Source organism: Chiloscyllium punctatum, chromosome 36 (assembly GCF_047496795.1).
Source record: "Chiloscyllium punctatum isolate Juve2018m chromosome 36, sChiPun1.3, whole genome shotgun sequence".
Lineage (NCBI taxonomy): Eukaryota > Metazoa > Chordata > Chondrichthyes > Orectolobiformes > Hemiscylliidae > Chiloscyllium > Chiloscyllium punctatum.
In genome coordinates this window covers 58,271,102-58,343,190 of record NC_092774.1, presented here as the reverse complement: position 1 = coordinate 58,343,190, position 72,089 = coordinate 58,271,102, and the positions used below count along the sequence as shown (strand labels likewise).

The 72,089-nt window shown below is 46.2% G+C and overlaps 4 non-coding genes across 4 annotated transcripts; 1 reads left to right on the top strand and 3 right to left on the bottom strand.

Moving 5' to 3' along the window:
• Window positions 1-5,540: 5,540 nt before the first annotated feature.
• Window positions 5,541-5,612, bottom strand: trnaw-cca (transfer RNA tryptophan (anticodon CCA)). The gene has a single exon. It is a non-coding gene; the product is annotated as a tRNA-Trp (tRNA).
• A 20,674-nt stretch (window positions 5,613-26,286) lies between these two features.
• Window positions 26,287-26,358, bottom strand: trnae-cuc (transfer RNA glutamic acid (anticodon CUC)). Its single transcript has one exon. It is a non-coding gene; the product is annotated as a tRNA-Glu (tRNA).
• Window positions 26,359-46,763: 20,405 nt separating this feature from the next.
• trnae-uuc (transfer RNA glutamic acid (anticodon UUC)) lies at window positions 46,764-46,835 on the bottom strand. The gene has a single exon. It is a non-coding gene; the product is annotated as a tRNA-Glu (tRNA).
• A 14,601-nt stretch (window positions 46,836-61,436) lies between these two features.
• On the top strand, window positions 61,437-61,510 carry trnan-guu (transfer RNA asparagine (anticodon GUU)). Its single transcript has one exon. It is a non-coding gene; the product is annotated as a tRNA-Asn (tRNA).
• Window positions 61,511-72,089: the final 10,579 nt, after the last annotated feature.

The window sequence follows — 72,089 nt, the reverse complement described above, 5'->3', positions numbered from 1 at the left end:
TTCGTGTCTTTGGTGTTCAGGAATTCTTGGGTGGAGTAAATGGAGTGGCATGAATCTTCGACTTGGTGTTTTAGTCCTCAGTGGAGGCCTTTGACTAGTCTGTATATTGGTGTTCCAAGTAGTGAGACTATGGCCTGAGGGGGGCTCCTAGTTTGAAAAAGAGGAGAACAACAATAAACTGCTTTCTTAGATGTCACAGTAGAGTGAACACTTAATGGGGAACTTCAAACTAGCAACTACAGAAAAACAACACACACAAACCAAATACTTAACCACAGAAGCAATCATCCCAACACCCACAAACGAAGCTGCATCAGGACATTATTTCAACGAGCCACTGCACACTGCAGCACAGAGAAACTACAAGAGAAATACGTATATAGTGTATTTAAGGAGAACGCGTCCCCAATAAACCCATTCCGCCGATTTCTCAGTGATGCTTCCAAGCTGACTCTCAAAAATTCGGTTTGTCCCTCCATTCTGTCCTGTTTGTTTTTTGTGGGTTTTGAAAGCTTTCCTAATCCTCTGACTGATTATTAGAGTTGGGAAGGTAAAACAATGACTGCAGATGCTGGAAACCAGATTCTGGATTAGTGGTGCTGGAAGAGCACAGCAGTTCAGGCAGCATCCAAGTAGCTTCGAAATCGACGTTTCAGGCAAAAGCCCTTCGTCAGGAATAAAGGCAGTGAGCCTGAAGCATGGAGAGATAAGCTTATCTCTCCATGCTTCAGGCTCACTGCCTTTATTCCTGACGAAGGGCTTTTGCCCGAAACGTCGATTTCGAAGCTGCTTGGATGCTGCCTGAATTGGAGTTGCGAAGTTATGTTGTGGCTGTACAGGACATTGGTGAGACCACTTTTAGAATATTGTGTGCAATTCTGGTGTCCCTCCAATCAGAAGGATATTGTGAAATTTGAAGGGTTCTGAAGCACCAATGGGTCCACAGAGGGGAAGAGGCCCTTCTGCTGCCCTGAGTGTGGGAAGGCCTTCAGTGATTCCTCTGCCCTGCTGACGGACCAGTTGGTCCACACCAGGGAAGGCTGTTCTCCCGCCCCAAGTGCGAGATGGCCTTCAGCAGTTCTTCCCATCTGTTGAGACACCAGTGGGTCCACACTGAGAGGCCGTTCTTCTGCCCCAACTGCAGGAGGGGCATTGCTCTTTCCTCCGACGTACTGGCCCATTGGTGTGTCCAAATGGTAGAGAGGTCGTTCAGTTGCCCTATGTGCAGGAAGGCCTTCAGCAATTCCTCGGCCCTGCTGAGGCACCAGTCTATCCACACTGGGGAGAAGCCATCCTCCTGCCCCGAATGTGGGAAGGTCTTTACCTGCTCCTCCACACTGCTGAATCACCAGCTGGACCACACGGGGGTTTGGGGGGGGGTGACAGTGGCGGAGGAGGGGAGGCCATTCTGCTGCCCTAAGTGCGGGAAGGCCTTCAGCAATTCCTCTGCCCTACTGAAGCACCAATGTGCCCACACCTGGGAGATGCCCTCCAGCTGGACCGAGTGTGGGAACAGGTTCATGTTTTCCTACAACTTGCAGAAGCACCAGCGGGGGCACCAGCGCTTCCAGCAATCAGATCCTACCAGTGATGATGCCTTCAGTCACCTTCCAGGTCTGAACCTCCTGCCAGTTCTGACAGTGGGTGCAGTGGGAGAGTAGGTGGGCTGTTTTAGACTTCTGCTGGACTGCAATTGCCTTCCCGACACCCCACAATCACAGCTCCATGGTGGATCAAGGTTAGCACTGCTGCCTCATGGCACCAGGAACCCAGGAATAATTCCACCCTTGGGAGTCTGTGTGCAAGTTATGGAGGGTAGGGAAATGGATCTGAGTGGGTTAGTCTTCGGAAGATCAGTGCAGATGTGTTCGGCTGAAGGACCTGTTTCCACATTGTGGGGGTTCTATGATTCTATGAGCTTTGCCTTCAGTGGACACTGTTGCTCATTGAGCCCGGGACTGCACATTGCCAATGAAATGATCCAGAGAAACCTAAGACCGCAAGATCATCGGTGAAGAAGTTTGGCCTACTCTGCCATTCGTTAGTAACAAAAGTATTGGATGAGATTAGCTACAGTGTGGAAACAGGCCATTTGTCCCAACAAGTCCACACCGACCCTCTGAAGTGTAACCCATCCAGACCCATTTCCCTCTGACTAATGTACCTAACTCTATGGGCAATTAAGCATGGCCCATCCACATGACCTGCACATCTTTGGTTTATGGAAGAACACAGGACCACCCAGAGAAAACTCACTAAGACATTGGGAGAATGTGCAAATTCCTCACAGACAGCCACCCAAGGCTGGAATCAAATCTGGGTCCCCGGCACTGTGAGGCTGCAGTGGTAATCACGGAGCCACTACATATTGAAACCCGAAGTTGGCAAGCCGGGGGTTGGGAGAATACAGCAAGCCAGGCAGCACCAGGATGTGGAGTAGTCAGCGTTTTGGGTATTAACCCTTCTTCATGACTGAAAGAGTGACTTATCTATGAGAAAAGATTTACATGAATGTTGCTGGGGGTTGGAGGGTTTGAGCTGCAGGGAGCGGCTGAATAGCGTGGGGTTGTTTTCACTGGAGCATCGGAGGCAGAGAAGTGACCTAATAGCGGTTATAAAATTATGAGGGGCATGGACAGTGTAATAGACAATGTCCTTTCCTTGATGTGGGGTAGTCCAGAACTAGAGGGCATAAGTTTAGGGTAAGAGGCGAAACAAATTAAAGGGACAACTTCTTCATTCAGAGGGTGGTATGCCTATGAAATGAGCTGCCAGAGTATATGGGTCAGGTGCTGTCAAATGGGACTAGATTAATATAGGATATTAGGTCAGCATGGACAAGTGGGACCGAAGGGTCTGTTTCAATGCTGTATGTATCTCTGACTACTGGTCCTAATCTAAGTTTAAAATAGAGTCCAAGTAACTTTGAATAGTTCAATCTTGTTGAGCTCACCTCCTGAAAAGTTTCAGATGAATCCCTCTGAGCGATACTGTTTAAACATGCTGAGTTGGACAAAGTATCCCATCAAGTTCAACACAAACCCAGAGTTGAAGAAGTCAGAAGTCAGAACACCAAGGGGGCCAAAACTGATCACAATATTCCAGGTGCGGCCTCATCAACGTCCTGTAGAACTACAACATAACTTGCCAACATGTATACTCAGTTCCCTAACTGATGAAGGCCAGTGTGCTGAAACCTTTCTTCACTGCCTTGTGTACCGATGTAATCAGAGATATAGGACCTACTTTAAACTGATCCACGATCCAGCTGCTGGGAGCACAGAAGTAGAGAATTGCTGCGTGAGTGGGCTGGGTAGATAACCCAGAGGTCGATGGGTAAAAACCATGTGATTCTATTGCTCAATGTCTCTGTAAGCTGCTTTCATATACAAAGGTTCTCTGTTCTGTATCTTGCCTTTGCATCTGCTTCCCAAAGCTTCTTCAGTGGAGGCGTGGCCGCTGGAGCCCAGGAGTTCAACAACCCCCTGGAGCTGGAGGATGGTCTAAGCTCCAAGAAGCGAGGGGGGGGGGGGGGGGGGGGGGGGGTAAGGCTGGAAGCTGGATCTGCTCAATGCTTGTATTTTTAACTCATTTAAATGGTACCTACTGTATGGGGCTATGGTTTACATTAAAACCGAAGGATCATATCAGAGTGTTTATATGTAGCAGTGGTGGTTGGTAAAATGCACTTTCTGGAGGAGCACTTTCTATGATGCTGCATTTCTTGCCTTCTGCCCTTCCCCCATTTCTTATCTCCCATCTTGATTTTATATTTTTTTGGTCAAATTTCATTTCAGATTAATCAGACTTGCGATTCACTGTGTGCTATTAATTTGTTTGTTCGAATAGTTCAAGTCAAAATTAATGCTGTAATTTAATTTCTGATGTCAGAGTTTGACATTGAATGTGCAGGTGTGAATACCAATAAGTTGTGAAAATAAATCAAGAACTTGTGGTTTTTAACAAAAAGAGCAGTTCACTGTTATTCATGGCATCGTCTCATTTGGGAGTGATGATTCAAATCTGACCAACAAACCGTTTCATGCAGTCATCCAATTGAATAAAAATTTTCTTTAATTTAATAAAAGAAAATAATTCTGGCAGGCTAAGACTTATGCAATCTATTTGTAAGATTATGTCCATTGCTCGCAATATGTTCTCATCCACATTGGGGAAACTGGACGCCAACTAACCGAATATTTCAGGGAACAACTCTTGGACTCTAATTCTAACCCACACACCGCCCTGTGGCTGAACACTTTAACTCCCCCTCCCATTCCACCAAGGACCTGCAAGTCCTGGGCCTCCTCCACTGCCAAACTCTTGCCACCCGACACTTGTAGGAAAAACACCTCAACGTCTGCTTTAGGACCCTCCAACTACTTGTTATCAATGCAGATTTCATCAGTTTCCTTATTTCCTCTCCCCCACCTTGTCCCAGATCCAACCTTCCAATTCGACACCAACCTCCTGACCTGTCATACCTGTCCACCTTGCTTCTCACCTATTTACTTCACCCTCATCTCTGACCTATCACCATCAATCCCGACCTCCATCTAGCTATTGCACTCCCATCTACCTTCACTCCAGCCCCACTTGCTTCCCATTTATCTCTCAGCCCCCTTGGGCCACCCTTTATTCCTGATGAAGAGATTATGCTCTAAACCAAGACTGTGATGAAGCAACATCCTCACCAAATAGGAAATAGCTCCCAAGTCAGATTTCATCCCCTCTTCTGTCACCCAGTTCTTTCAGAAATAAGGAATGTCTTTTTCTTCCACTAGAAAGTGGTCTTCCACTTTGTGCTGTCTGAAGTGTTATGCCACACCACTACTTCAGCCACCTTTTAAGAATCCTTTCAACCTGTTTTTCTAACAATTGTGGAGGTGACCAAAAGCAAACATTTCACTCATCCTCAATGTCCCATTTCTCCTCCTATGAGCCATTTTGTCATGTTGTCTCTGTTACAAGCAGCCGAGTGCACTTGGTTTCTGAATTGAAATTTGGCCATTGAAGTGAACAGGATTAATATTTATCGATGGCTAGCTGTGTTTGCACTAACTGTAATTTTCCACCAATATGATGTCTTTTGTTCCACAAAACTGGAAACAATGATCTGTGTTTATATTGCAGTCGGATGTAGAAAATCATCCCAGCGATCTTCACGTTATTATAGTTTACTGAGACCATAACATCATTACGTGGCAGTTTGATGTCACTGAAACCTGGATGGAAATCTCTAGATTATGTTGTAAAAACATCGGTATGATGTTATTCACCCTGCGCTGTCACCAACTGAACGAAGCGGCTGTGTGTTTAAATCCCGTGATGAACAGTTTGTGTTCGACTTCTCAATTGCGGGGACCTGAGCATTGACCCAAACAATGGGCACACCACCTCCCTGACACAGTGTTCACAAATCAAACTGACAGCAGAGATTCACGTGTGATCGAAAGTTTCCACAAAGAACTTTTGACACAACCGACATACGGAGTGAACGTACTCCTTTCTTAATTCGAAATGTTAGATGTTGATGGTAGTGAGCCTGACGCGATTTGAACACGCAACCTTCTGATCTGGAGTCAGACGCGCTACCGTTGCGCCACAAGCTCACTGATGACCCGGAAGCTCTATTCATGCTTAAGGGAAGTGATCGCACTACAATGATTTTACGTTCATGTCTGTTCTGTTTCTCCCCCTTCTCTTTCTGTTTCTCGAAACACTTTCCAACTCTCTCTCAATAAAAATCTGAAAGAATTGCGGATGCTTTATATCAGAAACAAAAAACAGGAGTTGCCGGTGACCCTTCCACAGAACTGATGGTGATTGGGAAAATGTCGGTTTATATTTAGGAGATATTGTGGGAGGAAGGTGGAGATCAGAACAGAGCCCAAAGAGAAGGCAGAACTGTTGGACAGAAAAAGGAGTTCATAACGGTCTGCGTGGGAGGGTTAATGGAGACTGTTCGTGGCTACATAGTGTGGAATGACAGACTATGTGATAACAAGGCTTGGTGTGTGTGGGAGGGACGAGGATACTATAGAGTTCAGCCCTAGAATTATTGAATTCGATATTGGGACCGGAGGGATGTATGGTCCCCAAGTGTAATATTCGGTGCTCTTCGTTCTGCTGGTGCTGAGCTTTGCTGGAACACTACAGCAAAACTGAGACAGAGATGTTGGCCAGGGAACAGGATGGGGTGTGGAATTGGCAGGCAACTGGAAGCTCAGCGTCTTTTTTGCGGGCAGAACGTAGATGTTCTGTGCAGCAGTCACCCGGTTTATGCTTCGGTTTCTCCAATGTAGATGAGCCCATATTATGAGCAGCAAATGCAGTAGACTGGGTTGTGGGTAGTGCAGGTAAAGTGCCACTTCACCTGGAAGGTAATTTTGACCCCTTGGATAGCGAGGAGGGAATAGGTAAATGGGCTGGTGTCAAACTTTCGGCAGTTGCAGGGGAAAGTGCAACTCAACCTGCAAGTTTACTTTGAGAAAATCCCGGACTTGAACTCTCAAGTCTCTTTGCACTTCGGATTTCTGCATTTTCTCCCAATAATCCTTCTGTTCCAACAGTGACTATGTATGTCAGGGCAGCACCAGTAATTTCCTGACATATGAATTGTATTTGGGGATACCAAGGCATGTCAGGAACTGCGAGTATCTCAGGACCAATCGTTATTCCTGGAGGAGGCAGAGAGGAATGTGGTGTGGTCCTGTAAACTCCAGAACATTGATAACTTCATGAGTCAGCAATAACTCCTTCTGGGCCAAGAAACAAAAGGGCCAATGAGAAACTGCTACAAGGGAGTTAATAAATAACATACATTAACCATCGCTCGGCAGGAGGAGGCAAAACAATGAGCTGTTCCTTTGGACAGATGAGATAATGGTGTTTAATAACTGTGTGACAAAAGGACAATTAATTCTGCCTGTAGAAGGAAGGCCTTGGCGTAAAGGGGTTAATTGCAGGACAGGCTGTTTCAAACAGGTGGAAAACCCTCAAGGATAAGAAGGTAAGCTACAGACCTGAGGTCTCCAGAAGTGTGGGGAGGTGGTGTCAATATCTCAAGCCCAGCACACTCACGCAGCACTACTCAGCCTTTGGGCTCTCAGCAGCTGGATTGTGCATCAGTTTAATGTTGGTCCTATACCTCTGATTACATCGGTACACAAGGCAATGAAGAGAGGTTTCAGCACACTGGCTTTCATCAGTTAGGGAATTCAGTATAGATGTTGCAAGTTATGTTGTAGTTATACAGGACGTTGATGAGGCTGCACATGGAATATTGTGATCAGTTTTGGTCCCCTTGGTGTTGTGACTTCTGACTTCTTCCACTCTGGGTTTGTGTTGAACTTGATGGGATACTTTGTCCAACTCAGCATGTTTAAACAGTATCTCTCAGAGGGATTCATTTGAAACCTTTGAAGAGGTGAGCTGAACAAGATTGAACTATTCAAAGTTACTTGGACTGTATTTTAAACTTACATCAGGACCAGTAGTCAGAGACACTAACAGCATGGAAAAAGACCCTTCTGTTCAACTTGTCCATGCTGACCTGATATCCTAAATTAATCTACTCCCATTTGACAACACCTGACCCATATACTCTGGCATCTCATTTCATATATGTACCACCATCTGCATGATGAAGTTGTCCCTTTAATATATTTCGCCTCTCACCCTAAACCTATGCCCTCTTGTTCTGGACTCCCCCAGCCCAGGGAAAATACCTTGTCTATTACCCTGTCTATGCCCCTCATGATTTTGTAACCTCTATTAGGTCACTCCTCTGCCTCCGATGCTCCAGTGAAAACAGCCCCAGCCTATTCAGCCTCTCCCTGTAGCTCAAATCCTCCAACCCGCTACAACATTCCCGTAAATCGTTTCTCATGGAAAAGTCAACGTTTCAGTCCTGAAGAAGGGTTAATACCCAAAACGTTGACTACTCCACATCCTGGTGCTGCCTAGCTTGCTGAATTCTCCCAACCTCCTGCTTACCTACTTGAGGTTGCAATATGTCGTGCCTCAGTTGTTACCACTGCAGCCTCACAGCGCCAGGGACCCAGGTTTGATTCCAGCCTTGGGTGACTGTCTGTGAGGAGTTTGCACATTCTCCCAATGTCTGAGTGAGTTTTGTCTGGTGGTCCTGTTTTCTTCCATAAACCAAAGATGTGCAGGTCATGTGGATGGGCCATGCTTGATTGTCCATAGAGTTCGGTACATTAGTCAGAGGGAAATTGTTCTGGATGGGTTACTCTTCGGAGGGTCGGTGTGGACTTGTTGGGACGAATGGCCTGTTTCCACACGGTAGCTAATCTCATCTGCACTCCTTTTGTATCTAACGAATGTCAGAGTAGACTCGAGGGCCCATTGGCCTGACTTCTGCTCTGATGGTCTGGCGGTCTTAGGTTTCTCTGGTTCATTTCATTGGCAATGTGCTATCCCTGGCTCAATGAGCAGCAGTGTCCACCGAAAGCAAAGCTCATAGGATCGTAGAACTCCTACAATGTGGAAACAGGTCCGTCAGCCCAACATATCTGCACTGATCTTCCGAAGACTAACCCACTCAGATCCATTTTCCTACTCTCCATAAATTGCATACAGACAGCAAGAGTGGAATTATTCCTGCGTTCCTGGTGCCATGAGGCAGCAGTGCTAACCTTGAGCTACCATGGGGTTGTGGTTGTGGGGTGCACGGGAGGCAATTGCAGTCCAGCAGAAAACAAAAACAGCCCACCTACTCTCCCACTGCACCCACTGTCAGAACTGGCAGGATGTTCAGTCCTGGGAGGTGACCGAAGGCAGCGTCACTGGTGGGATGTGATTGCTGGGAGCGCTGGTGCCCCCGCTGGTGCTTCCGCAAGTGGCAGGAAAACATGAACCTCTTCCCACACTCGGGCAAGCTGAAAGGCCTCTCCCGGTGTGGACACACTGTTACTTCAGCAGGGCGGAGGAATTGCTGAAGGCCTTCCTGCAATTAGGGCAACTGAACGACTACACCTAGGGCAGCAGAATGGCCTCCCCCTCCCCCACCCGTGTGGACCAGCTGGTGCTTCAGCAGTGTGGAGGACAGGGTAAAGCACTTCCCACACTCGGGCAGGACAACGGCTTCCCCCTGGTGTGAACGGACTGGTACCTCAGCAGGGCTGAGGAATTGCTGAAGGCCTTACAGCACTTAGGGCAACTGAACGACATCTTCCCCCATGTGGACCCAACAATGGGCCAGCAGGTCGGAGGAAAGAGCAAAGCCCTTCCTGCACTCGGGGCAGAAGAACAGCCTCACCTCTGTGTGGACCCACTGGTGTCTCAGCAGGTGGGAAGAACTGCTGAAGGCCATCTCGCACTTGGGGCCGGAGAACAGCCTTCCCCGGTGTGGACTAACTGGTGTGTCAGCAGGTCAGAGGAATCACTGAAGGCCTTCCCACACTCAGGGCAGCAGAAGGGCCTCTGCCCCTCTGTGGGCCCATTGGTGCTTCAGAACACTTTCACATTTCACAATATCCTTCTGATAGGAGGGAGACCAGAATTGCACACAATATTCCAAAAGTGGTCTAACCAATGTCCTGTGCAGACACAACATCGCTTTCCAACTCCAATACTCAGTCAGAGGATTGGGAAAGCTTTCAAAACCCACAAAAAGCAAACAGGAAAGAATGGAGGGACAAACCTAGGTTTTGAGAGTCAGCTTGGCAGTATCAATGAGAAATCGACAGAATGGGTTAATTGGGTACCCGTTCTCCTTAAATACACTATATATGTATTTCTCTTGTGCTCTTCGTAGTTTCTCTGTGCTGCAGTGTGTAGTGGCTCGTTGAACTAATGTCCTGATGCAGCTTCGTTTGTGGGTGTTGGGATGATTGCTTCTATGGTTAAGTATTTGGTTTGTGTATGTTGTTTTCCTATAGATGCTAGTTTGAAGTTCCCCATTGACTATTCGCTCTACTGTGACATCTAGGAATGGCACTTTGTTGTTGTTCTCCTCACCTTCAAACCAGGAGCCCCCCTCAGGCCATAGTCTCACTACTTGGAACACCAATATACAGACTAGTCAAAGGCCTCCACTGAAGACTAAAACACCAAGTCGAAGATTCACGCCACTCCATTTACTCCATCCAAGATTTCCTGAACACCAAAGACACTAAGATAGAAGAGGATAGAATAATGCTGTCCTTTGACATAACAGCCTTGTTCACATCCATTAACATCAACGTGGCCGAAGAAAACTGAAGACACTACTCGAAGAACCAAAGACACAAACACAGCATCAACTTCATCAGCAAAGATATCACTGTCTACCTCGTGGAACTGTGCCTTACCATCCACTTCATATTCAGTAACAAGCCCTACAAACAAATCAACGAAACACCCATGGAACCACCAATATCAGGATTCCTAGCAGAAGCAATAATGCACAGACTTGAACAAACAGCCCTTCCAACGATCCAACCCAAACTTTGGGTCTGCTACAGTGATGACACTTTTGTCATCACAAAATGAAACAAATTAGAGGAAACCTACAACACCATCAACAATCTCCTTACTGGCATAAAATTCACAAAAGAGGAGAACAACAACAAAGTGCCATTTCTCGATGTCACAGTAGAGCGAACAGTCAATGGTAAATTCAAAACAGTGTATACAGGAAAGCAACACACATGAACCAAGGACTTCACTACAGATGCAATCATCGCTGCACATCCAAACAAATCTTCATCAGGACACTATTTCAACGAGCCACTGCACACTGCAGCAGCCAGAAACTAAGAAGACCAATAAGCAAAAGTAGAACGCATTGAGAAAGGATGGGCAGCGAATAGTCCCCTTGAACATTGCTTCCCTAACCAGGGATCGAACCCCGGCTGCGGCGGTGAGTGCTCCGAATCCTAAAAACTAGACTATCAGGAAGACATGGACGCGCGCGGTCAGCTCTACAGAAAATTACATTTCTGTCCAGAAATCGAACCCGGGCCGTCGTAAGTGGAAGGCTTTCACCTGTGCGTCCATTAATGTCATTTCTTGTATCCATTGCTCGCGATTCGGCCTCCTCCAAATTGGGGAGACTGGAGACTCCTCGCAGAATAAAGTTACAGCGCTTGAGGGAACATCTCCAGGACACCCGCACCAATCAACCCCATCACCCTGTGACCCAACATTTCAAACCCCCCTCCCACTCTGCCGAGGACATGCAGGTCCTGGGCCTCCTCCATCGCCGTTCCCTCACCACACGATGCCTGGAGGAAGAACGCCCCAACTTCGGCCTCGGATACATTCAACCCCAGGACATCAATCTGGACTGCACCAGTTTCCTCATTTCCCCTCCCCCCCACCTTACCTCAGTTCCAACCTTCCAGCTGAGCGCTGTCCCCATGACCTGTCCTACCTGCCAAATCTCCCATCCCACCTGTCCGCTCCACCCTCCTCTCTGACCTGTCACCTCCATCCCCACCCCCATTCACCTATTGTACTCTTTGCTACCTTCGGCCAAGCACCCTCCAATTTATCTCTCCACCCCTGGAAGCGTCCTGCCTCTATTCCTGATGAAGGGCTTTTGCCCGAAACGTCGATTGTCCTGATCCTCGGAAGCTGTTTGACCTGCTGTACTTTTCCAGAACCACTCTGATCTAAACTCTGGTTTCCAGCATCTGCAGTCCACACTTTTGCCTACCCAATAAACCCAGTGTGCCGATTTCACATCAACAAACTGACACAAGCAGACAAAACGTCTGCAGAAACCCTAGCCACATTACTTTACATTAAAGACATCTGGGAAATGATGTCCAGACAACTCAACCCTCTCAGCATCATGGTAGCCCACAGATTTACCAACACACTTAAACAGCAGCTCATGAACCTGAAGTACCCGATACAAACAACCAGCAAACGAATGTTATTTACAAAATATCATACAATGAAATATATACATGAACTCTGCCTCACAGTTCTCTGTGGCAAGAAATGCTGGGATGAGTTAAGGAAGATTTTTTCAGCCAAAACGAATCGGCACTGACTGGACAGCCATTTAAAATCAACGCTGTCTGCCCAGGATGGAAGACCCGAAGGGATGAACAGTTTTCTTATTTCCTGAAGATTTACAAAGGTGAGACTGGGTTTTGGTGTTAGTTTCCTTTCCATTCCCAGGAGCCGCAGTGGTTGGGACGGTGAGTTGGGGAAAGTGAAATGTGCGCATGAGCAGCCTGTTTCAGCTCTTTCAGCTTCCCCTCCTCTGACAGCGCTGTGACTTGACTCTGATGTTCTCAGGGACACTTACTGACGCGAGACAGTGAAAAGATTCTCGTTCCTGCAGATCAGGAATTCAAACCGTATGCCGGCTTCAGGACAATGAGAAAGATTATTTGGGGGGTGTGAAGAAGCTGTGAGCTGCATTTCAAACAGGTAGGTGGAGTCAGATGCGTCATCCATTGCGCCCCTGGCACTGTGCGTACCTGACGCCGCCATGCTGCAGATTTTTGACGTTAACGCGGACATGCGCAGCAATGGGAACATTCACAAGAGAAACAGCCAAAGATAATCACCACCACTGCTTCCCTTTCATCGTCCCAACTTTGTGAATCATTATCTTTCACTGGCAAATAAAACATATTAATCCTCAGGTGCCTGCTTCATTTCGATCACAATGCAAGCCCCTCACTGTTCTAGTCTCATTTCCAACCTCTTGGCTCATCGCTTCAAAAGCAGCTCTGTGGGTGTTTGTTTGTTCGACCCTGACAGGCAGTGAGTTGCAGATTCCTACCAGTCCCAATGTGAGTGAAATATTTCAACCCCCCTCCACTGATTTGAATCTTAAATAAGAAACTGTGGAGCAATCTGCCTTTCTTTTTGACGACATTTCTCAACTTTAGTCGGCAGGGTTCACAACTGCGTTGGGAAACCGCAATGGATCTCAAGTCCATCGCATTAACCACTCGGCCCACCAATACAGAACCACACTGACAGCTCCATTTCCCCAGGTCTCTCTGCCTGTGGAGCTGAGAAAGAGTGAATTATTGCTGGGTTTGTTTGAATCCAATCACTTCACAAGTTTCGAAAGGGTTAAATATATGCAAATGGCGATTCTGGTTGTTCCATCCGAAAGATGAAATGAACTTTCAGTTAAAAGCAAAAACAGAAATTGCAGGAGCAACTCAACAGGTCAGGCACCATCGGTGGAAAGAGAATCAGAGACAATATTTCAGAAATCTCTTTTCTCCCACAGGTACTGCCACACCTGCTGAGTTTCCCCAGAAGTTCCTCTTTCTATCTCGGATTCTCATAAGGAAGAACATTTTCGCGCAGGGAGCTGTTCGGATCCGCGAACCCCTGTCTTACCGTGACAAAGAGACAGATTCAAGAACACAAAGGGGAATTCGGTGGACATGTTCAAAGTAACAATGTGGCGATTTACAGGGAGAAGGCAAAAGAATGATACGAATAGTGACTCTCATTTACTTGCTGTGTAGAACCAGCAGAGCTAAGGTGCCTCCAACTGCGCTGTGACACGTGTTGTGATTCAGAGTGAACTCACAGTTTGACCAACGGAAGGTGGGAATTCAGAAAAAGTTTATACTTGCACAATCTCCTCACGTCAGCGCAACAGCAAAATAGTTTAATTATCCACCAGTGGAGGGAGCCCTGTTCCTGGAGATGGGACAAACAGCTGGCTCAGGGATATCAGTCCACATTGCTCTCTTTGCCGCCAGTTCAGAGAGAGAATATTGGAGGGACAAAATAGTGAATAACGATCTGTATCGGAGGGTGACTAACTGTTAATGGAGACTGTAATGGAGACTGTTCCTAGCTAACAATAAGTCGTGTGTAACAGCAGACGATGTGATAACAAGGCCTCGTGTGGGTTTGGTAGGGGTCAAGGGCATGGGGTTCGGGTCGAAACAATATTGAACTCGATGTTGAAGACTGGAGGGCTATAGGATCTCCAAGTGGAAAATGAGGCGTTGGTCTTCCATCTGGAGCTTAGCTTTCATGGAACACTGTTGCATGCCTGAGACAGAGATGTTGGCCAGGGAGGAGGGTGGCATGTTAAAGTGACAGGCAACCAGAGGCTCAAGGCCTGTTTTTGCGGGCAGATCGAGATGTTCTGCGAAGCAGTCACCCAGTTTATGCTTCATTCTACTTTGGGAAAACCACACTGTGTAGTAGACTAGGTTGTGGCAAATGTGCAGGTAAAGTGCTGCTTCACCTGGAAGATGTGTTCGAGCCCTTGGATATTCAGGAGGGAGCAGGTAAATGGGCAGGTGTTACGCATTCGGTGAGTGCAGCGGAAGGTGCCTTGGGACAATGGGAGATGATGGGTGTGGGGTGTTGCGAGTGATGGAAGAGTTGACCCGAGGTGTAAGCCCTGCCCATTTACCTCCTCTCATATATACATCCGTGACGTTAAAAGAACATTCCATAGAATGAATCAGTACCACGTGACTCATGAACTAATTCGTATTCATGTTCCAGGGCCACAGCAGCTACAGGCCATCACTGGGTGCCCGCCCTATGACGTCACGGTACGGCAGGAAGCCCCGGGACAGTTTATCATTGAAACCTCCCTGTGGGTCAGAGCAATCCTGCATCGGGAAGCACTGAGATGGTCAAGCACTGCCAGTTTACATGGGGAATACATCTCCACATTACACAGCCTCGAGGCAAACTTCCCGTCCTTTTACTTAAAGTTCAAGAGCCCTCAATCCGACATTCCCCAGGTAAGTTTGAAAGAATTTTTTCCAGGTGTTCGCTAAATATATCTATGAGAATTTAGAAAAGTTTGAACGTTGCGAGTGTTGAAATTTTGTGCTTTTGAGCGAAATCACAGTTTGAAAAAACAGAATGTGGGAATCCAGACAGAGTTTATATTTGCACGAAGGCGATATGTCTGCGGGTGCATGATGGGAGCATCAACCAGAAGGGAAACCATCTCTCCTATTCTGTCAATGTCGTCTTTAGCAGCTTTCCCGTATAACGGCGCACTGTTCTGCACCTCGCCTTCTCATCTCTTTCTCAAAAAACTTCGACATAAATATTTCACATTGATATACTGGCCCAATGTGCACAATTAAGATGACATCCTTGTGGAGGTCTGAGTGATCTTCTGTTGTTCTCTGTACCCTATGTTGAGGAGGTCAATGCTTGTCACGGGTCACTCCGGTGTCAGAGAAAAGTTTAGAAACAATACGGTTTAATTTTCTGCCAGTGGAGAGAGCCCGGTTCCTGGGTCCGGGACAAACGGGAGCAGGGAGACAAAATGAGAAGCAATTGTCCTGGAAGCTCTTTGCCGCTTGCAATTGTCAGAGCAATGTCAAATGTATTTCACACTGAGCAAGACTCAGCTGGTTAAAGAGATGATGCGTGGCTGCTTGAGTGCTCTCAGTGTGGCTCGTTGGTCTTGGGGTGTGATTCTCGCGTTGGGTCTTCTACTACGTAGACATGCGCGAAATCCCGGACGAGCCCGCGTTTTCTGACTTGTGCAAGAGTGCCCGGTTAACTTTCTCAAAAAACACCTTCTCTAAAGTCGGGGCTTTTGCCCGAAACGTCGATTTTACTACACCTCGGAAGCTGCCTGAACTGCTGTGTTTTCCAGCACCACCAATCCAGAATCTGGTTTCCAGCATCTGCAGTCATTGATTTTACCTGCTTGGAGTACAAATTGGGCAGAAAGCAAGGAAGTGAAATGATGGAATATTGCGTTGACGTGAGTGGTGCCGTGTTGAAGGAATGTCAGCAATGAAACAAGATTGGAAAATTAGGACAGCTCTCCTCGGAGAACAGAAGTTTGAAATCTGGCCTGATTGAAGTTTTCCAAGTCATGCGAACTCTAGAAAGGGAAAGTAATGTCGTCAAAATGCTCCCACGCCTGAAAGGATAGGCAGACTTTTAAAGTCATGAGGAAAAGAACGAAAAGTGACATTAAGAAGAACGCTTTCGTACAGGGAGTGGTTGGGGTCAGTAAATCCCTAACTGACACTGACAAAGAGGCAGATTCAATAGACGCAAAAGGGAAATCGGTGGTCATGTTTAAAGTAACAATGTGCAGAATTACACGGAGAAGGCAAGAGACACATGTTTACTTACTGTGTCGAATCAGCAGAGCGAAGGTGGGCCGCATGGCCTCAGTCTGCGCTGTGACACATGCTGTGATTTAGAATGAAATCACAGTTCAACCAACAGAATGTGGGAGTTTAGAAAACATGTTTATATTTACACAGCCTCCATACGTCTGCGCAACACCAGATGATACGATAGCGGTGGAGATCTTCGACATCAATCTCGAAGGGACCTGCGGATAGCACTCGGCGCGTGGGCTCAGAGTGGTGCAGCAGTAGTGTGCTGGGGTAGCCCTGGGCACACGGATGGGCCCAAGCTATGCCTGTCTCTTTGTTGGCTACGGAGAGCAGTTGATCTTCCGTAATTACACAGGCACCACTCCCCACCTCTTCCTCCGCTACATTGATGACTGCATTGGCACCACCTCCTGCGCCCGTGAGGAGGTTGAGCAATTCATCAACTTCACGAACACATTCCACCCTGACGTTAAATTTATCTGGACCATCTCTGACACCTCCCTCCACTTCCTGGACCTCTCCATCTCCATTAATGACTACCGACTTGACACTGCCATTTTTTACAAACCCATCATCTCCCACAGGGACCTGGATTACACCTCTTCCCACCCTACCTCTTGCAAAAATGCCATCCCATATTTCCAATTCCTCCGCCTCCGCCGGATCTGCTCCCAGGAGGACCAGTTCCACCACAGAACACACCAGGTGGCCTCCATCTTTAGAGACAGCAATTTCCCTTCCCACGTGGTTAAAGATGCCCTCCAACGCATCTCGTGCACATCCCGCACCTCCGCCCTCAGACCCCACCCCTCCAACGGTAACAAGGACAGAACGCCCTGGTGCTCACCTTCCACCCTACCAACCTTCGCATAAACCAAATCATCCGCCGACATTTCCGCCACCTCCAAACAGAACCCACCACCAGGGATATATTTCCCTCCCCATCCCTTTCCACCTTCCGCAAAGACCATTCCCTCCGTGACTACCTGGTCAGGTCCACGTCCCCCTACAACCCACCCTCCAATCCTGGCACTTTCCCCTGCCACTGCAGGAACTGTAAAATCTGCGCCCACACCTCCTCCCTCACCTCTATCCAAGGCCCTAAAGGAGCCTTCCACATCCATCAAAGTTTTCCTGCACATCCACTAATATCATTTATTGTATCCGTTGCTCCCGATGCGCTCTCCTCTATATTGGGGAAACTGGGCGCCTCCTAGGAGAGTGTTTTAGGGAACATCTCCGGGACACCTGCACCAATCAACCACACTGCTCCGTGGCCCAACATTTCATCTCCTCCACCCACTCTGCCGAGGACATGGTGGTCCTGGGCCTCCTTCACCGCCGCTCCCTCACCACCAGACGCCTGGAGGAAGAATGCCTCATCTTCCGCCTCGGAACACTTCAACCCCAGGGCACCAATGTAGACTTCACCAGTTTCCTCATTTCCCCTTAGCCCACCTTACCCTAGTTCTGAACTTACAGCTCAGCACTGTCCCCATGACTTGTCTGGACTTGTCCGACCTGCCTATCTCCTTTTCCACCTATCCACTCCACCCTCTCCTCCCTGACCTATCACCTTCATCTCCTCCCCCACTCACTCATTGTACTCGATGTGACTTTCTCCCCACCCCCACCCTCCTCTAGCTTATCTCTCCACGCTTCAGACTCACTGCCTTTATTCCTGATGAAGGGCTTTTGCCCGAAACGTCGATTTCGCTGCTCCTTGGATGCTGCCTGAACTGCTGTGCTCTTCCACCACCACTAATCCAGAATCCGAGGACCACTGTTATAAGACATGACTGCCCGACTTGAGTTATTTGGATATAGATTTGTCAGTTATCTTAAGTAGGGTATTTGTTGAACCAAGATGTTTAGGTTTGTCACCCTGGGCCCTGGAGGTGGTCTCCTGAGTTAATACGGCTATATATACAATGCTCCCGTTCCTTTATTTGGGAGCATTGCGCCGAGCACAGCTGTTCTGTATTCTTGTGTTTTTTTGCTCTATTATTTATATATATATATTTATTGGTGTTGCTTTGCACAGTGTTCGGGTTTGTTTTGTATTATAGGGTAGGTTAGTAGTTAATGGACAGTAGTTGTATTGTGATTTGTGTTTTTATCTTTTTATTATACTGATATTAATAAATATATTTACAAAATAAAGGGTTACAGGCAAGGTCGCAAAGCTTCAGGGATCAGACTCCCGTGAGCGGCCTCTCTCACACACCAATACAATATCTTGTTGAATGCAGTTGGACATCTCTTACTTTTACTTTGGTTTCGACCTTTATCCCGCCCGGATCCAATACCATGACCGGCTTCTCGAACCTTCCTCCAGCTCCAGGGGGTTGTTGAGCTCCTGGGCTCCGGCCGCCGCTCTCTCTCCTCCACCGCCGACATTTTTAATTTGTTTTCTCGTTCACCCGGTAACCGTCACCTCCCCCTTCCCGGGCCCCGGAAATTATACAAAAATAAACAATAAACCCCACCGGGGACTGTCTCCTTTTCTTCACAACTTTTGCTTGAAAAGTTCCGGCTTTAATTTGAAATGTATTTTAAAGGTATTTTCTGAGGTAAACGATGCCTGTCTGCCCCCCTCCCTCCGTCAGAAACCGCCCGCTGAGTCGATGAGAAAACCGCAGCCTCGCGCCGCCATCTTTGTTTTTCTTCTTCTTTCCGTCTCCTCCTTCAGTGACTCGCGTCATCCGCGCTCCCTCCAATCAGAGCGCACGTTATTCCACCTGACCAATGGCGACCGGGTATGCGGACAATATTGGAATGTCGCTCTCCGATTCGTCCGCACGGACCTCAGGCTTGGGGATTGGTGGAGAGGTTCGCAGGCCCTTCACTGTCCCCGCCCCTTTACTACAAAGGGATCGAAGAGCACAGAAGTAACGTCCCATGTTCAGGAGGAAGGTGTTCTCAATCATTCATTCAACAAGACAATGGCTCAATTTACTATAATGGGCTCGGAGTGAACAATGGTCGTGTCCTATGTTGAGGAGGAAGGTGTTTCCATTCATTCAGCAGAGAGGCTTTTTTAATGGTTCAGTGGTCGTGCCCCTGCCTCTGAGGCCCAGGTTCAAATCCCACTGCTCCAGTATGTGTAATAACATCCTCAATCAAATTTTTTTTGTCATAAGTCACACAACGCCAAATTATAGTTCAACAGGTTTATTTTAAATTCACAAGCTCTTGGAGCGTAGACCATTCATCAAATGAAGTCGTGGGAAAGTATGGAGAGAGAATTCAGCCATGGTTGGTGAAGAAAGACAGAGCATCTCAACAGTCAACTGCCTACTCCCATTCCTACTTCTGATCTTAATATATGACAAGTTGTGTGTTTTCCAATCATTAATTTTATGTCCATTGTTTAAAAACAAATATTTAAGGATGGTCAGTTCTTTCTCACTTGGGCACATTGTGACCCAGAACAATTTATATGGCACTGTTAATATCATAAACCCTCTCATCAGATATCACAGGAGCAATTCATAAAAAAAAAGTCACTGAATCACTCAAGTAGAGAAAGAACCCTGCAGATATTGGGAATCTAAACGTTATCGATGTGAAATGTTAACAAAAGTAGGGGAACACCCCAATAAGGGAACTCAGCTGACTGACATAATTACAATCACGACAATACCCAGTACTACTCTTCAACACGTGGCGTAACATCAAACAATTCTTCCGCCGCCTTCACCTCCGCGCCTTCTTCTTCAACCAGGATTCCCGCCCACCCTCTGACGACCCTTTCTCCCGCCTCCAACGCCTCCAACGCACCCCATCCACCTGGACACCCCGTGCTGGCCTCTTACCTGCCCTCGATCACTTCATAGCCAACTGCTGCCGCGACATTAACCGCCTAAAACTCTCCACCCCTCTCACCCACTCCAACCTCTCAATCTCGGAACGTGCAGCCCTCCACCCCGACCTCAAAATCACCTGGACCGTCTCAGACTCCTCCCTTCCCTTCCTAGACCTTTCCATTTCTATCCACCGAACCTGTACATCTTTGGACTGTTGGAGGAAACACATGCAGACAGGGAGAACATGCAAACTCCACACAGACCTCTGGTTGGAATTGAACCTAGGTCCCTCATGCAGTGAGGTAGCAATGCCAAGCACTGTGCCACCCCAATATGATATTAAATTTGAACAAATGCTCTAAGCTGCAAATTTGTCCATGTGAAGAACTTCCTGCAAATGATTCGAAGCAAGATCTATATGAATTGTGTTTTGGGAGAGATCCAGAACTTATTTCGTTAATGATTGAAAATCTTCGACCTTTGGAATGGTCTGCAAGAGAGAGTGTTGCAGTCAGATTCAATTATGGCATTCAAAAGAGAGTTGGATAATGAAACTGAAATGGAAAGTAATCAGTGTTCGGTGAAGAGTATCGGGCGACCGAATCAACACGGACATTTACTATAAACTGACCAACTCCCACAGCTACCTAGATTACACCTCCTCCCACCCTGCCCCCCGTAAAAACGCCATCCCATATTCCCAATTCCAAAACAGGAGGACCAGTTCCAATACCGTACAACCCAGATGGCCTCCTTCCTCAAAGAACGCAATTTCCCCCCAGACGTGATCGACGATGCCCTCCACCGCATCTCCTCCACTTCCCGCTCCTCTGCCCTTGAGCCCCGCCCCTCAAACCGCCACCAGGCCAGAACCCTACTGGTCCTCATCTACCACCCCACCAACCACCATATACAGCGTATCATCTGCCGTCTTTTCCGCCACCTCCAAACGGACCCCACCACCAGGGATATATTTCACTCCCCTCCCCTATCAGCATTCCGAAAAGACTACTCCCTTCGTGACTCCCTCGTCAGATCCACACCTCCCACCAACCGAACCTCCACTCCCGGCATCTTCCTCTGCAACCGCAAGAAATGCAAAACTTGTGCCCACACCTCCTCCCTTACTTCCCTCCAAGGTCCCAAGGGATCCTTCCATATCCGCCACAAATTCACCTGCACCTCCACACACATCATTTATTGCATCCGCTGCACCCGATGTGGCCTCCTCTATATTGGAGAGACAGGCCGCCTACTTGCGGAACGTTTCAGAGAAAACCTCTGGGATACCCGGACCAATCAACCCAACGACCCAGTGGCTCAACACTTCAACTCCCCCTCCCACTCTACCAAGAATATGCAGATTCTTGGACTCCTCCATCGCCAGACCATAGCAAAACGACGGTTGGAGGAAGGACGCCTCACCTTCCGCCGAGGGACCCTCCAACCACAAGGGATGAACTCAGATTTCTCCAGTTTCCTCATTTCCCCTCCCCCCACCTTGTCTCAGTCAAATCCCTTGAACTCAGAACGGCCTTCCTAACCTGCAATCTTCTTCCTGAATTCTCCGCTTCCACCCCCACTCTGGTCTATCACGCTCACCTTGACCTACTTGCAGCTATCACATTTCCAACGCCCCTCCCCCAAGTCTCTCCTGCCTACCTTTTATCTTAGCCTGCTGGACAAAATTTCCTCATTACTGAAGAAGGGCATATGCCCGAAACGTCGATTTTCCTGCTCCTGGGATGCTGCCTGACCTACTGCGCTTTTCCAGCAACACATATTCCAGCTGAGAAACTTATCAGTCTTGATTAAATTGTATGAGCAGACCAATGGGCTGAATGGCCTGATTTCTACTTCTATCTCTTATGGTGTCTTGCTGTCCTGGACACAATGTGAGAGAATTGGGTGTAGGAATAGGCTATTCGGTCTTTCGAGCCTGCACCAACATTGAACAGATCATAACTGGATATGAATATATCTACATCTAGATGGATAGACTGAAATCTTTGTCACCGGAGCATAGGAGGTTGAGAGGTGACCTGAAATTGAAAAAATCATGGGGCTACAGATGAAGTGAATGACGGGTGTCCTTTCCTTAGAGCGGGGTTTTCAAGATTAGGAAGCAAACTTTGAAGGTGAATGGAGAAAGATTTTAAAAAGTCATGAGGCACACGATTTTTTTTCTCCACAAATAGTGGTTTGTGTGTGGAATGAATATCCAGAGGAAGCATGGGATGCTGGCACAGTAACAATGTTTAAATTTGGATAAGGACATGAATGGGAAAGATTCTGAGGTGTTATGGCCTAGGCTAGACCACTCAAAACATTCTTAAGCAGGTAGCCCAGACCGTAAGTTTGCTATTTGTTTCGGTACGTTCACAGTGAAAATTACCCAGAGTAAGTTAGGTAGTTGACTGCCAGGTTTTAAAACAGAAATGTATTCACAAGATTGTGGAAGGAAACACAAAGAACAGAATAGAGAATACCCACAGAACTCAGTCTATCGAAACTAGACTTAAATATGCTGTCCCAAATGTACACAACAGTCCCAATAAACAAACCTCTTAAACAGAGAGTAAAACTGAAACAGAAGCTTACAGGTCAGAGTTAGGAAGATGGAAGGAAAGAGGGTTTAACAGCTTTTCTCCACACAGTCCACTGCTGAACTCACTCAAACAAGATTTCAGCTCTCACAACTGACCCCTCCCCTTTTATTATGCACGTCAATTCAAAAACATAAAAGCTTTGATATTAAGTCTTATCTGTTTACATAAAAACAAAAAGGCCTCCCGATAAACTTTTAATCTCTGTACTAAACCAGTCATTTTGGAGCCCGGGACTGTTTTACAACCCCTCCAAATGAAGCCAAGGACATAGTATCCTTGAGAAGAAGGTCCAGCTTTTAGTAAAACGGACCAGCTTTGTGACAGAGGGATATGAGCCAAACACTGGCAAGTGTGATTGGTTAAGTATGAGAACACAGCATTGGGCTTGTTGGGCTGAAGTGTTTATTTCTGCACTGTATGACTCTGTAACTGTTCTATCCCAGTCTCAAAACCATTTTTTTGCTTTCCCCCATAACCATCCACTTCTTTAATGTTCAAAGGGATGCTCCCTGACCTGTTGTGTTTTCCAGAGACACACTTGACGCTGATCTCCAGAATCTGCAGTCCTCACTTCCTCCACATCCCAGGATATGAACATTTAAACCATGCACCTCCTTCATGCTTATTTTTTCCCAAAGCAAAGTCTATAACTTTACATTGTGGTACTGCATTTGCCATGCGTTTGCCAATTGAAACATAGCCCTGGAACAACTTTTCCAGATTCTGTATCCTCCGTGGATTCATTCCCTTTCCCTTCAGTTCATGCAAGACAGCAACTGAAACCCAGAATGAAAAATAAATGGAAAAGTGGGTGAGAAAAGAGTGTGCCGTACCCACAGATGTTGGACAGAGGAAAGATGTTGCAGTCTGGGACTAAGTTCAATCTTCTTTAGAGAGAGAGGAGCAACAGCAGGTTCAGAAGCTCATGGCCCACATTCCGCATTCAGACAAAGGGGTCTCTCTGATTGGCAGGAGGACCAAGCTTCTGCCGGTCCTCCAGGTCTCACCATTGGTCCTCCACAAGAAAGTCAGGGGTGGTTTCCGCGGACAGTGACGAGCAGGCTCAGTGCTTTTGCTGACACCGCAGCACATGCGCAGTGCTAGCTGACACCACGAAGCATGTGCAATACGCACTGGGAGAGGCTGGTGTTACTGACAGGTTTTAATCATCCAAATGTCAATAGGAGAAAAAAGCTGGAGCCATAACTTTATTTTTCCCTGTGGCTTGACATTTTATTCCTGTTGAAATTTGTCTTGCTGCTCAACTTTATATGTCTATTCCCCACGGTAGAGGAAGTCCAAAGCTAGAGATGTGGGAAATGTCAGAATTGTATGATAAATGGCAGAACTCATAGCAGCACTGGCATACAGAAGGATTTGGGCGTATTGATCCGTGGAAGTGGTAAAGCAGGTCGGTACAGTGGTCAAGAAGAAACACAGCACGCTTCCTTGAGTTTAAGAGTTGGCGAGTTATGTTACAGCTATTTATGCAGGCCACATTCGGAATACTACGTTCAGTTCTGGTCGCCACACTACCGGAAGGATGTGGGTGCTCTGGCAGAGGGTACAGACAAGGTTCACCAGGACATTGCCTGGTCTGAAGGGCTCTAGTTATGAGGAGAAGTGGCATAAACCTGATTTTTTTTCTCTTGGAAGACAGAGGCTGAGGGGAGACCTCGAAAAAATGATGAGACACAGAATAGCTGGACTGGGGTGGCAGGGTAACTCAGTGGTTTGCACTGATGCCACACAGTGCCAGAGACCCGGTTTCAATTTCAGTCTCGGGTGACTGTCTGTGTGGAGTTTGCACATTCTTCCTGCACGCCACGTCTCGTGTCTGCAAGGGCTTCCTCCTACATTCCAAAAATGTGTAGGTTTGGGTGGATTAGCCATGCTAAATTACCCATCGTGTCCAGGGATAAGCAGGTTAAGTTGGATTGTCTGCGTGTAAATTGCCCCAGTGTTGAGGGATGTGTACGTAGGTGTATTAGTTAGGGATAAATATAGAGTAATAGGGGTAGGAGAATGAGTCCCTGTGGGTTAGTCTTTGGAGAGTCAGTGTTGACTTGTTGGGCTGAATCGTCTGTTTCCACCCTGGAGGGATTCTATGATCGTCAGAGGCTTTTTTCCCTCCAGGGCGAAAAGGTCAACTAAAATAGGGAACAGGTTCGAGACGAGAAGGGGACTTTCAATGTTGTGAAACTTGAAAGGATTGAGAAAAGATTCACAAGGATTTTGCCAGGGTAAGAGTTTTAAACCACAGGGAGAGGCTGAATAGGATGGGGCTATTTTCCCAGGAGCATCGCAGGATGAGTGATTTTTGTCAAAGAGGTTTATAAAAACTTGAAGGTCGTGGATGGGGTGAATAGACAATGTCTTTTCCCTGGGATGGGGGAGTGCAGAACTAGAGGGCATAGGTTGAGGGCGAGAGAGGAAACATTTAAAAGGGACCTTGCAGTCAACCTTTTTATGCAGAGGATTGTGCATTAGATTACTTACAGTGTGGAAACAGGCCCTTCGGCCCAACAAGTCCACACCGCCCAGCCGAAGCGCAACCCACCCATACCCCTACATCTACTCCTTACCTAACACTACGGGCAATTTAGCATGGCCAATTCTCCTAACCTGCACATCTTTGGACTGTGGAAGGAAACCGGAGCACCCGGAGGAAACCCACGCAGACACGGGAGAACGTGCAAACTCCACACAGTCAGTCGCCTGAGGTGGGAAATAAACCCGGGTCTCTGGCGCTGTGAGGCAACAGTGCTAACCACTGTGCCACCGTGCCGCCCACTTATATAGAAGTGCATGCATGGAATGAGCTGCCAGAGGAAGTGGTGGAGGCTGGTGGCGGCATCTGGATGGGTATATGAATAGGAAGGATTTAGTGGGATATGGACCAAGTTCTGGCAAATGGGACAAGATGAATTTTGCATATCCGATTGGCATGGACAATTTAGATTGAGAATCTGTTTCTGTGCTTTACGTCTCCGACTCAATGGCTGGTGAAAAATATTGGCATTTGTCGAAACATTTATGCAGCAGAAAATTACAAGCGGGTAAAGATAAGCGTCACGTCATTGATCCACGATCCCGGTGTAGTATGGATGTATTTCCAGTAATAGAGTTAGTATGACATGGAAGGAGTCCAACAACATGGCTTCTTTTATAAAAATTCACACTTGATACTTAAATCCGAGTCTTCTGGGAATCTAAGACAACCGTGCATTAATATAAGACAGATAAGTCTGGGGTATATGGTACGTATTTGATGGAATGTTTGTGGCTCTAAAAGCCTGTTTTGCAGTTGGTTCTGGGCTCGTAATATTTAACCGCAGAATATTGTATATCTTCAGTAAGAACGTCAATACAGCATGATAGATGTCCATTCAACAACTTGAGTCCATGTGAACTCTTCATGGAGTATGCAATCCACCACATTTCCCTGCTGAATATATTTACAAATAGATCAGCACAAAGATCTTGGTTATTAAGAGAGGTCAGAATGATCCACAGAAATTAGAATTGTGTGTTTTGATTTTCTATTGTGGACTGAAAGCGGTGACCTTTGCAATCTCTTTCCACAGGAATATTACAAGAGAAGAATTTGGAGGCAGAAATCTCAGACCAAACATCACATCGAAGTCTCACAGTCGCTTGATTCACCAGGACTTGGATATTGTTGGCTTTGACAACAAGGAGGAGGCGGTCGGTCTGCTGAGTTAGGTTTTAAACGTCAATGTGACTGGAAACTCAGAGTCTCACACACCCACACACGACAGTAGTGACCCGAACACGAAAAATGGCTTCCCTGACCGGGAATCGAACCCGGGCCGCGGCGGTGAGAGCGCCGAATCCTAACCACTAGACCACCAGGGAAACATGTGCACATGTCGGTATCTCTGCTGAAAATTGTTTCGCTGCCCGGGAATCAAACCCAGGCCAGGGTCGGAAGAAGACTTTCACCGGTACAGCCACCAATGTAATTTTATGTCTCCATTGCTCCCGATGCGATCACTCCAACATTGGGGAGACTGGAGAGTCAAGTTCACATCTCCGGGACACCCGCAACTATCAACCCCATCGCCCTGTGCCCCAACATTTCAACTCCCCCTCCCACTCGGCCGAGGACATGCAGGTCCTGGGCTTCCTTCGTCGCTGCTGCCTCCCCACCCGACGCCTGGAGGAAGAACACCTCATCTTCCGCCTCGGAACACTTCAACCCCAGGGCATCAATGTGGACTTCACCAGTTTCCTCATTCCCCTTCCCCCACCTTACCTCAGTTCCAACCTTCCAGCTCAGCACTGATCTCATGACCTGTCTTACTTGCCAATCTCCCTTCCCACCTATCCGCTAAACACTCCTCTCTGACCTGTCACCTCCATCCGCACCACCATTCACATATTTTATTCATTGCTACCTTCGCCCCAGCACACACCCACCCCCAATTTATCTCTCTACCCTGAAGGCGTCCTGCCTCTATTCCTGATGAAAGGCTTTTGCCCGAAACGTCGATTTACCTGCTCCTCGCGACATGCTTGACCTGCTGTGATTTTCCAGCACCATTCCGATCTAAACTCTGGCTTCCAGTATCTCCAGTCCTCACTTTTGCCTACCCAATACACCCAGTGTGACGATTTCACATCAACAAATTGACACAAGCAGACACAACGTCTGCAGAAACCCTAGCCACATTACCTGACAATAAATACATCTGTTAAATGATGTCCAGACAACGCAAACCCCTCAGCATCATGGTCGCCCACAATCCTACCAACACACTTGAACAGCGGCTAATGAACCTGAAATACCCGATACAAACAACCAGCAAACGAATGTTATTTCACAAAATACCATACAAGGAAATATATACATGAACTCTGCCGCACAGTTCTCTGTGTCAAGAAATGCTGGGATGAGATAAGGAAGATATTTTCAGCCAAAAAGAATCGACACTGACTGGACAGCCATGTACAATCACCCCTATCAGCCCAGGATGGAAGATCCTAAGGGATGAACAGTTTCCTTATTTTTGGAAGAGTCACAAATATGAGACTGGGTTTTGGTGCTTGTTCCTTTCTACTCCCAACATCCACAGTGGTTGGGGCGGTGAGTTGGAGAAAGTGAAATGTGCCCGTGAGCAGCGTGTGGATTTCTTTCAGCTTCCTCTCCTCTGACAGCGCTGTGACTTGTCTCTGATGTTCTCAGGGACATTTACTGACGCGAGACAGTGAAAAGAGTCTCATTCCCGCAGATCAGGAATTCAAACCGTATGCCGGCTTCAGGACAATGAGAAAGATTAATTGGGGTGTGTGAAGAAGCTGTGAGCTGCATTTCAAACAGGTATGTGTAGTCAGATGCGTCATCCATTGCATCCCTGGCACTGTGCGTACCTGACGCCGCCATGCTGTAGAAATCTGACATTAACGCGGACATGCGCAGCAATGGGAACATTCACAATGTGAACAGCCAAAGACAATCACCGTCACTGCTTCCCTTCCATTGTCCCAACTTTGTGAAGCAGTATCTTTTTCTGGCAAATAAAACATATTAATCCTCAGGTGCCTGCTTCATTTCGATCACGACTTCACGCCTCTCACTGCTCTCGTCTCATTTCCAAATACTTGACTCATCGCCTCAAAAGCAGCTCTGTGGATATCTGCTTGTACCACCCTGACCAGCAGTGGGTTGCAGATTCCCGACCACTCCCAATGTGAGTGAAACATCTTTCACCCTCCACTGATTTGAATCTTAAAGAAGAACCTGGGGAACAGTCTCCCTTTCGTTTTGACGACATTTCTCATTTTGTAGTCGGCAGGGTTCACACCTGCGTGGGAAAACTGCAATAGATTTAAAGTCCGTCGCATTAACCACTCGGCCCACGAATAAAGAACCACACTGACAGCTTCATTTCTCAGGTCTCTCTGCCTGTGGAGCTGAGAAGGAGTAAATTATTGCTGGGTTTGTTTGAATCCAATCACTTCACAGGTTTCGAAAGGGTTAAATATCTGCAAATGGAGAGTCTGGTTGTTTCATCCCGAAAGATGAAATGAACTTTCAGTTAAAAGTAAAAACAGAAATTGCAGAAGCAACTGAGGAGGTCAGGCACCATCGGTGGAATGAGAATCAGAGAAAATATTTCACAACTCTGTTTTCTCCCACAGGTACTGCCAAACCTGCTGAGTTTCTCCAGCAGTTCCTCTTTCTGTCTCAGATTCTCAGCATCCGTTGTCCTCTACGTTAGAAATTAAATCAATTCAGCCTCTTGTGCAGGAATGAGAATCCTTTCAATTTCCCAAAAAATTGGCAGAGATTTCAAGGCATTTGGAAAAAAAGTAAAAGTGACATTAGGAAGAACATTTTCGCACAGGGAGTGGTTCGGATCCGTAAATGCCTGTCTGACCGTGACAAAGAGATAGATTCACGAACACCAAACGGAATTCGGTGGTCATGTTCAAAGTAACAATGTGGAGATTTACAGGGAGAAGGTAAGAGAATGATACGAATAGAGACTCTCATTTACTTGCTGTGTAGAACCAGCAGAGCTAAGGTGGGCCTCCAAATGCGCTGTGACACGTGTTGTGGTTCAGAGTGAACTCACAGTTCGACCAACGGAAGGTGGGAATTTAGAAAAAGTTTATGTTTACACAATCTCCTCACGTCAACGCAACAGCAAAATGGTTTAATTATCCGCCAGTGTAGAGAACCCGGTTCCTGGAGATGGGACAAACAGCTGGCTCAGGGATATCAGTGCACATTGCTCTCTTTGCCGCCAGTTCAGAGGGAGAACATTGGAGGGACAAAGGGGTGAGTAACGATCTGTGTAGGAGAGTGACTAACTGTTAATAGAGACTGTTCCTGGCTAACAATAAGTCGTGTGTAACAGCAGACTATGTGATAACAAGGCCTCGTGTGGGTGAGGTCGGGGTCAAGGGCATGGGGGAGCTCGGGTCCAAACAATATTGAACTCGATGTTGAAGACTGAAGGACTATAGGATCTCCAAGTGGAAAATGAGGCGTTGGTTTTCCATGAGGAGCTTAGCTTTGCTGGAACACTACTGCATGCCTGAGACAGAGAAGTTGGCCAGGGAACAGGGTGGCGTGTTAAAGTGACAGGCACCAGAAGCTCAAGGCCTATTTTTGAGGGCAGAACCGAGATGTTCTGCGAAGCAGTCACCCTGTTTATGCTTCATGCTACTTTGGGGAAACGACACTGTGAGCAACGAATGCAGCAGACTACATTGTGGCAAATGTGCAGGTAAAGTGCTGCTTTACCTGGAAGGTATGTTCGAGCCCTTGGATATTCAGGAGGGAGCAGGTGAATGGGCAGGTGTTACACATTCAGCGGTTCCAGCAGAAAGTGCCTTGGGACAATGGGAGGTGGGTGTGGGGTGTTGAGAGTGAAGGAAGAGTGGACCCGAGGTGTAAGCCCTGCCCATTTACCTCCTCTCATATATAAATCCGTGAAGTTGAAAGAACATTCCATAGAATGATTCAGTACCACGTGACTCACGAACTAATTTGTATTCATGTTCCGGGGCCAGCATCATTATTGTGTCACAGCAGCTGTAGGCCATCAGCGGGGGCTCGCCCTATGACGTCACGGTGCGGCTGAAAGCTCCCGGGACAGATTATCAAAGAAACCTCCCTGTGGGTCAGGGCAGCCCTGCATCGGGAAGCACTGGGATGGTCAACCACTATCAGTTTACATGGGGAACACATCTGCACATTACACAGCCTCGAGGCAAATTTCCCGTCCTTTTACTTAAAGTTCAAGAGCACTCAAACCGAAATTCCCCAGGTAAGTTTGGAAGAATTTCTTCCAGGTGTTCGCTAAATATATCTATGAGCACTTCGTTAAAGTTTGAACGTTGCGAATGTTGAAATTTTGTGCTTTTGAGCGAAATCACAGTTCGAAAAACAGAATGTGGGAATTTAGACAGAGTTTATACTTCCACGACGGCGATATGTCTGCGGGTGCGTGATGGGAGCATCACCCAGAAGGAAAACCATCTCTCCTGTTCAGTCAATGTCGTCTTTAGCAGCTTTCCCGTATAACGGCGCTGTGTTCTGCCACTCGCCTTCTCATCTCTTTCCCAAAACACTTCGATATAAATATTTCACATTGATAGACTGGCCCAATGTGCACAGTTGAGATGACACCCTCGTGGAGGTCTGAGTGGTCTTCTGTTGTTCTCTGTATCCTATGCTGAGGAGAGCAATGCTTGTCACTGGTCACTCCGGTGTTAGAGAAAAGTTTAGAATCAAAACGGTTTAACTTTCTGCCAGTAGAGAGAACCCGGTTCCTGGGGCCGGGAGAAACAGCAGCAGGGAGACAAAATGAGAAGCAGCTGTTCTGGAAACTCTGCCGCTTGCAATTCTCAGAGCAATGTCAAATGCATTTCACACTGAGCAAGACTCAGCTGGTTGAAGAGGTAGAGTAGGTGTCTGTGGGTGGTGTTGGTGTGGCTGCTTGGTATCTGGGTATGATTCTTGATGTTGGTCTTCTACTGCGGAGGCTTGCAAGTAATCCAGGGTTCAAATCTCGGACGAGCCCGCAATTTCTGGTTTGTGTAAGAGTGCCCGGTTAATTTTCTCAAAAAGCACCTTCGCTAAACTCGGTTGGGCTGCTTGGAGTACAAACTGAGCATAAAGCAAGGGAGTGAAATGATGGAATATTGCGTTGACGTCAGTAGTGCCGTGTTTAAGGAATGTCAGCGAAGAGGGTAGATTGGAAAATTAGGACAGCTCTCCTCGGAGAACAGAAGTTTGAAATCTGGCCTGATTGAAGCTTTCCAAGTCATGCGGGATCCAGACAGAGAAAGTAACGCAGTTTAAATGCTCCCACGTCTGAAAGGATCAGTAATGATTCGGCAGAGTTTTAAAGTAATGAGGAAAAGAACTAAAAGTGACATTCGGAAGGGTGTGGTTAGGGTCAGCAAATCCCTATCTAACATTGACAAACAGGCAGATTCAATAGCTGCATAGGGGAATTCGGTGTTCATGCTTAAAGTAACAATATGCAGAATTACACGGAGAAGGCAAGAGAATGATACGAATAGAGACACACGTTTACTTACTGTGTCGAATCAGCAGAGCGAAGGTGGGCCGCATGGCGTCCGTCTGCGCTGTGACACATGATGTGATTCAAAATGAAATCACAGTTCGAACAACAGAATGTGGGAGTTTAGAAAACAAGTTTATATTTACACAGTCTCCATACGTCTGTGAAACAGCATATTACACGACAGCAGTGGAGATCTTTGACATCAGTCTCGAACGTGCATGCCACATGCCAGACGAAAAGCTGAAGAGACCTGTGGAAAACGGTTTCGTGCTGGGAGTAACCCAGCGGTCGATGGATTGAAACCATCCTCTGCTGTTGCTCGATACTTCCTTGAGCAGCTTCCTTTTGTAATGGTGCTGTGCTCTGTTCTGTATCTTGCCTTTGCACCTACTTCCTGAGTGTCTGAATGCCCTCTATCATACCGATACACTCGCGTAACTCACACGGTTCCAGTAACATGCTTTTTGGAGGTCTGAGTGGTCTATTCCTGTTCGTAGTCGGTTTCCTATGCACTGATTCGCAAAACCACTTCTCTGCGATGCCAATGAGCTGATAAAGTTGAAACACATGCCTTGCAGCTTCATCCATTTCCTGCAGTAATTCACCACGCTGGGTCGGACGAGAATGACAAGACGATCAGCATTTCATAAACTGTATCACCACTCAGATACAGTTCCTTACTATTAGGACAGATATCACTTATTGTGAGTAACCTCAGAGAGAGACAAGTGACAGACAGTCGCCGTGACTCAATGGGCTGAACGCCTCTGTCGGCGGGAGAATGCTGCTACGCGTTTATGCCGTCCCACTGCCTGTCTCTGGGACAGACTGAGGGAGCAATAACGTTCATTTTTAACCGTCCCTTCCGTGTTGGACCGCCTGCAGTCCCGTGGGGACTGCCTGCAGCTCAGGGTCGTGGGGATAGCTGTCAGTGAGTGAAGGTTTCACTCGGATTCTTTTCACCTGGGACACTTGGGGCTCAGATGTTAACTGCTGCATGGTCGCAGCAAAGAAAGCGATGCCCACTTTGCAATAGACTTTCCGTAAGATTGCTGCGTGAAGACGATTTCTGAACACCAAGCAGGCTGCACATCAATGTGAATTTACCTGGGCGAAGAGTCCTCGGTGTTCATTTCTCTCTGTCCTGCCAGCACAGCATCTTTCTGTCTCTCTGATATCAGACCTTTGGAGAAAGTTCACAATCAAAGCTCACTTCCCACGCATTAGTGTAACTGATACCTCTCACCGCAAGGGATTGAGAGAGAGAGCAGAAGAGCGAATGGACTCTTCCCTCCAACACCCACCAACCCCCCCGCACCCCACCCCCCGCATCCCGCTCCCAGAACAGCTTGCAAGTAGGAACAAATTGGTTTCATTATCCGCCAGTGGAGAGAGTCCAGTTCCTGGGGATGAGACAAACATCAGCTCCCCGGGGACAGAATGACAAGCAGATGTTCTGGAAACTGCTGCTTGCAATTCTTGCAGCAAAGTAGAATGTATTTCACACTGAGCAAGTTCAGCTGGCTCAGAGTCTCCAGTGAACATTGCTCTCTGAGTTTATATTTGCACATCGGCGACATGTCTACACAACAGCACGTGACACTACAGCAGTGAAGATCTTTTGACGTCATTCTCGAACATGCAAGTCACACGCCAGATGAAAAGCTGAATACTTCTCTGGAAAAGCAGGAGAATTGCACAGCGGGTGCATGCTGGGATCATAACCCAGAAGCGAAACCATTTTCTCCTTTTCACTTAATGTCGTCTATAACAGCTTTCCCGTATAACGGCGCTCTGTTCTGTTCCTTGCCTTGTCATCTGCTTCCCAAAACGTCGGGTATCTGATTTAAATATGTCACATTGATACACAAGTCAAATTTATACAGTTGCGCTTGCACACTTTCGGAGCTCTGAGTTGTCTTGTCCAGTTTTCTGTCGGTGTGTTCTGAACTCAAGTTTTAAACCTCTTCCCTCTGATGGCAATGAACCGGTGAAGTTGTAACACATGACTTGCTGGTTTGGTCCATTCTTGTAAAGAAACCAACGTCCGTGTAATAAAAGACTTTCTGCAGGATTGCTGTGTCAAGACAAATTCTGAACACCAAACAGGCTGCACCAAAATACACTCATATCAATTTGCCTGAGGGAAGAGTCTCTGGTGTCCATTTCTCTCTGTGCCGGCATCACAGCATCTTTGGAATAAGTTCAAAGTTGCCCATTTCCTACGCATGACTGTAACTGACTTCTCCTGCCTCACGTCATAGTGAGAGAGAGCAGAAGAGCGAAGGGGCTCTGCCTTCCACCAGCACAGCTGGCAAGTAGAAACGAAATGGTTCAATTATCCACCAGTGGAGAGAGCCCGGTCCCTCGGGACGGGGCAAACAGCAGTGTCCTGGGAGCAGCGAGACAGAAAGAGAAGCAGATGTTCTTGAAACTCATTACTCTTGTAATTCTGGGAGCAATGTACAATGTATTTCGTACTGAGCAACTCCCAGTTGCTTCAGGAGCTGGGCGCGTGCATGACTTTTGGCTCGTTGGTCTCGGGGTGTGATGCTAGCTTTGGGTTTTCCAGCTTATACAGACGGGTGGGAGGTGCCGGGCTCCAATTCCAGGCAAACCCTCATTTCTTAAATTGACCTGAGCAAAAATGCCGGGTCAGTTTTCTCAAAAAGCCGCTTCGTTAAATCAGATCGGACTGCCTGAATTAGGAATGGGACAGAGGTATCATTGCAGTGAACACGGCGAAGGGAAACACTTGCTCAAAGTGAGAACAAGTATTGCAGACTTTTCGCCCGCGCAATCCGAGTCTGAATGAATCCTCCACCTGTATTACGCTCAATTCTGAGGGTGATACTTCAGGAAGCGGGGAGGGAAGTCATTGCAGACAGCTCTGAACAGGTTGAAGTGAATGTTACCGTGTATGAGGATTGTCAGTCATGAAGGTAGATTGGATAGTTTGGGGCAGCTCTCTTTGGAGAACAGAAGGCTGAAAGCGAGTCTGATTGAAGTTTTCCACGTCATTTAGGGTTTAAAACAGAGGAAATAATGCAGTGAAAATGCTCCCAGGCCTGAAAGGATCGAGAACAATTTGGCAGAGATTGAAAGTCATCAGGAAAATAAGTAAAAGTGACATTAGGAAGACCGTTTTCGCACAGGGAGTGGGGTCAGTAAGTCGCTGTCTGACAGTGACAAAGAGGCAGATTCAATGGACACAAAAGGGAATTCGGTGGGCATGTTCAATGTAACAATGTGCAGATTTACAGGGAGAAGGCGACAGAATGAGACACTTATTTACATATTGTGTTGAACCAGCAGAGCGAAGGTGGGCTGCATGGCCTCAGTCTGCGCTGTCACACATTTTGTGATTCTGAGTGAAATCGGAGTTGGACCAATAAAACGTAGGAAATTTGACAACGGATATATTCTGCCCAACAGGATACTCCATCACAGCAATGAAGGTGTTTTGACATAATTCTCGAAGGTACATGACACAAAGCAGATTCAAAACCGAGTATTCCTTTGAATCACTGAGTAATTTGTTTCCAGTTATTCAGTTGAGGTGAGCGGAGTTGCGCATTGGGAGCCACTCCAGTTGATAGGTCGAAGCCGTTTTCTCCTGTGTGATAGTCCAACCAGCACTCCAATTTGCTGTGCTTCCAGTCAGAAGATGCAGATTACTATCCCATACTGATACACGGGCCACGATGACCCAGATGTGGTGACAAGCTTGTGAAGGGCTGAGTGCTCTTCTCCTGTTCTCTGTCTGGCTGCTGTGATCCGAATCATCAAACCCCTCTTCTCCGAGATAGGAATAAACTGTTGAAGGTGAAACACCTCAGTTGTGGTGTGTTCCATGCGCAGGAGGCCCTGCAGTAATTCCCACAGTTTCACACAGCAGCATCCTCTCGGTGAATTACGCTTGGCAAAAATATCGACTGAACCAAATCAATGTCCGCCATTGGATTTTACTGACACCGTTTATAAAATTCAGGCTCACCGTTAATGTGGAGAGGGGCCGTCAGACTGTAGTTTCCGCTCCTTCTGTTGAATAAAGATAATTTTAACTGAGTCCAGTGAGAGGAAAGGATATGCTGTTGGTGGGAAACATTTCTATCTGAACTCGCATTCACTCTCCTGATAGATTGAAACATAAAGCTGGGAGTCTCTGGATTATGTTGTAAAAAAATTGGTATTATGTTATTCACACCGTGCTGTCACCAACTGAATGAAACGTCTGCCCAGAGGGAGGCGGCTGTGTTTGAATCCCGTGATGAACTGGGGGAGCTGAGCATTTACCCAAACAATGGACATACCACCTCCCAGACACTGTGTTCACAAATCAAACTGACAGCAAAGCTTCACGTGTGATTGAAAGTTCCTGGAAGGAAGGCTTGGCTCAACAAATACTCCTTTCTTAATTTGCAATGTAAGAAGCGGATATTAGTGCGCTGGACGTGATTTGAACACGCAACTTTCGGATCAGGAGTCAGACGCGCTACGGTGGCGCCACAAGCTCACGGATGGCAAACGCCCACTATTCATGCTTAAGGGAAATGATCGTACAACAATGATTTTACGTCATGACGAACAACCGAGATCAACAGTTCATGTCTGTTCTGTCTCTCCCCCCTCTCCTTCTTTCTCTCGAAACAATTTCTAACTCTACCTCAATAAAAAGGTGAAAGAACTGCGGATGCTGTATATCAGAAACAAAAAACACAGTAGTTGCGGGTGACCCTTCTACAGAACTGATGGTGATCGGGAAAACGTTGGTTTATATGCAGGAAATACTGTGGGAGGAAGGCGGATGCAGTAAATGACAGATCAGGACAGAGCCCAAAGCGAGGGAAGAATTGTTGGACAGAAAAGGGAGTTGATAACGATCCGCGTGGGATGGTAAATGGAGACTGTTCATGGCTAAGAATACGTAGTGTATAATGAAAGACTATGTGATAACAAGGCTTGGTGTGTGTGGAAATGACGAGGATACTATGGATTGCAGACCCTAGAGTTATTGAATTCGATATTGGGACCGGAGGATGTATGGTCCCCAAGTGTAATATTCGGTGCTCTTCGTTCTGCTGGTGCTGAGCTTCGATGGAACACCATAGCAAACCTGAGACAGAGATATTGGCCAGGGAACAGGGTGGGCTGTGGAATTGGCAGGCAACTGGAAACTCAGGGTCTTTTTTGCGGGCAGAACGTAGATGTTCTGTGCAGCAGTCACCCAGTTTACACTTCGTTTTCCCCAATGTGGATTAGACCACATTGTGAGCAGCAAATGCAGTAGACTTGGTTGTGGGAAGTGCAGGTAAAGTGCCCCTTCACCTGGAAGGTACGTTTGGGTCCTTGTGTAGTGAGGAGGGAGCAGGTAAATGGGCTGGTGTCAAACATTCGGCAGTTGCAGGAGAAAGTGTCGTTGGACTGTTGTGGTGGGAATAGGGGTAGGGTTGATGGAAATGAAGGAAGAGTGGAACCAAGGTATACTCCTGCCCATTTACCTATCCGCCAAATAGAGGAATTTGTAAAGAGTGCACAAGGAAATTTTCTAATTCACAATGAGGATGTACATACTGGCGAGGGTGCAAAACCTAAGGGCCAGCAACCATAATTCTATTAACATTAGAATAGAGATTGGAAATAATATATCAGATCTAAAAGTTGAAGTTCTAAAATTGAGCAAGACTCAGGTATTAGTCAAGATCTTTCAAAAGCTGATTGGGGGCAGATGTTTGCAGGTTAAAGGACTGCTGGAAAATGGGAAGCCTTCAAATATGAGATACCCAGAGTCCAGACACAGTATATTCCAGATAGGGTGAAAGGAAAGGCTGGTAGGTGTAGGGAATGCTGGATGGCTAGAGAATTTGAGATTTTGGTTAAGATAAAGAAGGATGCATATATCAGGTGTCGACAGAGAGATCGAATGAATCCTTAGAGTATAAAGGCAGTACGAGCATACTTAAGAGGGAAATCATGAGGTCAGAAAGGGGACATGAGATAGCTTTGGCAAACAGAGTTAAGGATAACCCAAAGGGTTTTTATAAATACATTAAGGACAAAAGGATAACAAGGGTGAGAATAGGGACCCTCAAAGATCAGCAAGGCGGCCTTTGTGTGGAGCTGCAGTAGATGGGGGGCGGGGGGTGGGGTGTGTGATTCTGAACGGATATTGTGCATCAGTGTTTACTGTGGAGAAGGGCATGGAAGACATAGAATGTGAGAAAGTAGATGGTGACATGTTGAAAAAATGTCCATATTACAGATAAGAAATTGCTGGATATTTTGAAATGCATAAAAGTGGACAAATCCTGAGGACTTGATCAGGTGTACCCTAGAACTCTGAGGGAAACTGGGCAAGTGATTGGTGGGCCTTTCACTGAGATATTTCTATCATCAATAGTCACAGGTGAGGTGCCGGAAAGCTCGAGGGTGGCTAATGTGCTGCCACTATTCAAGAAAGGTGGTAAGGAAAAGTCAGGGAACTCGAGACCTGTGAGCCTGACATTGGTGATGGGCACGTTTTTGGAGAGAATCCTGAGAGATAGGATTTGCATGTATTTGGAAAGGCAAGAATTGATTAGGGATTGTCAGCATGGCTTTATGCTTGGGAAATCAGGTCTCACGAATTTGATTGAGTTTTTTGAAGAAGTACAAAGTGGATTGAAGAGGGCAGAGCGATGGACGTGATCTATATGGAATTCAGGAAGGCATTCATCAAGGTTCCTCATGGGAGACTGGTGAGCAAGGTTTAATCTCAAGGCATGCAGGGACAACTAGCCATTTGGATACAGAACTGGCTAGAAGAAAGAAGACAGAGGGTGGTGATGGAGGGTTGCTTTTCAGACTGAAGGCCTTTGACCAATGGTGTACCACAAGGATCGATGCTGGGTCCGCTACTTTTTGTAATTTATATAAATGATTTGCATGTAAACGGAGGAGGTATAGTTCGTACGTTTGTAGATGACACCAAAATTGGAGGTGTAGTGGACAGCAAAGAAGGTTACCTCAGATTACAAAAGGACCTTGATCAGATGGGCCAAAGGGTTGAGGAGTGGCAGATGGAGGTTAATGTAGATAAATATGAGGTGCTGCATTTTGGAAAAAACAAATCAGAGCAGGACTTTTACAATTAATGGTAAGTTCCTTGGAAGTGTTGCTGAGCAAAGAGACCTTGGAGTTCAGGTTGATAGTTCCTTATAAGTAGAGACGCAGGCTGATTGGATAGAAAAGAAGGCGTTTGGTATGCTTTCCTTTGTTGGTCAGAGCATCGAGGATAGATGTTGGGAGCTCATGTTGCCACTGTACAGAACATTGGTCAGGCCACGTTTGGAATATTGCATGTAATTTTGATCTGCTTCCTATAGGAAAGATGTTGTGAAACTAGAAAAGGTGCAGAAAAGATTTACAAGGATTTTGCCAGGGTTGGAGGGTTGAGCTATAGGGCGAGGCTGAATAGACTGTTTTCTCTGGAGTGTCGGAGGCTAAGGAGTGACCTTATAGAGGTTTATAAAATCATGAGGGATATGGATAGAGCAAATAGACAAGTTAGTTTCCCTGGGATGGGGGAGTCCAGAACTACAGGGCATAGTTTTAGGGAAGGGAGGGGAAAGATGTAGAAGGAACTTAAGGGGCAAACCTTTCACGCAGAGGGTGATGCATGTACGGCATGAGCTGCTGGAGTAAGTGATGGAGGCTGTATAATTACAGCATTTAAAATGCATCTGGATGTGCATATGAATAGGAAGTTTTTATGGGGATTTGGGTCAAGTGCTGGCAAATGGGACTAGATTAGGTTAGGATATCTGGGCTGCATGGACGAGTTGGACCGAAGGGTCTGCTTCTGTGCTGTACATCTGTGTCGCTCTGTGAGACTCCATGGGCCTCTCTAGGAGAAAATGAGGACTGAAGATGCTGGAGATCCGAGCTGAAAATGTGTTGCTGGATAAGCGCAGCAGGTCAGGCCGCATCCAAGGAGCAGGAGAATCAACGTTTCGGGCATGAGCCCTTCTTCAGGAATTTTTATCTATAAACTATAAACATTCCCTTAGTTAAATATTGTGAAGTGTGAAGCCATTGTTTTCGTCCCCAAGTTCGACCTGAGCACCCCCTCCCCCATCTCAGTAACTCTGTTGACAGCCTTCATGTCACATTTAAAACGAGGATCAATAGATTCGTGAAGAGTCGGGGGATGAACAGTTACAGGAAAAAGGCAGGAAAGTGAATGTGGGGAATGTCAGATCAGCTACAATTCTACTCAATGGAAAAGCAGGCTCAAGGTGTTGAATGGCATTTTCCAATTCCTATTTCTTATGGTTCCCGAGCCCTTCACAAGGTGTGTGTGTGTGTGTGTGTGTGTGTGTGTGTGTGTGTGTGTGTGTGTGTGTGTGTGTGTGTGTGTGTGTGTGTGTGTGTGTGCTGTCTGGATGCGCACGCACGTGCATACATGCATGCACGGTTCGTGAATGGTAGATTTTCTGCCCTAAAAAGGACAGTTTCTGTAGAAACACAACAGTTCTGGTAGCATCTATGAAGAAACAAGTGTTATTGCTTTGAGTCCCGTGAACCTTCAAAACTTGGCTGGATTCAAAACATTTACTGGTTTCTCCCCACAGATGCTGCCAGACCTGCTGCGTTTCCCCAGCAATTTTGCCTTTTGATGCTGATCTCCAACAGCTGCAATTCATTATTTTAGTAAATAACTGTTTCCTGGTTGCCAGGACAGAGAGAAACTTTCACCTCCAGATCTCTTTATTAGTTGAACATAAATTCCACCAGCAGCCATGATGGGATTTGAATTTGCGTTCTCAGAAGACCTAGTTCTCTAGGTTGCTCAACCAATCTTCCCTTCAATGACAATTTTCTCCTAACTATTTTCCTTTATTCATTCACGGGATGTCGCATTTTGTCTCCCACTATTGTTCTGGTAAACATCAACTTAACTTTCCCGCTGTTTCCCCATAATCATCAATTCCCTTTCGGATTAAAAAAAAAATTAGTTTTTTAATGCACTTAACAATCCAGTCGATTCAGCGTCTTCCTGTAGCTTAAACCCTCCAACCCTGGCAGCATCCTTGTAAATGTTTTCTGAACCCTTTCAAGTTTCATAACCTCCTTCCTGTAACAGAGAGCCCAGAATTGCCTGCAGTATTCCAACAGGGGTGTAATCAATGTCCTCTCTGAAGATGACTTTAAAAAAGATAACAACAGGCAAATCAGGTTACTTGGGTATGACTTTCCCATAGCAGTTTGTTTTGGCTGTCCTTCATTAATCTATTTTTTTTTCAGTAATGAGAAAATATTTTGTGGGATGTGATGATTGCGAGCACATCCAACATTTGCTCATTGTCCCTCATGGCCCTTGAACAGAGGAATTGTGACTACATGCTAGAAGGCAGTTGAGAGTCAACCACATTATAGTAGGTCTGAAGACACAAGGGGTGTGTGTGTGTGTGTACGTGTGTGTGGGGGGGGGGGGGAGTGGGGGGGCACGCAGGACGTGCATACAATCATGCAGGATTCATGAATGGTAGATTTCCTGCCCTAAAAAGGACAGTTTGTTGAGAAACACAATAATTCTGGTAGCATCTATAAAGAGACAACAGTGTTACTGCTTTGAGTCCAGTGGTCCTTCAAAACTTGGCTGGATTCAAAAGATTAACTGGTTTCTCTCCACAGATGCTGCCAGACCTGCTGCGTTTCCCCAGCAATTTTGCCTTTTGCTGCTGATCTCCAACATCTGCAATTCATTATTTTAGTGAATAACTGTTTCCTAGTTGCCAGGACCGAGAGGAACTTTCACTTTCAGGTCTTTTTATGAGTTGAACACGAGCAGCCATGATGAGATTTGAATTTGTGTTCTCAGAAGATCTGTGGGTTGCTCAACCATTATCACTAGATGCCAATCTTCCCTTCAATGACAATTTTTTCCTGAATATTTTCCTTTATTCATTCATGGGATGTCGCACTTTGTATCCCATTATTGTTCTGGTAAACATCAACTTCACTTTCCCACTGTTTCCCCATAATCCTCAATTCCCTTTCTCATTTAAAAAAATATATATCTTAGTTTTGAATGCACTTAACAATCCAGGCTCAACAGCTGTCCGAAACATACAATCCCTTATTTGCAGGTTATTCCCTCTGGTTCTAAACTCACACACAAGGGGAAACTTTCCCACATCTAGCCTGTCACGTCTCCTCAGAATCTTGTTTGTGACAATAATATTTCCTCGAAATCTTCTAACTGCTATTAAACACAGGCCCAACCGACTCATTTCTCCTCATAAGACATTATTTCCATCCCTGATACCATCCTGGTCAACCTTCTCTGGACTGCCTCCAATGCCAGTATATCTTTCCTTAGCTAAAAGGCCCAAAATTGTTCCCAGTGTTCAGTTGTGGCCTAATTGGTGTCTGATTTCGGTTCATAATAACCTCCCCACTTTGATACTCCATTTAAAAACCAACATCCCATTTGCCTTCCCTATTACTCACTGAACTTGGATGAAGTGTTCATGGATGCGAGCTTGCAAATCCTCCTATTCAGCAGCTTTCTCCATTTAACATTCAGCACTTTTCCTCCGGGCAAAGTGCACAACCTCATTTTCCCACATTCTATTCCATCGGCCAAGGTTTTGCTCATTTGCTTAACCTGTCGATATCCCTCTCCATGTCATCCTCACCACCTGCATCCCAATCAACTGTCTCTGCTGCAGTCTTGGCAATAGTACATTCACTTCACTTATCCAAGTAATTCATATCCATATTGTAAATAATTTTGGCCCCAGCACTGATCCCTGTGGTACATTGCTAGCTACAATTTGCGATCCAGAACATAACCCTTACCCCTACTATATCATTGGTTAGCCAATCATCTATTCATATGATCAGAGCGTCTCCAATATCATGTGAATATCATTGGCTCTGCCAGCAAGTCTTTCCAAACTGTCCTTGAAAAAGTGGTGATGAGCTGCCTCTTAAATTGCTTCACAAATATGATGTGGTCTATAATAAAAGCTCAGGAGCGAGTTCCAGGATCTTTATCAATAACATCGAAGCAATGCGTAAATGTCACATTTGAAATGTTGTGTTCACACTTATCTCCTCTTGCTGGTTGAAGTGATGGAGTGGAAGTTACTCTTGAAGAGCCGCCACTCATATAATCAAGCCAGACAGATCGATTGTGGCCACACACTCTGTCATTGTGACTTCTCATCAATCTATATTCTTTCCATCCAAGTTTTAGTCACATCAAACTGCCACGCAATGCTGTTATGGCCTCAGTAAGCTAGAATAACGTGAAGATCGCTGGGATGATTTTCTACATCCGACTGCAATACAAACACAGATCATTGTTTCCAGTTTTGGTGGAACAAAAGACATCGTATTGGTGGATAACTACAGTTAGTGCAAACACAGCTAGCCATCGATAAATATTAATCCTGTTCACTTCAATGGCCAAATTTCAATTCAGAAACCAAGTGCACTCGGCTGCTTGTAACAGAGACAACATGACAAAATGGCTCATAGGAGGAGAAATGGGACATTGAGGAGAAGTGAAATGTTTGCTTTTGGTCACCTCCACAATTGTTAGAAAAACAGGTTGAAAGGATTCTTAAAAGGTGTCTGAAGGAGTGGTGAGGGATAACACTTCAGACAGCGCAAAGTGGAAGACCACTTTGTAGTGGAAGGAAAAGACATTCCTTATTTCTGAAAGAACTGGGAAACAGAAGAAGGGATGAAATCTGACTTGGGAGCTATTTCCTATTTGTTGAGGATGTTGCTTCATCACAGTCTTGGCTTAGAGCATAAGCTCTTCATCAGGAATAAAGGGTGGCCCAAGGGGGCTGAGAGATAAATGGGAAGGAAGTGGGGCTGGAGGGAAGGCAGCTGGGAGTGCAATAGGTAGATGGAGGTAGGGATTGATGGTGATAGGTCAGAGATGAGGGTGAAGTAAATAGGTGAGAAGCAAGGTGGACAGGTATGACAGGTCAAGAGGTTGGTGTCGAATTGGAAGGTTGGATCTGCGACATGGTGGGGGAGAGGAAATGAGGAGACATTGAGCAATAGCGTCACATGGTTTTGACCCATCGACCTATGCTTACCTACCCAACACACTCAGGCAGCACTACTCTGCTTTTGGGCTCCCAGCAGCTGGATTGTGGATCAGTTTAAAGTAGGTCTTATATCTCTGACAACATCGGTACAAAAGGCAGTGAAGCAAGGTTTCAGCACTCAGGCTTTTATCAGTTCGGGAATTGAGTACAGATGTTGGCATGTTATGTTGTAGTTATACAGGACGTTGATGAGGTTGCACCTGGAATATTGTGGTCAGTTTTGGTCCCCTTGGTGTTCTGACTTCTGACTTCTTCAACTCTGGGTTTGTGTTGAACTTGATGGGCTACTTTGTCCAACTCAGCATGTTTAAATAGTATTCCTCAGAAGGATACATTTGAAACTTTTCAGGAGGTGAGCTCAACAAGATTGAACTATTCAAAGTTACTTGGACTTTATTTTAAAATTACATCAGGACCAGTAGTCAGAGATACATACAGCATGGAAACAGACCCTTTGGTCCAACTTGCCCATGCTGACCTGATATCCTAAATTAATCTAGTCCCATTTGACAGCACCTGACCCATATACTCTGGCAGCTCATTTCATATATATACCACCCTCTGCATGAAGATGTTGTCCCTTTAATATATTTCGCCTCTCATCCTTAACCTATGCCCGCTAGTTCTGGACTCTCCCAACCCACGGAAAAGACCTTGTCTGTTACCCTGTCCATGCCCCTCATGATTTTGTAACCTCTATTAGATCACTCCTCTGTCTCCGATGCTCCAGTGAAAACAGCTCCAGCCTATTCAGCCTCTCCCTGGAGCTCAAGCCCTACAACCCCCAGCAACATTCCCATAAATTATTTCTCATGGAGAAGTCAACGTTTCAGTCCTGAAGAAGGGTTAATACCCAAAACGCTGACTACTCCACATCCTGGTGCTGCCTGGCTTGCTGCATTCTCCCAACCTCCTGCTTGCCAACTTCGGGTTGCAACATGTAGTGTCTCAGTGTTTACCACTGCAGCCTCACAGTGCCGGGCACCCAGGTATGATTCCAGCCTTGGCTGACTGTCTGTGAGGAGTTTGCACATTCTCCCAGTGTCTGCGTGGGTTTTCTCTGGGTGATCTTGTTTTCTGCAATAATCCAAATATGTGCAAGTCATGTGGATTGGCCATGCTTAACTGCCCATAGATTTAGGTACATTAGTCAGAGGGAAATGGGACTGGGTAGGTTACTCTTCGGAGGGTTGGTGTGGACTTGTTGGGACAAATGGCCTGTTTCCACACTGTAGCTAATCTCATCTGCATTACATTTGTCACTAACGAATGGCAGAGTAGACTCGAAGGGCCGAATGGCCTAACTTCTGCTCCGATGGTCTTGCGGTCTTGGGTTTTTTTGGATCATTTTATTGGCAATGTGCAGTCCCTGGCTGAATGAGTAGCAGTGCCCGCGCTAGTGCTTCCTCAAGTTGCAAGAAAACATGAATCACTTCCCACACTCGGGCCAGCTGAAGGGCCTCTCCCCAGTGTGGACACACTGGTGATTCAGCAGGGCGGAGGAATTGCTGAAGGCCTTCCCGCACTCGTGGCAGGAGAACGGCTTCTCCCTGGTGTGAATGGACTCGTGCCTCAGCAGGGCTGGGTTACTGTTGAAGGCCTTCCTACACTTAGGGCAACTGAAAGACCTCTCCCACATGTGGACACACCAATGGGCCAGCAGATTGGAGGAAAGAGCAAAGCCCATGCTGCACTCAGGACAGCAGAAGGGCCTCTTCCCCTCTGTGGACCCATTGGTGCTTCAGAACCCTTTCAAATTTCACAATATCCTTCTGATAGGATGGAGACCAGAATTGCACACAATATTCCAAAAGTGTTCAAACCAATGTCCTGTACAGCCACAACATAACTTCCCAACTCCAATACTCAGTCAGAGGATTGGGAAATCTTTCAAAACCCACAAAAAAAAACAGAAAAGAATGGAGGGACAAACCGAGTTTTTGTGAGTCAGCTTGGAAGCATCAATGAGAAATCGGCGGATTGGGTTTATTGTGCACCCATTCTCATTAAAAACACTATATACGTATTTCTCTTCTGCTCTTCGTAGTTTCTCTGTGCAACGTGGCTCGTTGAAATAATGTCCTGATGCAGCTTCGTTTGTGGGTGTTGGGATGATTGCTTCTGTGGTTAAATATTTGTGTTGTGTGTTTTGTTTTTCTGTCGACGCTAGTCTGAAATTCCCCATTGACTGTTCGCTGTACTGTGACGTCTAGGAATGGCATTTTGTTGTTGTTCTCCTCCTCTTCAAACCAGGTGCCCCCCCCCCCCCCTACCAGGCCATAGTCTCACTACTTGGAACACCAATATACAGACGAGTCAAAGGCCTCCACTGAAGACTAAAACACCAAATCGAAGATTCACGCCACCCCATTTACTCCATCCAAGAATTCCTGAACACCAAAGACACTAAGATAGAAGGGGATGGAATAATGCTGTCCTTTGACATAGCACCATTGTTCACATCCATTAACATCAACGTGGCCAAAGAAAACTGAAGACACTACGCGAAGAACCAAGACAAAAACACAGCACCAACTTCATCAGCAAAGATAACACTGCCAACCTCGTGGAACTGTGCCTTACCACCCACTTCATATTCAGTAACAAGCCCGACAAACAAATCAACAGAACATCCACGAATCCATCAGTGTCAGGATTCCTCGCAGAAGCAATAATGCAGAGACTCGAACAAACAGCCCTTCCAACGATCGAACCCAAACTTTGGGTCCGCTACAACGATGACACTTTTGACATCAAAAAATGAAACAAATTAGAGGAAACCTACAACACCATCAACAATATCCTTTCTGGCATAAAATTCACAAAAGAGGAGAAGAACAACAAAATGCCATTTCTCGATGTCACAGTAGAGCGAACAGTCAATGGTCAATTCAAAACAGCGTCTACAGGAAAACAACGCACGCGAATCAAGAACTGAACTACAGAAGCAATCATCCCTACACACACAAACAAATCTGCAACAGGATGCTATTTCAACGAGCCACGACACACTGCCGCACCCAGGAACGACGAAGATCAATCAAAAACTGAACAGCACATTGAAGAAGAACGGGTAGTGTATAAACTCTGAGGAAATGCCTTCCGCAACCGGGAATCGAACCCGGGCCGCGGCGGTGAAAGCACCGAATCCTAACCACTAGACCACCAGGGAGATGCGGGCCAAATCCGTCAGCTCTACTGAAAATTACTTTCCTGAACGGAAATCGAACCTGGGCCGCGGCAGTTAGCAGGCATCCAACATTGTCATTTCTTGTATCCATTGCTCCCGATGCGGTCTCCTCTACATTGGGAGACTTGAGACTCCTCGCAAAGTCAAGTCACAGCGTTTGAGGGAACATCTCCAGGACACCCGCACCAATCAACTCCATCGACCTATGGCACAAAATTTCAACCCCCCCCTCCCACTCTGCAGAGTAAATGCAGGTCCTTTTCCAGCACCACTCTGATCTAACCTCTGCTTTCCAGCATCTGTTGTCCACACTTTTGCCTACCCAGTAAACCCAGTGTGCCGATTACACATCCACAAACTGACACAAGCAGACACAACGTCTGTAGAAACCCTAGCCACATTACTTTACATTAAAGGCATCTGGGAAATGATGTCCGGACAACTCAACCCTCTCAGCATCATGGTCGCCCACAAACCTACCAACACACTTAAACAGCGGCTAATGAACCTGAAATACCCCACACAAACAACCAGCAAACGAATGTTATTTACAAAATACCATACAAGGAAATATATACATGAACTCTGCCGCACAGTTCTCTGTGGCAAGAAATGCTGGGATGAGATAAGCAAGATTTTTTTCAGGCAAAACGAATCGGCACTGACTGGACAGCCATTTAAAATTAACGCTGTCTGCCCAGGATGGAAGACCCGAAGGGATGTACAGTTTTCTTATTTCCTGTAGATTTACAAAGCTGAGACTGGGTTTTGGAGTTTGTTCCCTTTCCGCTCCCAGGAGCCGTAGTGGTTGGGGCGGTGAGTTGGGGAAAGTGAAATGTGCCCATGAGCAGCGTGTGGGGCTATTTCAGCTTCCCCTCCTCTGACAGCACTGTGACGGGACTCTGATGTTCTCAGAGACACTTACTGAGGCGAGACAGTGAAAGGATTCTCATTCCCGCAGATCAGGAATTCAAATCGTATGCCGGGTTCAGGACAATGAGAAAGATTAATTGGGGTGCGTGAATAAGCTGTGCGCTGCATTTCAAACAGGGAGGTGGAGTCAGATGCGTCATCCATTGCGCCCCTGGCACTGTGCGTACCTGACGCCGCCATGGGTCAGAGTTCTGACGTTAACACGGACATGCGCAGCAATGTGAACATTCACAAGAAGAACAGCCAAAGATAATCACCGTCACTGCTTCCCTTCCATAGTTCCAACTTTGTGAAGCAGTATCTTTCACTGGCAAATAAAACACATTAATCCTCAGGTGCCTGCTTAACTTCGATCACGACTTCACGCCCCTCACTGTTCTAATCTCATTTCCAAATACTTGGCTCATAGCCTCAAAAGCAGCTCTGTGGGTATCTGCTTGTTCCACCCTGACAGGCAATGGGTTGCAGATTTCCGACCCCTCCACTGATTTGAATCTTAAATACGAAAGCGGGGAACAGTCTTCCTTTGTTTTTGACGACATTTCTCAACTCGAGTCGGAAAGGTTCACACCTGCGTGGGGAAACCGCAATCGATCTCAAATCCATCGTATTAACCACTCGGCCCACGAATAAAGAGCCACACTGACAGCTTCATTTCCCAGGTCCCTCTGCCTGTGGAGCTGAGAAAGAGTGAATTATTGCTGGGTTTGTTTGAATCCAATCACGTCACAGGTTTCGAAAGGGTTAAATATCTGCACATGCCGAGTCTGGTTGTTTCATCCCGAAAGATGAAATGAACTTTCACTTAAAAGCAAAAACAGAAATTGCAGGAGCAACTAAGCAGGTGAAGCACCATCGGTGGAAAGAGAATCAGAGACAATATTTCAGAAATCTGTTTTCTCCCACAGGCACTGCCAAACCTGCCGAGTTTCTCCAGCAGTTCCTCTTTCTGTCTCAGATTCTCAGCATCCGCAGTCCTTTGCGTTAGAAAGTTAATCAATTCATCCTCATGTGCAGGAATGAGAATCCTTTCAATTTCCCAAAAAATTGGCAGAGATTTCAAGGCATTTGGAAAATAAGTGACATGAGGAAGAACATTTTCGCACAGGGAGTGGTTCGGATCCGTAAATCTCTGTCTGACCGTGAGAAGGAGGCAGATTCAAGAACACAAAAGGGAATTCGGTGGACATGATCAAAGTAACAATGCGTAGATTTACAGGGAGAAGGCAAGGGAATGATACGAATGGAGACTCTCATTTACTTGCTGTGTAGAACCAGCAGAGCTAAGGTGGGCCTCCAAATGCGCTGTCACACGTGTTGTGATACAGAGTGAACGCACAGTTCGACCAACGGAAGGTGGGTATTGAGAAAAAGTTTATATTTACACAGTCTCCCCACGTCAGCGCAACAGCAAAATAGTTTAATTATCCGCCAGTAGAGAGAGCCCTGTTCCTGGAGATGGGACAAACCGCTGTCTCAGGGATATCAGTCTACATTGCTCTGTTTGCTGCAAGTTCAGAGGGAGAACATTGGAGGGACAAAGGAGTGAATAACGATCTGTGTCGGAGGGTGAATAACTGTTAATAGAGACTGTTCCTGGCTAACAATAAGTCGTGTGTAACAGCAGACTATGTGATAACAAGGCCTCGTGTGGGTGAGGTTGGTGTCAAGGGCATGGGGGAGTTCGGGTCCAAACCATTATTGAACTCGATGTTGAAGACGGAGAGCTATAGGATCTCCAAGTGGAAAATGAGGCGTTGGTCTTCCATCTGGAGCTTAGCTTTGCTGGAACACTACAGCAAGCCTGAGACAGAGATGTTGGCCAGGGAATAGGGTGGGGTGTGGAATTGGCAGGCAACTGGAAGCTCAGGGTCTTTCTTGCGGGCAGAACGTAGATGTTCTGTGCAGCAGTCACCCAGTTTATGCTTCGTGTTCCCCATTGTTGATGAGCCCACATTGTGAGCAGCAAATGCAGTAGACTGGGTTGTTGGTCGTGCAGGTAAAGTGCTGCTTCACCTGGAAGGTATGTTTGGTCCCTTAGATAGTGAGGAGGGATTAAGTAAATGGTCTGGAGTCACACATTCGGTAGTTGCAGGGGAAAGTGCCGTTGGACTATTGGGGTGGCAATGGGGTTAGGGTTGATGGGAATGAAGGAAGAGTGGACCCAAGACATAACTCCTGCCCATTTACCTATCTGCCAAATAGAGGAATTTGTTAAGTGTGTATAAGGAAATTTTCTAATGCACAATGTGGATGCACCTACTGGAGAGGGTGCAAAACCTAAGGGCCAACAACCCCAATTCTATTAACATTAAAATAGTGATTGAAAATAATATATCAGATCTAAAAGTTGTTCTAAATTGGTGGGAGAATCAGGTATTCGGCAAGATCTTTCAAAAGCTGATTGGGGGCAGATGTTCGCAGGTTGCTGGAAAATGGGAAGCTTTCAAATATGAGATAACAAGAGTCCAGACACAGTATATTCCAGTTAGGGTAAAAGGAAAGGCTAGAAGGTGTAGGGAATGCTGGATGACTGGAGAAAATGAGATTTTGGTTAAGAAAAACAATGAAGCATATGTCAGGTATAGACAGAGATCGAATGAATCCTTAGAGTATGAAGGCAGTATGAGCATACTTAAGAGAGAAATCATGAGGGAAAAAAGCTGACATGAGATAGCTTTGGCAAATAGTGTTAAGGAGAATCCAAAAGTTTTTTATAAATACATTAAGGACAAAAGGTAAAAAGGGAGAAAATAGGGCCCCTCAAAGATCAGCAAGGCGGCTTTTGTGTGGAGCTGCAGTAAATGGAGGAGATGCATCAGTTTTTACCGTGGAGAAGGGCATGGAAGAGATAGAATGTGGGGAAATAGATGGTGACATGTTGGAAAAGGTCCACATTACAGAGGAGGAGGTCTTGAAATGCATAAAAGTATGTTGTCCTTTTCTTCCTCTCCAGTGAATCTGATTCCTGTGAGTGTGGCGTTGATGATCCGGTGTGTGTTTTCTATTTCTGTGTTTTTAATTATTACAAAGGTGTCATCCAACCATTTCCCATTCCTAGACGTGATGGTACAGAGAACACCGAACGGAGAATTCACCACAAAGGCATACAGGAAAACCATACACACAGACCAAGTCCTGAACTACGAAAGCAACCACCCCAACGCACACAAAGAAGTTGCATCAAGACCCTGTTCAAAGGGGCCACAACACACTGCAGGACCCCAGAACTGCAAAAAGAGGAAGGAGAACACCTCTACAATGTATTCGCCAAAAACGGATACCCCCACAAGTTCATCAACAGGTACCTAAGGGAAAGATAATGGAATGAGGGACATGCCACAACCCAAAGGACTAGCCACGTTACCAGACATCAAGAACATTTCTGAATTGACAGCCAGACTACTGTGACCACTCGGACTCAGAAACAGCACACAAACCAACAGCCATTCTCAGACAACATCTCACCAGGCCAAAGGACTCGATATCCAGCATGAGCAAAACCAACATAGTGTACAAATTCCCATGCAATGACTGCACAAATCACTACATATAACAAACAGGAAGACAACTAACGATCCGTATCCATGAACGCCAACTCGTCACGAAACGACACGACCAGCTATCCTTAGTAGCCACACACGCAGATGAAAAGCAACATTGTTCGACTGGGACAATACCACTATTATAGGACAAGCCAAACAGAGAACAGCCAGGGAATGCCTAGAGGCATGGCATTCATTCACAGATTCAATCAACAAACACATCGACCTGGACCCTATATACTGGCCACTGCAGCGGACAGCTGGAACTGACAACCGGAAGTGGCAGAGACAAACCACTATAAATGCCGGAGGAAACATCACAGAAGCGCTTCACAGGAGGCTCCCAAGCGCTGAGATTGTCACCTAGACAGGGGACGAAACGTCTGCAACACAAATTCCCAGCTCGGCGAACAGAACCACAACAACGAGTACCCGAGCTACAAATCTTCTCACAAACTTTGAACAAAAACTTTATTTTACACCAATATTGCATGCAACTATTGAGACAGAATGTGCACTAATATGCAGTCTGCACTGAAAATGGCAGAGCGTCTCCAAGCTCGGCTTACGGAATTCTACCACACATAAGTGGTACAAGCTTAAATAAAGTCACCTTGTTATGATCTACTCCGGTCAGAAGGCTTGATCTTTGTAAATACCCACTATGGCAGAGATAAAAATATTTTATGATGCCCATTGACTCGAGGTTTATGATTCCTTGAGAAAGTAGTCTGTCAAATAGGACGTAAATGTAGAGGATAATCGCTAAGAGCTCGGGAATTCAGCTGTTTGCCCCATGTTTGTGCCAGGAACATGAAGAGATCCGGAGTTGAGTGATCTTTGCTCAACTGGAAGTGAGATCTATGAGCACGATATTGCAAAGCAAGTGCTGCCTGATGTAATTGTTGTCTACTTGTTATCACCGATTGGGAATAACAATCCATCTTTCTGGCGAACACAATATGGATGCTCTGTGAAGCAGTCACCCAGTCTGCACTTTGTTTCAACCGGGTCCGATCCATCTCCCGCAATTCTGCCTTCCCAATCTCGTGTGCCATGAAGTCATGAAGCGGCTGGAAGTCTTAGGGACAGTTTATCAAAGAAACCTCCCTGTGGGTCAGGCAGCCCTGCATCGGGAAACATGGGATGGCCAACCACTATCAGTTTACATGTGGGACACATCTCCACATTAAACAACCTCGAGGCAAACTTCCCGTCCTTCTACTTAAATTTCGAAACTCATCAAACCGAAATTCCCCTGGTACGTTTGGAAGAATTTCTTCCGGATGTTGGCTAATTCTTTCTGTGAGCACTGTGTTTACGTTTGAACATGGTGATTTTTGAAATTGTGTGATTCTGAGCGAAATCACAGTTCGAAAAGTAGAATGTGGGAATTTAGACAAAGTTAAATTTGCACAACGTCGTTATGTCTGCGCAACAACATATTACACGGCAACAGTGAAGATCTTTTGACATCAATCTCGAACATGCATGCTACAGTCCAGATGTAAAGCTGAATACTTCTCTGGAAAAAACTGCCATGGAGCAGAACAGAGTGGCATAGCGGGAGCGTGCTGGGCCCATAACCCAGAAGTCATAGAGTCATAGAGATGTACAGCATGGAAACAGACCTTTTGGTCAAACCCGTCCATGCCGACCAGATATCCCAACTCAATCTCGTCCCACCTGCCAGCACCCGGCCCATATCCCTCCAAACCCTTCCTATTTACATACCAATCCAAATGCCTCTTAAATGTTGCAATTGTACCAGCCTCCATCACATCCTCTGGCAGCTCATTCCATACACGTACCACCCCCTGTGTGAAAAAGTTGCCTCTTAGGTCTCTTTTATGTCCTTCCCCTCTCACCCTCAACCTTTGCCCTCTAGTTCTGGACTCCCCGACCCCACGGAAAGACTGTCTATTTATCCTACCTATGCCCCTCATAATTTTGTAAACCTCCATAAGGTCACCCCTCAGCCTCCGACGCTCCAGGGAAAACAGCCCCAGCCTGTTCAGCTTCTCCCTATAGCTTAGATTCTCCAACCCTGGCAACATCCTTGTAAATCTTTTCTGAACCCTTTCAAGTTTCACAACATCTTTCCGATACGAAGGAGACCAGAATTGCATACAATATTCCAACAGTGGCTTAACCAATGCCTGTACAGCCGCAACATGACCTCCCAACTGCTGTACTCAGTACTCTGACCAATAAAGGAAAGCATATCAAACGCCTTCTTCACTATCCTATCTACCTGTGACTCCACTTTCAAGGAGCTATGAACCTGCACTCCAAGGTCTCTTTGTTCAGCAACACTCCCTAGGACCTTACCATTAAGTGTATAAATCCTGCTAAGATTTGCTTTCCCAAAATGCAGCACCTCGCATTTATCTGAATTAAACTCCACCTGCCACTCCTCAGCCCATTGACGCATCTGGTCCAGATCCTGTTGTAATCTGAGGTTACCCCCTTCGCTGTCCACTACACCTCTAATTTTGGTGTCATCTGCAAACTTACGAACTCTACCTCTTATGCTCGCATCCAAATCATTTATTTAAATGACAAAAAGTAGAGGGCCCAGCACCGATCCTTGTGGCACTCCACTGGTCACAGGCCTCCAGTCTGAAAAATAAGCTTCCACCACCACCCTCTGTCTTCTACCTTTGAAACAGTTCTGTATCCAAATGGCTAGTTCTCCCTGTATTCCATGAGATCTAACCTTGCTAATCAGTCTCCCATGGGGAACCGGATTCTGGGTAATCCAAGATGGAGAATGGGAAAAATATCTGGCTGTAAGAGCTGCTCTTTTTTTTTGAGGTATTTTAGGTGTTGGAGGTGATTTCCTCGAATTCCAGAAGCAGCAATTCCTATTTTATATGCTGTTGCATTGTTTTGGAACTTTGGGAAAAAAAAGACAAAACAACAGCTGTTTTAAAAGGGAGAAGAGCAGACAAAGGAAGCACATGGTGAGGACAGTGCAGGAGAGAGAGGGAGAGAGAACCTGCACAGTTACCGCCTTTGCTGTTTGAATTCGTGTATCGCTGGACATCGGAGTGCATCTGGGAATATTAACAAACAGTGAAATTCACAACTAATCTTGGAGTCGATGGGTCGAAGCCATCCTCGACTCTCCTCTCGATGTTTCCTTTAGCAGCTTTCCCCTACACTGGTGCTATGTTCTGTGTCTTGCCTTTGAAGATGCGAACTAAATGTCTCACACTGATATACTGGCCCAACATAGGAAGTTGAGGTGATGCACATGCGGTGCTCTCCTGTTCTCTGTTCCCATTGTTGTAGAGGATAATGCTTGTACCTGTCCGCTCGGGTGTGAGAGAACAATTCAGAAACAGAATGGTGTAATTATCCACCAATGGAGATAGCTCGGGTCCTGGGAGACGGAATGAGAAGCAGATGTTCTGGAAACTCTCGCTGCATATAATTCCTCGAGGAATCTAGAATGTATTCCACAGTGAGCAAGTCCCAGCTGCTTCGGGAGGTGAGAGGGCCCATCGTGTATGGTATGGTGGTCTAGGCGTATGATTCCCGCTTTGGTGAAAATGCTCTCACGCCTGAAAGGATCGAAAGCGAATAGGAAGAGACTAAAAGTCATTGGGAAGAGTAGGAAAAGTGATGTTAAGATTAGATTACAGCGTGGAAACAGGCCCTTCGGCCCAACAAGTCCACACCGACCCGCCGAAGCGCAACCAACCCATACCCCTACATTTACCACTTACCTAACACGACAGGCAATTTAGCATGACCAATTCACCTGACCTGCACATCTTTGGACTGTGGGAGGAAACCGGAGCGCCCGGAGGAAACCCACGCAGACACGGGGAGAACGGATATTAAGTAGAACGTTTTCGCAGAGGGAGTGGCTGGGATCAGGAAAGGCTGCCTGACAGTGACAGAGAGGCAGATTCAATGGACACAAAAGGGATTTCGGGGTGGTCATGGTCAAAGTAACAATGCAGAGATTTACAGGGAGAAGGCAAGATTACGATACGAATAAAGGTACATTGCTCATTTTCGAGCATCAGCAGAGCAAAGGTGGGCTGTGACACATTCTGTGATTCTGAGTGAACTGACAGTTGGACCAACAGAAGGTGGCAATTTATCCAAAGGTTATGCTTACACAGCCTCAACACCAGCAGCTTGAGATTTAACTTGATTTGAAGCAGCAGAAATTGCACCCCACTGAGCCTGATGGGATTTAAACGCGCAATCTTGAAAGCAGCAGGTAGACGCGCTCCCGTTGCGTCATAAGCCCACACGACGCGGGGTTGAGGGAAGTGATCGTACTGCAATGATTTTATGTTATGATTGAGAACGGAGGCCAACGGTTCATGGCTGTTCTGTCTCACTCACTCTCTCACTCTGTCTCTCGAACCAATTTGCAACTCTTTCTGAATAAAAACTGCAGATGCTGTATTTCAGAAACAAAAACAGTAATTGCTGGAAAAGCTCAGCAGGTCTGGCAGCTTCTGTGAAGAAGAATCCGGTGACCCTTCCACAGAGCTGGTGATGATTAGGAAAATGTCGGTTACTATGCAGATGAGAGGGTGGGAGGAAGGCGGCGGAGTAAATGGTAGATAGGGATAGAGACCAAAGTGAGACAAGAATGGTTGGACAGACAAAGGAGTTGATAGCGATCTGTCTGGGAGGGTGAATAGGTGTTAAAGGAAATTGTTAAGGGCTAATAATAGGTGGTGTGTACTGGCAGACTACGTGATAACAAGGCCTTGTGTGCGTGGTCGGGGGCTACGATATGGGGAAGTTCATGCTCTAAAATTATTGAATTCAATATTGAGGACGACTGTAGGGTCCCCAAGTGCAAATTTGTTCTGCTGAAACACTGCAACAAGCCTGAGACAGAGATGCTGGACAGGGAACAGGGTGATGTGCTGAAGTGGCAGGCAACTGGAAGCTCAGGGTCTTTGTGTGGGCAGAACCTAGATGTTCTGCGAAGCAGTCACCCGCTTCGTTTCTCCAATGTTGACGACACCACATTGTGAGCATCGACTGCAGTATTGGCTGTGGTAAGTGCAGGTAAAGTGTTTCTTCACGTCGAAGGTATGTTCGGGCCCTTGAATACTGAGGAGGGTGGGGGAAACGGGCAGGGGTTACAATTTCGGCCGTTGCAGGAAAAAGTGCCATGGGGCTATGGGCGGGTGATGGGAGTGAAGGAAGAGTGAACCCCGGGTGTAACGCTTGCCCATTTACCTCATCCCTCAAATAAATCCCTGGATATGGAATAACATTCGTTGAATGATTCACTACCACGTGACCCACGGCTAATTCATATTATGTTCCCGGGGCCTGCATCATTATTGTGTTACAATAGCTGCAGGCCGTCATCGTGCATGCCAAATGACATGCGGCTGGAACGCTTGGACACAGTTTATCAAAGAAACCTCCCTGAGGGTCAGGCAGCCCTGCATTGGGAAACATTGAGATGGCTAATTCTTTCTGTGGGCACTGTGTTTACGTTTGAACTTGGTGATTTTTGAAAGTGTGTAGTTCTGAGCGAAATCACAGTTCGAAAAGCAGAATGTTATAATTTAGACAACGTTAATATTTGCACAACAGCGATACATCTTCGCAACAGCATATTTCATGAGAGTAGTGAAGATCTTTTGGCACAATCTCGAACGTGCATGTCACACGCCAGATGAAAAGCTGAAAACTTTTCTGGAAAGGCTGTAGCGTAGCATAGCAGAGTGCTGCAGCGGGACCGTGTTGGGCCCAGAACCGGAGGTTGATGGATAGAAGCCATCCTCTGCTATCCGCTCAGTATCATCTTTTGCAGCTTTCCCTCCTCACCTGCCACCCCAACAAATATTTGAAGATGTGAACTAAATATCATCACAATGATACACTGGCCCAATGTCGAAAGTTGAGGTTACACACTTGTGGAGTTCAGGGTGGTGTTCTTCTTATCTCTGTCCCCTTTGTTGAGGAGGGTAATGCTTGTCCCTGGCCACTCGGGTGTTCGAGCCAAATTTAAAAACAGAATGGTGTAATTATCCGCCAGTGGAGACCCGCCCGGGTCCTGGGAGACAGAATGAGAAGCAGATGTTCTGAAAACTAGTTTTTGGATTCTGTATCACGTGACCCATGCCGAATACACATTCTTGTTCCTGGGGCCAGTATCATTATTGCGTCACAATAGCTGCAGGCCATCACTGGGCATGTCCTATGACGTCGTGTTGCGGCTGGAATTTCTGGTGACAGTTTTTTAAAGAGGGTCAGGCAGCCCCTGCATCGGGGCTTCCCTTCCTTCCACTGAAGTTCAAGGCCTATCAAACCCCGAAATTCCTCAGGAATGTCTGGAAGCACTTTTTCCCGATGTTGGCTAATGATTTCTGCAGACATTTGGTAAAATTTGAACACGGTGAGAGCCATCGGCTTCTAAACCTCGTTCCCGAATTACTCGACCAATACTTAAAGCAGTGATAGTGCTATAAAAGAACTGTATGATTACGGCTGAGAAAGACTGTATTCCGCTCAGTCAGTTCGTGTTTCTAAAGAGAGACAAAAGTGACAATGCAAGTGAAACGAACGAAATTGCAGACAGGCTGCCATACCACTCTGTTTGTATCCCCACACAGGGGTGGTTTCTGTGACATGAGTGTGTCTGCAGTGTCTGTGGTCAGACTGTTTACAATGAATGTCCCAGCCTTTATTTTGGTAAAGTCACACTGATAAAGGACAATTGCTATTTCAGTAATTGTAGTCTGAAGCTGGAATTCGCTAACACTCGGGTTTCGTGATCTTACTGTTTTTTTACATCTCAGACTCTTTGGTGCATTTAGTCAGCAAGTCCAGCTGTTCACCAAAATAGTTGTAAGTCGAAATGGAGCAAAATTATAGAATTAGGGCCAGACTTTTCAGGGTACATGGTCAGCAGCACTTCTACACAATGAGTTTGTCAGATGTTTGGAAATATCCTACATAAACGGCAGTGGGTACAGGATAATTTGTCAGCTTTAAATCCGAAACAGATTTTTTTTTGTTCAGGAAAGGTATTACGGGACATGGGCCAAAGACAGATAAATGGAGTTAGGCCTCTGATCAGTCATGATTTCTTTGAATGTTGGAACACACTTGAGGGGCTAAATGGCCTACTCATATTCCTATAATCTTAACCGTTTCCTTGTTGCGCATTTCAGGCCTGTTATTGGGGACACGATCTGCAAGAAAATATTCTCCAGTTATTTGTTCTTGAAATATCGAATACAGACACACCCAGACATCTTATACCAATATTCGGACAAACACAGTCACAGAACAGATAACTGATTGAATTCCTGCACTTGAATCTTTAGAAACGTAATGTTCTTGTTTTCCCGATAATGATTCGCTTTCCTCAGTCCCAGATGGAACGACACAGGAAAAAATAGAAAGCAGCAATGTTCTGGTCCTATAATCTCTAATCTTCTGCTGCCAGTGAAAAACAACAATGTAACGTAAGTCGGGGTCGACTGCAACCCGGGCCTAATCTCCCAATGAACCAAGCACAGGCTCAGCAAAACTGAGGGAGATTATGTCCTGATCACGAAACCTGCGAGCAGCGTTGGCAAAGACCCAAGCGACTCACCCATAAATGTCAGTCATCTACTTTCTAAACGTGCTCAACTGCTTACTTTATTTTATAGACCTTTGCAAATCTGAAAGTGAGAATTGGGGATATGTGGTAGCGAGTTTGTGTGTCAGGTTTGCCTGACAGTTTTGTTGATATTGAAGCGAATTTGCTTTCAAAAAAAGGCAAAAAAACGACAAACAACTTTACTTTCAATAAGAGAAACTGAAGAAACTGGATGTTAACGTTGAGAAAGAAGCAAAAAGGAAGTGGAATCTTAATGATTTACCTGAGGTTTGAGCAGAAAGCATTGAAGCTGTGGACTTCTGCTGATAAATGTATTTATTTTCGTAAATTTTAAGAAGTTATTTTGCCTTGATAAAATAACTGGTCACACCCTGATTATATGTTCGAATACCTCAGTAGTAGAACAAAAGATTTTTATTGTGAGGTCATGAGTTTGATATCCATATTGTGCAATGTTCCCGTGAAACTTTGCTTTTGTGCGGAACATTCGCTCTTTCTTCAACTGGCAATCTAATCATATTCAAACTGACTTTTACTCCCGTTCCTTTTCTTCCTGTCCCCGTTGCTCGGTTATGAGGGAAAGCTGAGAGTGAACGGGAGACAAGTTTGTAGTTGTGCGTTAACGGTGGCACTTGAAAATTGACAGATTCTACTCATGTCTCGAGGCCAATAAATGGCTCAATCACAGAATTAGAACGGTCAAGTGCTATGGGAATTAATACCAGTCCATATTAAAGAACACTGAAATTAGTAAGATGTGATTCATTTCGAGGAAAGAAATTAAGAAACTTCGTCACCCAGATTATCTCAGAGCAATCGTTGCTATGGTCCGTTTTATGTTACTTTCAAAGCTCATGGAACCACTGGATTGTGACCTGATCTGGTACTCAGGCTTTACTAAGTGATTTTGATGCATTTTGTTACAGAGTTGCGACATAGGCTGGGGAGCAATTCCTGCACACAGAGATGAGGAGGGTCGAATCAATGAAACAAGAGTGCGATGCTATAACGAGGACTGCTCCAAATACATTTACCAATCTACGTTCATCCTATCGATTGTATTAGCATCATCAACACTTCTCATCAAAATAACTCGAGAGACTTTCATCACAATTTTCTGTGAACAGTCATACTGAATGAACCCCAAATTTCTTGAAGTGGCTCCTTATTTTCGGCCCTGATTATTAATCTCTCTACGCATGGGAATGGATCCTTCCCAGCCGCTCTATCTCTCATAAATGTGTTTAGTTCAATTCGATCTCCCATCAGCCTCCTCTGTCCTGATCAAATCCAGGGGAACAGGAAACGTTGGGGCTATGGCGCGGACAGGACAATCCCAATACTCACCTTTCCTGTTCGAACTATTCCATGAGAAAGTTTAGACCACAACTTTGGGCGTGTAGTTGTGGCCGAACACTTAAGGTGTTGGCGTAGAGATCCTTTGGGGCTCCCCCGCCCAGGGTGGTAACCTGCTGGCTATGCTTTCTTTGCTGGCGATTTTAAATGACTTCCTGTTGGTTGCATTATCGCTCAAACTTCACAAAACCCGTCTCAATAAAGACCCGTTTTCTCATGTCTGGGAATTGATTGCCATGCAGGAAACTCGGGTTCTGAACAAACAACGTACCAGACTCACAACGTCAGCTCTGTTTCCCTTTCCACAGATGCTGCTCGACCCGTTGGCTTTCTGCAGTATTCTCTGTGTTTATTAGGCACAAGTGCTGCTTTTCATTCAAGAACTTCAATCCCTGTCCTCTGGTAACTGACTCTGGTCAGTGGCAATTGGTTCTTCTGATCATTAATCTGCCCATTCCCACCGCTTCTTCTCCCATCGTGACCAACAGCCCCAGGAAATCTCAGTTTTCCTTCTTTGCTCCAAAGCGAACATTCTCCACCTTGGGAATGTCTCCCCAAAATGGAAATTCCTCATCCCTGGACATGAGGCAAGGCGTACAATTGGAATAGATTTTGGCAAAATATTGTCAGTTAGGAAATGGAAAAATGTTCAAATGTTCATGAAGCAAAACAGAAATCCCAGTCTCCAGCTTTGTGAACCTTTAGAAACACTTTGCGAAGCGGATTTAGAGGAGAATGAAAGATGACCGGTCCGATTGAGCAGAGACAGTCCAGACACCGTCCCCTTGTTGAAGAGGCCGGGAGGTTGACTCTGATGTTCTCGGCACATGAACTGATCTGAGACATTGAAAGAATTGTCGTTCCTGCACATCAGGAATTCAAACCCTTTCTCCCCTGCGAGCCAATGAGAGAACTCGGGAACAGGCAAAACACTGAAAGGCTGGAAGGGCGCCGGCCCCGGAGTAAGAAAGCTCGTTCCTCGTGACATGGATGTGTCTGCAGACTGTCCCCGGTATCTCCACAACACATCTCCCAGGCTTGATTATGGAAAAGTAAAACTGATAGACGACAATTGTAATTCTAGGCGGCGAGGCTGAATTATAAAATCACTAAGCGATGGTGCAGCCCACCACCGCGCCTGTCTCTGTGGCGCAATTGGTCAGCGCGTTCGGCTGTTAACCGAAAGGTTGGTGGTTCGAGCCCACCCAGGGGCGGTGTGTTGGCTGCCTTTCTTTGGCTTCGAAGCTGTGCGCCTTTAATGGGGTCAGGAAAATGTTCCCCAAGCGGAATTCTTCTCCATGAAGGGGTTTCGGAATTGAATTAATGTCTCACGTTAGGGACTGCGTCTGCTGAGAAGACGAGACCAAAAGAGAAACTCGGCAGGTTTGACAGTACCTGTCGGTGAAAACACAATTTTGAAATGTTGCCTCTGATTCTCTTTCCACAGATGTTGCCTGACCTGCTGAGTTCCTCCTGCAATTTCTAACTGAAAGTTCATTTCATCTTTTGGGGTGAAACACCTAAATATCTGCAAACATGTCTCGCCAAAATGGAAATTCCTCATCCCAGGAAACGAAGCATGGCGTATATTTGGGGAGAGATTTTGGTAAAATATTATCATATAGGAAATGTAAAAATGTTCATGAAGCAAAACAGAAATCCCAGTCTCCAGCTTTGTGAACCTTTAGAAACACTTTGGGAAGCGGATTTCGAGGAGAATGAAAGATGACCGGTCCGATTGAGCAGAGACAGTCCAGACACCGTCCCCTTGTTGAAGAGGCCGGGAGGTTGACTCTGATGTTCTCGGCACATGAACTGATCTGAGACATTGAAAGAATTGTCGTTCCTGCACATCAGGAATTCAAACCCCTTCTCCCCTCCGAGCCAATGAGAGAACTCGGGAACGGGCAAAACACTGAAAGGCTGGAAGGGCGCCGGCCCCGGAGTAAGAAAGCTAGTTCCTCGTGACATGGATGTGTCTGCAGAGAGTGGGATCAGACTGTCCCCAGTGTCTCCACAGTAAATGTCCCAGGCTTTATTTGTGAAAATTAAGACTGATAGACCACAATTGTAATTCTCGGCGGGGCAGGCTGAATTTTGAAATCACTAATAGCCTCCCCGAAGGGATGGTCTTTTGTCGTTGCTTGTCTCTGTGGTGCAACTGATCGGAACATTATCCTGTTAACGGGGAAGTTGGTGGTTCGAAGCCCACGCAGGGGCGCTGTGTTCACTGCTCCTCCTTGGCTTGGGTTGTGTGCTTTTAATGGGGTCAGAGAAACAATTTCCAGAACAGCTGCTTCTCATTCGGTCTCCCTGCTTCCGTTTGTCCCGTCTCCAGGAACCGGGCCCTCTCTACTGGCAGAAAATTGGGCCCTTCTGTTTCGAAACTTTTCTCTGAGACCTGAGTGACCAGTGACGAGTATTGCCGTCCTCAACAGAGAACAGGAGAAGACCACGCAGACCTCCACATGTGTGTTATCTCAAATGCGCACATATGGCCAGTATATCAATGTGAAATATTTATGTCGAAGTGTTTTGGGAAGCAGATGAGTAGGCGAGGTGCACAACAGTGCGCCCTTATACAGGAAAGCTGCTAAAGAGGACATTGAGAGAATAGGAGAGATGGATTCCCTTCTGGGTGATGCTCCCATCACGCACCCGCAGACATATCGCCGACGCGCAAATATAAACTCTGTCTAAATTCCCACATTCTGTTTTTTCGAACTGTGATTTCGCTCAAAAGCACATAATTTCAACACTCGCAAAATTCAAACTTTAACAAATTGCTCATAGATGTACTTTGCGAACACCTGGAAAAGGTTTTTCCAAACGTACCTGGGGAATTTCGGTCTGAGGGCTCTTGAACTTTAAGTAGAAGGACTGGAAGTTTGCCTCGAGGCTGCGGAATGTGGCGATGTGTTCCCCATGTTAACTGGTAGTGGTTGGCCATCTCAGTGCTTCCCGATGCAGGGCTACCCCGACCCACAGGGAGGTTTCTTTGATATACTGTCCCAGGAGCTTCCAGCCGCACCGTGACGTCATAGGGCGAGCCCCCGGTGATGGCCTGCAGCTGCTGTGACACAATAATGATGCTGGCCCCGGAACATGAATACGAATTAGTTCGTGAGTCATGTGGTACTGAATCATTGGATGGAATGTTCTTTCAACTTCACGGATTTATATATGAGAGGAGGTAAGTGGGCAGGGCTTACACCTCGGATCCGCTCTTCCTTCACTCTCAACATCCCACACCCACCTCCCATTGTCCCAAGGCAATTTCCCCTGTAACCGCCGAATGTGTAACACCTGCCCATTTACCTGCTCCCTCCTGAATATCACAGGGCTCGAACATACCCGCCAGGTGAAGCAGCACTTTACCTGCACATTTGCCACAACCTAGTCTACTGCATTCGCTGCTCACAGTGTGGTTTCCCCAAAGTAGCATGAAGCATAAACTGGGTGACTGTTTCGCAGAACATCTCAATTCTGCCCGCAAAAAAACTGGCCTTGAGCTTCTGGTTGCTCGCCACTTTTACACGCCACCCTGTGCCCTGGCCAACATCTCTGTCTCAGACATGCAAAGCTCAGCTCCAAATGGAAGAACAACGCCTCATTTTCCACTTGAAGACCTACAGCCCCCCTGTCTTCAATATCGAGTTCCATGACTTTAGGGCCAGAAATCCGCCATGTCCTATTCTCTCCTATTCACGTAACGTCGTCTTTAGCAGCTTACCCGTCTAAGGGCGCTCTGTTCTGCATCTCGCCTTCTCATCTGCTTCCCAAAAAACTCAACATAAATATTTCTCATTGATATACTGGCCCCATGTGCACAGTTGAGGTGACATACTCGTGGAGGTCTGCGTGGTCTTCTCCTGTTCTCTGTTGAGGAGGGCAAAGCTTGTGGTCATGTTCAGATGCGCAGATTTACACGGAAAAGGGAAGAGAATGATACGAATTGAGACACACGTTTACTTACAGTGTAGAACCAGCAGAGCGAAGGTGGGCCGCATGGCCTCCGTCTACGCTGTGCCACACGTTATGATTCAGAGTTAAATCACAGTTCGACCAACAGAATGTGGGAATTAAGAAAACAGTTTATATTTACACAGCCTCCATACGTCTGCGCAACAGCATATTACACGACAGCAGTGGAGGTCTTTGACATCAGGCTCGAAGGTGCATGCCACACGCCAGACGAAAGGCTGAAGGGACCTGTGGAAAACACTCCGTGTGGGAAAGTAGAGTAGCGCAGCGGGAGGGTGCTGGGTTCATGTCCCTCGATCGAAACTATCGTCTGCTATTGCTTCCCTTTGTAACGGGACTCTGTTCTATATCTTGCCTTTACCTCTGCTTCCCAAATCTTCGAGTATCTGAGCTGAATATGTCACTAAACACTGACCCTATTTACACAATTGTGGGCAAGTGCTTGTGGAGATTGGAGTTGTTTCCCGCTGGTCTGCTCTGAACTGAATCCTAACACCTCTTCTCTGAAATGGGAATGAGCTGGTGAAGTTGAAACAATTCGAATTCGAATCCCTACAGTGTGGAAACAGGCCCTCCTGCTCAACAAGTCCTTATCAACCCTCCGAAGAGTAACCCACCCAGACCCGACATTTACTTCTGACAGATGCGCCTAACCTACCGACCTCTGGGCACTATGGGGCAGTTTAGCATGGTCAGTCCACCTAACCTGCACATCTTTCGACTGTGGAAGGAAACCAGAGCACCGCAGGAAACCCACGCAGACACGGGGAGATTGAACAAACTCTACACAAACAAGCCGCACACGGGTAGGATCGAATTCAGGTCCCGTTATGAGACAGCAGTGTTAACCACTGAGCCACAAAGCCACATTATTTGCGGTCGTATTCATTCCCTGCAATAATTCCCCACTCCGGTTCAGACGGGAATGACAGGACGATCAGCATTTCGAAAGCAGCATCACCACACAGACACAGTTCCCATGATGAGGACACATATCACCGATTGGGAATCATCTCGGAGAGATACAAGTGACAGAGAGTCACATGGAAATGATGGACTGAACGGCTTCAGGCTGCGGCGGAATGACGTCACGCGTTGATGCCGTCCCTCTCCCTGTCTCTGGGACAGAGCGGCTGAGGGAGAAACAATGGCTCATTTTCAACTTCATCTGGGACAGTTGGGGCTCAGATATTCACTGCTGCCCGTTCGCAGCAAAGAAACAGACTCCCGTGTTAGAAAGGTCTTTCTGCAGGATTGCTGTGTGAAGACGAATTCTGAACACCAAGCAAGCTGCACACAAATACACTCATGAATTTACCTGGGGGAACAGTTTCCGGTGTCCATTTCTCTCTCTCCCACCATCACAGCATCTTTCTGTTTCTTTGATTACAGACCTTTGTAATGTAGTTAAAACTTGCCAATTTCCTACGCATTAGTGTAACTGACGTCTCCCATCCCAAGTGATTGTGAGAGAGCAGAAGAGCGAAGGGGCTCTGCCCTCCCCCAGAACAGTTTGCAAGTAGAAACAAAATGGGTTAATTATCCGCCAGTGGAGAGAGTCCAGTTACTGGGAACGGGACAAATAGCAGCGTCCTGGGCGCAGGGAGACGGAATGAGAAGCAAATGTTGTGGAATCTCTTTGCTGCTTGCGATTCTTGGAGCAACTCAAACGTATTTCACATTGAGCAAGTCTCAGCTGCTTCAGGGGAGGGCGCTTGGAGCGTCCGGGGTCAGGGCAGCGCACCCCGGGTGGGGCTTGTGGCTCGTTGGTCTAGCGGTATGATTCTCGCTTCGGGCTTTCAGTTGGGTAGACTTGCGAGAGATCCCGGGTTTATATCCCGGACGAGCTCTCATTTCTTAAGTTGCCTTGTGCAGAAACGCCGGCGCAATTTTCTCAAAAAGCACATTTATTCAACGAGATCGGACTGCCTGAGGGGCCGAGCTCCCATAACAGCGAACATGGTAAAAAGAAACACTTGCTCAAAGTGAAAACAAGCATTGCACCTCGTTCGCCCGCGCAGTCCGACTCTGAATGAATCCTCCAGCTGCATTATTGCTCAATTGTGAGCGAGAAATTTCAGGAAGCGGGGAAGTGAAGTGATTGCAGACAGCGCTGAACAGGTTGACGTTAATGGTGCCGTGTATGAGGATTGTCAGCAATGCAGGTAGATTGGAAAGTTGGGACAGTTCTCCTTGGAGAACAGTAGGTTGAAAGTTGGCCTGATTGACGTTTTTCAAGTCATGAGGGTCTAGACACAGGAATAATGTAGTGCAAATGCTCCCACGCCTGAAAGGATCGACAACGATTCAGCAGAGTTTTAAAATCACGAGGAAAAGAAGTAAAAGTGACATTAGGAAGAACGTTTTCGTACAGGGAGTGATCAGGGTCAGTAGGTGACGCAAACTTCAAACAATTATGGTCCTGAACCCATAGGACAGACGGATGGGAGTGGAAGACAAGAAGAAAGAGAGACATAGAGTGAGCGAGAAAAGGGAGAAAAGTCAGAAAAACACAAGTTAAGGAAGAACATAGAGAGACTGAGGAAGGGATACAATTCCAGTGGGTCCCAGCTTTCTCTGTGGTTTCATACACTCCCTCTCATCCATGAGAGACAGGCCCTGCTCCTAGAATCTACGTCAGTCTGGCTGGTTCAGGAACGGTGTGGGGGTGATGGACGGTGGTTAATCGATCAAAACTGACACTGAGACTCTAACAGTACCCACACTCATACACACACACACACACACTCACACACACACCCACACACACACAAATCCTTTGATACTCACCTCCTGCTCCATCCACATGGCAAAGGGAAGTATGGCTGACTGGACTTGCTTTAAATACCTTCAAGTCTATGACTTAAAGACCCTTCTGTGCCGAAACCCAGCTCTTCTACCGAGAGTATACCTCCCCCAGGGATGGAGCATTACAAGTTGTGAGTTGAGAGGAAGCGGGGGTGGTGTGAGAGAAAGCAGCAGCTCAATAGTTTAGTCCAAACTATCTGTCCGTCTGCCCCTCTGCTCCTTCTCCCACCTCCTCATCTCACACACAGATTACAGACTTAAAATCCACACAGAGACAAAGCTGCAGTTTCAAACCACCAGCAGCCACAACACACTTTCATTTAGACAACAAAACACAGGCTTCTGCACCCAAAGGACTCAAATTTATTTCACAAGGAAATAAGGATTTTCACACAGCTGAACACAACAATGTCTGAGTATATCTCTGGACATGTTTGTACAAGTCAGTGATTCTGTGTCTCAGTCTGACCGTATTGCACTTCCATCTCTGTGTTAATGTCTGTTTTTCTGTGTTGATATGACTATCTCTGCAAGCAATGGGACACAGATTATGTCGGAGGGAAGTTTGAGTGTGTCTGTCTGTGTATGAATGACAAACTCTGCAGTGGCACACATTGTCCCGGAAGCGTGTGTCTGAAAGTTTCTTTATAGCTGTCTGTGAATCTGATTTTGTGCCTGTGAGTGTTGGTGTGTGCCCAGTTCTGCCTGCAATGGGACAAACTTTGATTCATCACTTTTATAATTCATTCTTTCAAAGTCAGAGTTTCTCTCTCTTTCTAAGAAGTGCAATGCCGGCTTCTGCTGGCCTAACCATGTGACATCACAAGCGCCACATTTCCCTATTCCACTGCATCTGTTTCCTGGTCCTCCTGCGGCGGGGGAGAGGGGGTGGAGATCCATCAGAATTTTACTGAGAACAGCAGCAGCAGCACACAGCTGCCTGAGTCTGGTGTGAACTCAGAAGGTGGGATGACTGAGTAAATCCTTTCCCAGAAAAGCAGCAGGTAACAGCTTCTTACCAGCGTGTATTCGTTGGGGTTTCAGAAGGTTTTTTTGAATGGACAAATCGTTTCCCACATACAGAGAAGGGAATGCCCTCTCCCCAGTGTGAACGGACTCATGTATCAGCATTTCATGTCTGTGTTTAAAGCTTTTCTCTCAATGTGAGCATTTCAAAGGTCTCTCAGTGTGAACCAGTTGGTGTGCCTAGAGGCTGATAACAGAGAATGCCTTGTTACACTCAGGGCAGATGAATAACCTCTCCCCACTGAGTGCATTCTTGTTTCTCAAGGACGGGTGATTGATTGAATCCCTTCCCACAAACAGTAGGTGAATGACTTATCTCCAGTGTGACTGCATCAATGAATTTCCAGCATGTATAGACATTTGTATCCCTTCCCATAGTTTGTACATTTCCATGATGTCTGTGGTGTAGATCATGTCTCTCCATATTGGATGATCAGCTGATTCCTCACTCAGACACAGGACAGGGTTCATAGACTGAAAGAATCCTTACTGTCCACAAGTCCACACCAACCCTCTGGGGATAAAGACATCCAGACCTATTCTCCTACCCCATTACTGAACATTTACCCTTGACAATACACCTAACCTACACATCTCTGAAAACAATGTGCAATTTTACATGGTCCATTCACCTAACCTGCCCATCTTTGAATTGGGAGAAGAAACCGGAGTACCCAGATGGAGCTGACGCAGACCCAGGGAGAATGTGCAAACTCCACAGATACAGTCGGCTGAGGCTGGGATTGAGCCACTGTGGCGATAGAATCTCTCCCTGCTGTGAACGGTGGGATGCTATTCAATCTGTGGAACTGGTGCAGGACTTGTCCATTTGTCACTGGGTACACTGATGTTTGCAAACTTTTCCCACAGACAAACATTGACAATCCAATGGATTTCAAATCCTGATGAGATGACTCACTCTAGGATCCAGATAAGATATTTGCTTGGAATTCTCGCTGATAAATGTGACTGTGATTCTCTGTAAAACAAACAAATCAGGAAAAATAGAGATTGAAAAATCGTGCTGTTTAAGATACGAAAAGGAGTTAAGAATCATAAAAACCTTATAGTGTAGAAGCAGGCCGTTTCAATACACACCCATCCTCTGAAGAACATCCCACACAGACCCACCCCATATTCCTGCATTCCCCATGGCTTACACACCCAGCCCGCACATCCCTGCACATTATGGGCAATTTCGCACGGCAAACCCACCTAACCCATATATCGTTGAATTATGGGAGGAAACAGGAGCACCGAGAGGAAACCACACAGACATATGAAGAAAGTGCAAACTCCACGCAGTCACCCGAGTCTGGAATCAAACTCATGGAGTTCTTTGAATCCAGCAATTTATGTGAAAGTAACTCAAATACTCACCGTGAAACATTACTGGACTGTCATGAAAAACTCAACTAGCTGACAAATGCCCTTCGGGGGAAGGGCGTGTTCTGGCCCTACACAAGACTCAGCCCTCAATGAGAGTAGAGATAGTGAGAGCAGTGGGATACTGACAGACAGTTTCCTCCATCTCCATCACAGGAATAACTGACAGATCCTCACTTCAAAAAGATCAAGATCAGAGTGTATGAAGAATCATCATCTATAAACTCCGCTCTCAGACACATACTGTCCTCCTGTAGATACATATATTTGTTTCTTTCGAGAGAGGGAGAGACAGAGAGAGAGAATTGCAGCTCACTGACCTTCAAGAACCAGCCGCTCCGAAGCCTCTCGTTCTCAGTGCAGGAGAGACAAACGTTCCTCTTGGTTTGAGATTGCTGTGGGGAAATTCTTCCACTCTAACCCGGTGTAAAAGAATTTCCCAGAGTTCAGTACTAACTCGAATACAAACACTTCCCAGCAGGTTGTTCCTAAACACATCCAGTCCCTCCCTCCAGCTCTGTCTCTCACTTTTCAACTCCACCAACTCAGACACCCGCACTGCGCACGCTCCATAAACAACTCATCGCTGCCTTTTGTTCACTCTGATTGGCTCGGTGTCCCGCCAATTCCAGAATGTCGTCACGAGCTGCCCCACTTTCTATTGGGCAGGACATGCGGTCAGTCACACAAGAGATGAAGCATAAAAGAGATATGTGTTCATCTCTGAGCCGGCGTGTGTTTATTGTCCATCCCTCGTTGACTGGAGGACGGTGAGGAGTCAACCACAATGGAGTCACATGTAAGTCTAACCGGAGAAAGGTGACCCCAATGGTATCTTACAATAATTAACAGTCCAGATTTTTAATGACTTAACGGAACACCCCTATCTGGCCTGGTGAGATTTGAACCCCTCTCACAGAACATTAAACAGGGTAAGCAGAACTACACCAGTTACATTGAGACAAAACCACTGTCTCCTGAGATCGGAATTTCCAGCTTTGGTCAACAAGAGGACACAATGTTTCAGGGAAACCAGAAGTATGTATTCAGAATTTCCATCATGAACTGACAGGAATAACTTCTGTAAAACTTCCTCACAGGATTTTGGGGTGAAGATTTACATATGAAAAGAAGAATCATAATCCATAAATCTGTGTGTGCGTAAGAATAATACTTTTTGTTACGTCATGGATATCAAACCCTGTTAATTAAACTGACCGCCCAGAAAAACTCATCTTGCCTCATAATCTGTTAAAATGTGAGTGACACAATTCCTAAATTCCACTATTTAAAGAAAATATTTTTCTAACTCTAATAGTGAACGCTAATCAAAACCTATTCACAAATCCAACACCCCTTTCTTTAACTACTTACTATCTGACCCCAACTCGACACGACTTAATATGCTATTCTAATAACATATTTATTAAACGTTACATTAACTTAATCTCAAGGCCACACAGTCTCCTCTTCATTGATGTTTTCACCTTTCTAGCTGCTGATCTTCCTGGGTGCTCTTCTTTTTACTTTATGTTTCACGTGAACAGGTACCTTTGATGGAGAGTGTTTCAATTTCTCTGAGAGCAAGGTATTAGATCAGCAGTTGCTCTCCCACTAACTTTCAAAATGACGGGTTTATATTCACCCATAGGACACATTAAATTCTTATTTGATTGATTTCCAGGGACCAAAACAATAAAATTCAAATCTCAGTGTCTTCTGGTATCCTGGGCATAGCTTAAATTAATTAAATTTGAATTGTTGTCAAAACATCAAACCGAACACAGGTATCCATTTAACAGCCAATTGCGACATTTGAAACAGCCCGACCTTTTCCTAACAGCTGTGGCTGTACTTTAAGTTGAGAAAAGCACTCTCTATCTTAAACTGACAATACATGCTTTCGACTTCATAACATTGCATTGATTACTTGTCCGGGACGAACACGAAGACTCCAACACCATGATGCAACCATGTAAATATGGAGACTACGGGAAGAGATTGTAGTTCTCCTGTCTAGCTGGAAATTGATTGATACAGTCACACTGGAAATAAGCTTTTGCCTGCTCTACATGTGGAAAGGGATTCACGGTGTATTCCAGCTTCCAGAAAAATTTGCTTATCACACTGAGGAGATACCGTTTAGCTGAACCTACTGTGGAAAGTATTTCACACAATCAGTCAACCTCACTGCACACCAACGAGTTCACACTGGGGACAGGCTGTTTCTGTGCCCTGTATGTGGGAAGGAATTTGCCGGACATCAAACTTGTTGCGACATCAGCGAGTTGACACTGGAGATAAATTATTTACTTGCTCAGAGTTTGCAAAGGGATTCGGATAGTCCCACAACCTGCTGATACATCAACACATTCATTCTGGTGACAGTGTGTAAAAGAATTCACTTCTGCCGACACATCAATGAGTTCACACTAGGGAGCGATCATTCACTTGCTCCGAGTCTAATACAAACTGCATTCAGTTTTCTCAGCTCGTCAGTGCAGTTACAACATTGGCATCTACCCAACAATCTGGAAATTTGCCAGATTGCCTGTGCACAAGTAGCAGTACACATCCAACTCAGGATTA